Source organism: Genypterus blacodes, unplaced genomic scaffold (genome assembly GCF_046128005.1).
Source record: "Genypterus blacodes isolate CSIRO-AG114 ecotype Tasmania unplaced genomic scaffold, CSIRO-AGI_Gbla_v1 ptg000008l_1, whole genome shotgun sequence".
Taxonomy (NCBI): Eukaryota; Metazoa; Chordata; class Actinopteri; order Ophidiiformes; family Ophidiidae; genus Genypterus; species Genypterus blacodes.
In genome coordinates, this window is record NW_027466822.1 from 4,563,435 (window position 1) to 4,635,523 (window position 72,089).

The following is a 72,089-nucleotide window of genomic DNA, read 5'->3' on the forward strand; positions in this document are numbered from 1 at the left end:
TTCAAGTTTTCTCTAGTTTCAAGAATCGATAACCCGCGGGTCAACTTTTTTAGAAAATTTTCAATATTCCCCAATTTGCCCCAAATTTACACACATTGATGGCATTTCTGTCTGGATGCTGCGTCTGAAATTGTAGCTCTCTATCTCCTTCCTTGTCACAGATATGGGCTTTTCAAGTTTTCTCCAGTTTCAAAAATTGATGACCCGGGGGTCAACTTTTTTCCAAAATTTTCAATATTCCCCAATTTGCCCCAAATTTACACACATTGATGGCATTTCTGCCTGGATGCTGCGTCTGAAATTGTAGCTCTCTATCTCCTTCCTTGTCACAGAGATGGACTTTTCAAGTTTTCTCCAGTTTCAAAAATCGATGACCCGGGGGTCAACTTTTTTCCAAAATTTTCAATATTCCCCAATTTGCCCCAAAATTACACACATTGATGGCATTTCTGCCTGGATGCTGCGTCTGAAATTGTAGCTCTCTATCTCCTTCCTTGTCACAGATATGGGCTTTTAAAGTTTTCTCCAGTTTCAAAAATCGATGACCCGGGGGTCAACTTTTTTCCAAAATTTTCAACATTCCCCAATTTGCCCCAAATTTACACACATTGATGGCATTTCTGCCTGGATGCTGCGTCTGAAATTGTAGCTCTCTATCTCCTTCCTTGTCACAGATATGGGCTTTTCAAGTTTTCTCCAGTTTCAAAAATCGATGACCCGGGTCAACATTTTTAGAAAATTTTCAATATTCCCCAATTTGCCCCAAATTTACACACATTGATGGCATTTCTGCCTGGATGCTGCGTCTGAAATTGTAGCTCTCTATCTCCTTCCTTGTCACAGATATGGGGTTTTCAAGTTTTCTCCAGTTTCAAAAATCGATGACCCGGGGGTCAACTTTTTTCCAAAATTTTCAATATTCCCCAATTTGCCCCAAATTTACACACATTGATGGCATTTCTGCCTGGATGCTGCGTCTGAAATCGTAGCTCTCTATCTCCTTCCTTGTCACAGATATGGGCTTTTCAAGTTTTCTCCAGTTTCAAAAATCGATGACCCGGGTCAACATTTTTAGAAAATTTTCAATATTCCCCAATTTGCCCCAAATTTACACACATTGATGGCATTTCTGCCTGGATGCTGCGTCTGAAATTTGAGCTCTCTATCTCCTTCCTTGTCACAGATATGGGCTTTTCAAGTTTTCGCCAGTTTCAAAAATCGATGACCCGGGGGTCAACTTTTTTCCAAAATTTTCAATATTCCCCAATTTGCCCCAAATTTACACACATTGATGGCATTTCTGCCTGGATGCTGCGTCTGAAATTGTAGCTCTCTATCTCCTTCCTTGTCACAGATATGGGCTTTTCAAGTTTTCTCTAATTTCAAGAATCGATGACCCGCGGGTCAACATTTTTAGAAAATTTTCAATATTCCCCAATTTGCCCCAAATTTATACACATTGATGGCATTTATGCCTGGATGCTGCGTCTGAAATTGTAGCTCTCTATCTCCTTCCTTGTCACAGATATGGGATTTTCAAGTTTTCTCCTGTTTCAAAAATCGATGACCCGGGTCAACATTTTTAGAAAATTTTCAATATTCCCCAATTTGCCCCAAATTTACACACATTGATGGCATTTCTGCCTGGATGCTGCGTCTGAAATCGTAGCTCTTTATCTCCTTCCTTGTCACAGATATGGGCTTTTCAAGTTTTCGCCAGTTTCAAAAATCGATGACCCGGGGGTCAACTTTTTTCCAAAATTTTCAATATTCCCCAATTTGCCCCAAATTTACACACATTGATGGCATTTCTGCCTGGATGCTGCGTCTGAAATTGTAGCTCTCTATCTCCTTCCTTGTCACAGATTTGGGCTTTGAAAGTTTTCTCCAGTTTCAAAAATCGATGACCCGGGGGTCAACTTTTTTCCAAAATGTTCAATATTCCCCAATTTGCCCCAAATTTACACACATTGATGGCATTTCTGCCTGGATGCTGCGTCTGAAATTGTAGCTATCTATCTCCTTCCTTGTCACAGATATGGGCTTTTAAAGTTTTCTCCAGTTTCAAAAATCGATGACCCGGGGGTCAACTTTTTTCCAAAATTTTCAACATTCCCCAATTTGCCCCAAATTTACACACATTGATGGCATTTCTGCCTGGATGCTGCGTCTGAAATTGTAGCTCTCTATCTCCTTCCTTGTCACAGAGATGGGCTTTTCAAGTTTTCTCCAGTTTCAAAAATCGATGACCCGGGTCAACATTTTTAGAAAATTTTCAATATTCCCCAATTTGCCCCAAATTTACACACATTGATGGCATTTCTGCCTGGATGCTGCGTCTGAAATTGTAGCTCTCTATCTCCTTCCTTGTCACAGATATGGGCTTTTCAAGTTTTCTCCAGTTTCAAAAATCGATGACCTGGGGGTCAACTTTTTTCCAAAATTTTCAATATTCCTCATTTTGCCCCAAATTTACACACATTGATGGCATTTCTCCCTGGATGCTGCGTCTGAAATTGTAGCTCTCTATCTCCTTCCTTGTCACAGAGATGGGCTTTTCAAGTTTTCTCCAGTTTCAAAAATTGATGTCCTGGGTCACCATTTTTCCAAAACATTCAATATTACCCAATTTGCCCCAAATATACACACATTGATGGGATTTCTGCCTGGATGCTGCGTCTGAAATTGTAGCTCTCTATCTCCTTCCTTGTCACAGATATGGGCTTTTAAAGTTTTCTCCAGTTTCAAAAATCGATGACCCGGGGATCAACTTTTTTCCAAAACTTTCAATATTACCCAATTTGCCCCAAATATACACACATTGATGGCATTTCTCCCTGGATGCTGCGTCTGAAATTGTAGCTCTCTATCTCCTTCCTTGTCACAGAGATGGGCTTTTAAAGTTTTCTCCAGTTTCAAAAATCGATGACCCGGGTCAACATTTTTAGAAAATTTTCAATATTCCCCAATTTGCCCCAAATTTACACACATTGATGGCATTTCTGCCTGGATGCTGCGTCTGAAATTGTAGCTCTCTATCTCCTTCCTTGTCACAGATATGGGCTTTTAAAGTTTTCTCCAGTTTCAAAAGTCGATGACCGGGGGGTCAACTTTTTTCCAAAATTTTCAACATTCCCCAATTTGCCCCAAATTTACACACATTGATGGCATTTCTCCCTGGATGCTGCGTCTGAAATTGTAGCTCTCTATCTCCTTCCTTGTCACAGATATGGGCTTTTAAAGTTTTCTCCAGTTTCAAAAATTGATGTCCTGGGTCACCATTTTTAGAAAATTTTCAATATTCCCCAATTTGCCCCAAATTTACACACACTGATGGCATTTCTGCCTGGATGCTGCGTCTGAAATTGTAGCTCTCTATCTCCTTCCTTGTCACAGATATGGGCTTTTCAAGTTTTCTCCAGTTTCAAAAATCGATGACCCGCGGTTCAACATTTTGCCCAAATTTTCAATATTCCTCAATTTGCCCCAAATGTACACACATTGATTGCATTTCTCCCTGGATGCTGCGTCTGAAATTGTAGCTCTCTATCTCCTTCCTTGTCACAGATATGGGCTTTTCAAGTTTTCTCCAGTTTCAAAAATCGATGACCCGGGGGTCAACTTTGTTCCAAAATTTTCAATATTCCTCAATTTGCCCCAAATTTACACACATTGATGGCATTTCTCCCTGGATGCTGCGTCTGAAATTGTAGCTCTCTATCTCCTTCCTTGTCACAGAGATGGGCTTTTCAAGTTTTCTCCAGTTTCAAAAATCGATGACCCGGGTCAACATTTTTAGAAAATTTTCAATATTCCCCAATTTGCCCCAAATTTACACACATTGATGGCATTTCTGCCTGGATGCTGCGTCTGAAATTGTAGCTCTCTATCTCCTTCCTTGTCACAGATATGGGCTTTTCAAGTTTTCTCCAGTTTCAAAAATCGATGACCTGGGGGTCAACTTTTTTCCAAAATTTTCAATATTCCTCATTTTGCCCCAAATTTACACACATTGATGGCATTTCTCCCTGGATGCTGCGTCTGAAATTGTAGCTCTCTATCTCCTTCCTTGTCACAGAGATGGGCTTTTCAAGTTTTCTCCAGTTTCAAAAATTGATGTCCTGGGTCACCATTTTTAGAAAATTTTCAATATTCCCCAATTTGCCCCAAATTTACACACATTGATGGCATTTCTGCCTGGATGCTGCGTCTGAAATTGTAGCTCTCTATCTCCTTCCTTGTCACAGATATGGGCTTTTCAAGTTTTCTCCAGTTTCAAAAATCTATGACCCGCGGTTCAACATTTTGCCCAAATTTTCAATATTCCTCAATTTGCCCCAAATGTACACACATTGATGGCATTTCTGCCTGGATGCTGCGTCTGAAATTGTAGCTCTCTATCTCCTTCCTTGTCACAGATATGGGCTTTTCAAGTTTTCTCTAGTTTCAAAAATCGATGACCCGGGGGTCAACTTTGTTCCAAAATTTTCAATATTCCTCAATTTGCCCCAAATTTACACACATTGATGGCATTTCTCCCTGGATGCTGCGTCTGAAATTGTAGCTCTCTATCTCCTTCCTTGTCACAGAGATGGGCTTTTCAAGTTTTCTCCAGTTTCAAAAATCGATGACCCGGGTCAACATTTTTAGAAAATTTTCAATATTCCCCAATTTGCCCCAAATTTACACACATTGATGGCATTTCTGCCTGGATGCTGCGTCTGAAAAAGTAGCTCTCTATCTCCTTCCTTGTCACAGATATGGGCTTTTCAAGTTTTCTCCAGTTTCAAAAATCGATGACCCGCGGTTCAACATTTTGCCCAAATTTTCAATATTCCCCAATTTGCCCCAAATTTACACACATTGATGGCATTTCTGCCTGGATGCTGCGTCTGAAATTGTAGCTCTCTATCTCCTTCCTTGTCACAGATATGGGCTTTTCAAGTTTTCTCCAGTTTCACAAATCGATGACCCGGGGGTCAACTTTTTGCCCAAATTTTCAATATTCCCCAATTTGCCCCAAATGTACACACATTGATGGCATTTCTCCCTGGATGCTGCGTCTGAAATTGTAGCTCTCTATCTCCTTCCTTGTCACAGATATGGGCTTTTCAAGTTTTCTCCAGTTTCAAAAATCGATGACCTGGGGGTCAACTTTTTTCCAAAATTTTCAATATTCCCCAATTTGCCCCAAATTTACACACATTGATGGCATTTCTGCCTGGATGCTGCGTCTGAAATTGTAGCTCTCTATCTCCTTCCTTGTCACAGATATGGGCTTTTAAAGTTTTCTCCAGTTTCAAAAATCGATGACCCGGGGGTCAACTTTGTTCCAAAATTTTCAATATTCCTCAATTTGCCCCAAATTTACACACATTGATGGCATTTCTCCCTGGATGCTGCGTCTGAAATTGTAGCTCTCTATCTCCTTCCTTGTCACAGAGATGGGCTTTTCAAGTTTTCTCCAGTTTCAAAAATCGATGACCCGGGTCAACATTTTTAGAAAATTTTCAATATTCCCCAATTTGCCCCAAATTTACACACATTGATGGCATTTCTGCCTGGATGCTGCGTCTGAAATTGTAGCTCTCTATCTCCTTCCTTGTCACAGATATGGGCTTTTCAAGTTTTCTCCAGTTTCAAAAATCGATGACCCGGGGGTCAACTTTTTTCCAAAATTTTCAATATTCCCCAATTTGCCCCAAATTTACACACATTGATGGCATTTCTGCCTGGATGCTGCGTCTGAAATTGTAGCTCTCTATCTCCTTCCTTGTCACAGATATGGGCTTTTAAAGTTTTCTCCAGTTTCAAAAGTCGATGACCGGGGGTTCAACTTTTTTCCAAAATTTTCAATATTCCTCAATTTGCCCCAAATTTACACACATTGATGGCATTTCTCCCTGGATGCTGCGTCTGAAATTGTAGCTCTCTATCTCATTCCTTGTCACAGATATGGGCTTTTCAAGTTTTCTCCAGTTTCAAAAATTGATGTCCTGGGTCAACATTTTTAGAAAATTTTCAATATTCCCCAATTTGCCCCAAATTTACACACATTGATGGCATTTCTGCCTGGATGCTGCGTCTGAAATTGTAGCTCTCTATCTCCTTCCTTGTCACAGATATGGGCTTTTCAAGTTTTCTCCAGTTTCAAAAATCGATGACCCGCGGTTCAACATTTTGCCCAAATTTTCAATATTCCTCAATTTGCCCCAAATTTACACACATTGATGGCATTTCTGCCTGGATGCTGCGTCTGAAATTGTAGCTCTCTATCTCCTTCCTTGTCACAGAGATGGGCTTTTCAAGTTTTCTCCAGTTTCAAAAATCGATGACCCGGGTCAACATTTTTAGAAAATTTTCAATATTCCCCAATTTGCCCCAAATTTACACACATTGATGGCATTTCTCCCTGGATGCTGCGTCTGAAATTGTAGCTCTCTATCTCCTTCCTTGTCACAGAGATGGGCTTTTCAAGTTTTCTCCAGTTTCAAAAATCGATGACCCGGGTCAACATTTTTAGAAAATTTTCAATATTCCCCAATTTGCCCCAAATTTACACACATTGATGGCATTTCTACCTGGATGCTGCGTCTGAAATTGTAGCTCTCTATCTCCTTCCTTGTCACAGATATGGGCTTTTCAAGTTTTCTCCAGTTTCAAAAATCGATGACCCGGGGGTCAACTTTTTTCCAAAATTTTCAATATTCCCCAATTTGCCCCAAATTTACACACATTGATGGCATTTCTGCCTGGATGCTGCGTCTGAAATTGTAGCTCTCTATCTCCTTCCTTGTCACAGATATGGGCTTTTCAAGTTTTCTCCAGTTTCAAAAATCGATGACCCGCGGTTCAACATTTTGCCCAAATTTTCAATATTCCTCAATTTGCCCCAAATTTACACACATTGATGGCATTTCTGCCTGGATGCTGCGTCTGAAATTGTAGCTCTCTATCTCCTTCCTTGTCACAGATATGGGCTTTTCAAGTTTTCTCCAGTTTCAAAAATCGATGACCCGCGGTTCAACATTTTGCCCAAATTTTCAATATTCCTCAATTTGCCCCAAATTTACACACATTGATGGCATTTCTGCCTGGATGCTGCGTCTGAAATTGTAGCTCTCTATCTCCTTCCTTGTCACAGATATGGGCTTTTCAAGTTTTCTCTAGTTTCAAGAATCGATAACCCGCGGGTCAACATTTTTTGAAAATTTTCAATATTCCCCAATTTGCCCCAAATTTACACACATTGATGGCATTTCTGTCTGGATGCTGCGTCTGAAATTGTAGCTCTCTATCTCCTTCCTTGTCACAGATATGGGCTTTTCAAGTTTTCTCCAGTTTCAAAAATTGATGACCCGGGGGTCAACTTTTTTCCAAAATTTTCAATATTCCCCAATTTGCCCCAAATTTACACACATTGATGGCATTTCTGCCTGGATGCTGCGTCTGAAATTGTAGCTCTCTATCTCCTTCCTTGTCACAGATATGGGCTTTTCAAGTTTTCTCCAGTTTCAAAAATCGATGACCCGCGGTTCAACATTTTGCCCAAATTTTCAATATTCCTCAATTTGCCCCAAATTTACACACATTGATGGCATTTCTGCCTGGATGCTGCGTCTGAAATTGTAGCTCTCTATCTCCTTCCTTGTCACAGATATGGGCTTTTCAAGTTTTCTCCAGTTTCAAAAATCGATGACCCGGGTCAACATTTTTAGAAAATTTTGAATATTCTCCAATTTGCCCCAAATTTACACACATTGATGGCATTTCTGCCTGGATGCTGCGTCTGAAATTGTAGCTCTCTATCTCCTTCCTTGTCACAGATATGGGCTTTTCAAGTTTTCTCCAGTTTCAAAAATCGATGACCCGCGGTTCAACATTTTGCCCAAATTTTCAATATTCCTCAATTTGCCCCAAATTTACACACATTGATGGCATTTCTGCCTGGATGCTGCGTCTGAAATTGTAGCTCTCTATCTCCTTCCTTGTCACAGATATGGGCTTTTCAAGTTTTCTCTAGTTTCAAGAATCGATAACCCGCGGGTCAACATTTTTAGAAAATTTTCAATATTCCCCAATTTGCCCCAAATTTACACACATTGATGGCATTTCTGTCTGGATGCTGCGTCTGAAATTGTAGCTCTCTATCTCCTTCCTTGTCACAGATATGGGCTTTTCAAGTTTTCTCCAGTTTCAAAAATTGATGACCCGGGGGTCAACTTTTTTCCAAAATTTTCAATATTCCCCAATTTGCCCCAAATTTACACACATTGATGGCATTTCTGCCTGGATGCTGCGTCTGAAATTGTAGCTCTCTATCTCCTTCCTTGTCACAGAGATGGGCTTTTCAAGTTTTCTCCAGTTTCAAAAATCGATGACCCGGGGGTCAACTTTTTTCCAAAATTTTCAATATTCCCCAATTTGCCCCAAAATTACACACATTGATGGCATTTCTGCCTGGATGCTGCGTCTGAAATTGTAGCTCTCTATCTCCTTCCTTGTCACAGATATGGGCTTTTCAAGTTTTCTCCAGTTTCAAAAATCGATGACCCGGGGGTCAACTTTTTTCCAAAATTTTCAACATTCCCCAATTTGCCCCAAATTTACACACATTGATGGCATTTCTGCCTGGATGCTGCGTCTGAAATTGTAGCTCTCTATCTCCTTCCTTGTCACAGATATGGGCTTTTCAAGCTTTCTCCAGCTTCAAAAATCGATGACCCGGGTCAACATTTTTAGAAAATTTTCAATATTCCCCAATTTGCCCCAAATTTACACACATTGATGGCATTTCTGCCTGGATGCTGCGTCTGAAATTGTAGCTCTCTATCTCCTTCCTTGTCACAGATATGGGCTTTTCAAGTTTTCTCCAGTTTCAAAAATCGATGACCCGGGGGTCAACTTTTTTCCAAAATTTTCAATATTCCCCAATTTGCCCCAAATTTACACACATTGATGGCATTTCTGCCTGGATGCTGCGTCTGAAATTGTAGCTCTCTATCTCCTTCCTTGTCACAGATATGGGCTTTTCAAGTTTTCTCCAGTTTCAAAAATCGATGACCCGCGGTTCAACATTTTGCCCAAATTTTCAATATTCCTCAATTTGCCCCAAATTTACACACATTGATGGCATTTCTGCCTGGATGCTGCGTCTGAAATTGTAGCTCTCTATCTCCTTCCTTGTCACAGATATGGGCTTTTCAAGTTTTCTCCAGTTTCAAAAATCGATGACCCAGGTCAACATTTTTAGAAAATTTTGAATATTCTCCAATTTGCCCCAAATTTACACACATTGATGGCATTTCTGCCTGGATGCTGCGTCTGAAATTTGAGCTCTCTATCTCCTTCCTTGTCACAGATATGGGCTTTTAAAGTTTTCTCCAGTTTCAAAAATCGATGACCCGGGGTTCAACTTTTTTCCCAAATTTTCAATATTCCCCAATTTGCCCCAAATTTACACACATTGATGGCATTTCTGCCTGGATGCTGCGTCTGAAATTGTAGCTCTCTATCTCCTTCCTTGTCACAGATATGGGCTTTTCAAGTTTTCTCCAGTTTCAAAAATCGATGACCCGCGGTTCAACATTTTGCCCAAATTTTCAATATTCCTCAATTTGCCCCAAATTTACACACATTGATGGCATTTCTGCCTGGATGCTGCGTCTGAAATTGTAGCTCTCTATCTCCTTCCTTGTCACAGAGATGGGCTTTTCAAGTTTTCTCCAGTTTCAAAAATCGATGACCCGGGTCAACATTTTTAGAAAATTTTCAATATTCCCCAATTTGCCCCAAATTTACACACATTGATGGCATTTCTCCCTGGATGCTGCGTCTGAAATTGTAGCTCTCTATCTCCTTCCTTGTCACAGAGATGGGCTTTTCAAGTTTTCTCCAGTTTCAAAAATCGATGACCCGGGTCAACATTTTTAGAAAATTTTCAATATTCCCCAATTTGCCCCAAATTTACACACATTGATGGCATTTCTGCCTGGATGCTGCGTCTGAAATTGTAGCTCTCTATCTCCTTCCTTGTCACAGATATGGGCTTTTCAAGTTTTCTCCAGTTTCAAAAATCGATGACCCGGGGGTCAACTTTTTTCCAAAATTTTCAATATTCCCCAATTTGCCCCAAATTTACACACATTGATGGCATTTCTGCCTGGATGCTGCGTCTAAAATTGTAGCTCTCTATCTCCTTCCTTGTCACAGATATGGGCTTTTCAAGTTTTCTCCAGTTTCAAAAATCGATGACCCGCGAATTCAACATTTTGCCCAAATTTTCAATATTCCTCAATTTGCCCCAAATTTACACACATTGATGGCATTTCTGCCTGGATGCTGCGTCTGAAATTGTAGCTCTCTATCTCCTTCCTTGTCACAGATATGGGCTTTTCAAGTTTTCTCCAGTTTCAAAAATCGATGACCCGCGGTTCAACATTTTGCCTAAATTTTCAATATTCCTCAATTTGCCCCAAATTTACACACATTGATGGCATTTCTGCCTGGATGCTGCGTCTGAAATTGTAGCTCTCTATCTCCTTCCTTGTCACAGATATGGGCTTTTCAAGTTTTCTCCAGTTTCAAAAATCGATGACCCGCGGTTCAACTTTTTTCCAAAATTTTCAACATTCCCCAATTTGCCCCAAATTTACACACATTGATGGCATTTCTGCCTGGATGCTGCGTCTGAAATTGTAGCTCTCTATCTCCTTCCTTGTCACAGATATGGGCTTCTCAAGTTTTCTCCAGTTTCAAAAATCGATGACCCGGGTCAACATTTTTAGAAAATTTTCAATATTCCCCAATTTGCCCCAAATTTACACACATTGATGGCATTTCTGCCTGGATGCTGCGTCTGAAATTTGAGCTCTCTATCTCCTTCCTTGTCACAGATATGGGCTTTTAAAGTTTTCTCCAGTTTCAAAAATCGATGACCCGGGGGTCAACTTTTTTCCAAAATTTTCAACATTCCCCAATTTGCCCCAAATTTACACACATTGATGGCATTTCTGCCTGGATGCTGCGTCTGAAATTGTAGCTCTCTATCTCCTTCCTTGTCACAGATATGGGCTTTTCAAGTTTTCTCCAGTTTCAAAAATCGATGACCCGGGTCAACATTTTTAGAAAATTTTCAATATTCCCCAATTTGCCCCAAATTTACACACATTGATGGCATTTCTGCCTGGATGCTGCGTCTGAAATTGTAGCTCTCTATCTCCTTCCTTGTCACAGATATGGGGTTTTCAAGTTTTCTCCAGTTTCAAAAATCGATGACCCGGGGGTCAACTTTTTTCCAAAATTTTCAATATTCCCCAATTTGCCCCAAATTTACACACATTGATGGCATTTCTGCCTGGATGCTGCGTCTGAAATCGTAGCTCTCTATCTCCTTCCTTGTCACAGATATGGGCTTTTCAAGTTTTCTCCAGTTTCAAAAATCGATGACCCGGGTCAACATTTTTAGAAAATTTTCAATATTCCCCAATTTGCCCCAAATTTACACACATTGATGGCATTTCTGCCTGGATGCTGCGTCTGAAATTTGAGCTCTCTATCTCCTTCCTTGTCACAGATATGGGCTTTTCAAGTTTTCGCCAGTTTCAAAAATCGATGACCCGGGGGTCAACTTTTTTCCCAAATTTTCAATATTCCCCAATTTGCCCCAAATTTACACACATTGATGGCATTTCTGCCTGGATGCTGCGTCTGAAATTGTAGCTCTCTATCTCCTTCCTTGTCACAGATATGGGCTTTTCAAGTTTTCTCTAATTTCAAGAATCGATGACCCGCGGGTCAACATTTTTAGAAAATTTTCAATATTCCCCAATTTGCCCCAAATTTATACACATTGATGGCATTTATGCCTGGATGCTGCGTCTGAAATTGTAGCTCTCTATCTCCTTCCTTGTCACAGATATGGGCTTTTAAAGTTTTCTCCAGTTTCAAAAATCGATGACCCGGGGGTCAACTTTTTTCCCAAATTTTCAATATTCCCCAATTTGCCCCAAATTTACACACATTGATGGCATTTCTGCCTGGATGCTGCGTCTGAAATTTGAGCTCTCTATCTCCTTCCTTGTCACAGATATGGGCTGTTCAAGTTTTCTCTAGTTTCAAGAATCGATAACCCGCGGGTCAACATTTTTAGAAAAATTTTCAATATTCCCCAATTTGCCCCAAAATTACACACATTGATGGCATTTCTGCCTGGATGCTGCGTCTGAAATTGTAGCTCTCTATCTCCTTCCTTGTCACAGATATGGGCTTTTCAAGTTTTCTCCAGCTTCAAAAATCGATGACCCGGGTCAACATTTTTAGAAAATTTTCAATATTCCCCAATTTGCCCCAAATTTACACACATTGATGGCATTTCTGCCTGGATGCTGCGTCTGAAATTGTAGCTCTCTATCTCCTTCCTTGTCACAGATATGGGCTTTGCAAGTTTTCTCCAGTTTCAAAAATCGATGACCCGCGGTTCAACATTTTGCCCAAATTTTCAATATTCCTCAATTTGCCCCAAATTTACACACATTGATGGCATTTCTGCCTGGATGCTGCGTCTGAAATTTGAGCTCTCTATCTCCTTCCTTGTCACAGATATGGGCTTTTAAAGTTTTCTCCAGTTTCAAAAATCGATGACCCGGGGGTCAACTTTTTTCCAAAATTTTCAATATTCCCCAATTTGCCCCAAATTTACACACATTGATGGCATTTCTGCCTGGATGCTGCGTCTGAAATTGTAGCTCTCTATCTCCTTCCTTGTCACAGATATGGGCTTTTCAAGTTTTCTCCAGTTTCAAAAATCGATGACCCGGGGGTCAACTTTTTTCCAAAATTTTCAACATTCCCCAATTTGCCCCAAATTTACACACATTGATGGCATTTCTGCCTGGATGCTGCGTCTGAAATTGTAGCTCTCTATCTCCTTCCTTGTCACAGATATGGGCTTTTCAAGTTTTCTCCAGTTTCAAAAATCGATGACCCGGGTCAACATTTTTAGAAAATTTTCAATATTCCCCAATTTGCCCCAAATTTACACACATTGATGGCATTTCTGCCTGGATGCTGCGTCTGAAATTGTAGCTCTCTATCTCCTTCCTTGTCACAGATATGGGGTTTTCAAGTTTTCTCCAGTTTCAAAAATCGATGACCCGGGGGTCAACTTTTTTCCAAAATTTTCAATATTCCCCAATTTGCCCCAAATTTACACACATTGATGGCATTTCTGCCTGGATGCTGCGTCTGAAATCGTAGCTCTCTATCTCCTTCCTTGTCACAGATATGGGCTTTTCAAGTTTTCTCCAGTTTCAAAAATCGATGACCCGGGTCAACATTTTTAGAAAATTTTCAATATTCCCCAATTTGCCCCAAATTTACACACATTGATGGCATTTCTGCCTGGATGCTGCGTCTGAAATTGTAGCTCTCTATCTCCTTCCTTGTCACAGATATGGGCTTTTCAAGTTTTCTCCAGTTTCAAAAATCGATGACCCGGGGGTCAACTTTTTTCCAAAATTTTCAATATTCCCCAATTTGCCCCAAATTTACACACATTGATGGCATTTCTGCCTGGATGCTGCGTCTGAAATTGTAGCTCTCTATCTCCTTCCTTGTCACAGATATGGGCTTTTAAAGTTTTCTCCAGTTTCAAAAGTCGATGACCGGGGGTTCAACTTTTTTCCAAAATTTTCAATATTCCTCAATTTGCCCCAAATTTACACACATTGATGGCATTTCTGCCTGGATGCTGCGTCTGAAATTGTAGCTCTCTATCTCCTTCCTTGTCACAGATATGGGGTTTTCAAGTTTTCTCCAGTTTCAAAAATCGATGACCCGGGGGTCAACTTTTTTCCAAAATTTTCAATATTCCCCAATTTGCCCCAAATTTACACACATTGATGGCATTTCTGCCTGGATGCTGCGTCTGAAATCGTAGCTCTCTATCTCCTTCCTTGTCACAGAGATGGGCTTTTCAAGTTTTCTCCAGTTTCAAAAATCGATGACCCGGGTCAACATTTTTAGAAAATTTTCAATATTCCCCAATTTGCCCCAAATTTACACACATTGATGGCATTTCTGCCTGGATGCTGCGTCTGAAATTGTAGCTCTCTATCTCCTTCCTTGTCACAGATATGGGCTTTTCAAGTTTTCTCCAGTTTCAAAAATCGATGACCCGGGGGTCAACTTTTTTCCAAAATTTTCAATATTCCCCAATTTGCCCCAAATTTACACACATTGATGGCATTTCTGCCTGGATGCTGCGTCTGAAATTGTAGCTCTCTATCTCCTTCCTTGTCACAGATATGGGCTTTTAAAGTTTTCTCCAGTTTCAAAAGTCGATGACCGGGGGTTCAACTTTTTTCCAAAATTTTCAATATTCCTCAATTTGCCCCAAATTTACACACATTGATGGCATTTCTCCCTGGATGCTGCGTCTGAAATTGTAGCTCTCTATCTCATTCCTTGTCACAGATATGGGCTTTTCAAGTTTTCTCCAGTTTCAAAAATTGATGTCCTGGGTCAACATTTTTAGAAAATTTTCAATATTCCCCAATTTGCCCCAAATTTACACACATTGATGGCATTTCTGCCTGGATGCTGCGTCTGAAATTGTAGCTCTCTATCTCCTTCCTTGTCACAGATATGGGCTTTTCAAGTTTTCTCCAGTTTCAAAAATCGATGACCCGCGGTTCAACATTTTGCCCAAATTTTCAATATTCCTCAATTTGCCCCAAATTTACACACATTGATGGCATTTCTGCCTGGATGCTGCGTCTGAAATTGTAGCTCTCTATCTCCTTCCTTGTCACAGAGATGGGCTTTTCAAGTTTTCTCCAGTTTCAAAAATCGATGACCCGGGTCAACATTTTTAGAAAATTTTCAATATTCCCCAATTTGCCCCAAATTTACACACATTGATGGCATTTCTCCCTGGATGCTGCGTCTGAAATTGTAGCTCTCTATCTCCTTCCTTGTCACAGAGATGGGCTTTTCAAGTTTTCTCCAGTTTCAAAAATCGATGACCCGGGTCAACATTTTTAGAAAATTTTCAATATTCCCCAATTTGCCCCAAATTTACACACATTGATGGCATTTCTGCCTGGATGCTGCGTCTGAAATTGTAGCTCTCTATCTCCTTCCTTGTCACAGATATGGGCTTTTCAAGTTTTCTCCAGTTTCAAAAATCGATGACCCGGGGGTCAACTTTTTTCCAAAATTTTCAATATTCCCCAATTTGCCCCAAATTTACACACATTGATGGCATTTCTGCCTGGATGCTGCGTCTGAAATTGTAGCTCTCTATCTCCTTCCTTGTCACAGATATGGGCTTTTCAAGTTTTCTCCAGTTTCAAAAATCGATGACCCGCGAATTCAACATTTTGCCCAAATTTTCAATATTCCTCAATTTGCCCCAAATTTACACACATTGATGGCATTTCTGCCTGGATGCTGCGTCTGAAATTGTAGCTCTCTATCTCCTTCCTTGTCACAGATATGGGCTTTTCAAGTTTTCTCCAGTTTCAAAAATCGATGACCCGCGGTTCAACATTTTGCCCAAATTTTCAATATTCCTCAATTTGCCCCAAATTTACACACATTGATGGCATTTCTGCCTGGATGCTGCGTCTGAAATTGTAGCTCTCTATCTCCTTCCTTGTCACAGATATGGGCTTTTCAAGTTTTCTCTAGTTTCAAGAATCGATAACCCGCGGGTCAACATTTTTTGAAAATTTTCAATATTCCCCAATTTGCCCCAAATTTACACACATTGATGGCATTTCTGTCTGGATGCTGCGTCTGAAATTGTAGCTCTCTATCTCCTTCCTTGTCACAGATATGGGCTTTTCAAGTTTTCTCCAGTTTCAAAAATTGATGACCCGGGGGTCAACTTTTTTCCAAAATTTTCAATATTCCCCAATTTGCCCCAAATTTACACACATTGATGGCATTTCTGCCTGGATGCTGCGTCTGAAATTGTAGCTCTCTATCTCCTTCCTTGTCACAGATATGGGCTTTTCAAGTTTTCTCCAGTTTCAAAAATCGATGACCCGCGGTTCAACATTTTGCCCAAATTTTCAATATTCCTCAATTTGCCCCAAATTTACACACATTGATGGCATTTCTGCCTGGATGCTGCGTCTGAAATTGTAGCTCTCTATCTCCTTCCTTGTCACAGATATGGGCTTTTCAAGTTTTCTCCAGTTTAAAAAATCGATGACCCGGGTCAACATTTTTAGAAAATTTTGAATATTCTCCAATTTGCCCCAAATTTACACACATTGATGGCATTTCTGCCTGGATGCTGCGTCTGAAATTGTAGCTCTCTATCTCCTTCCTTGTCACAGATATGGGCTTTTCAAGTTTTCTCCAGTTTCAAAAATCGATGACCCGCGGTTCAACATTTTGCCCAAATTTTCAATATTCCTCAATTTGCCCCAAATTTACACACATTGATGGCATTTCTGCCTGGATGCTGCGTCTGAAATTGTAGCTCTCTATCTCCTTCCTTGTCACAGATATGGGCTTTTCAAGTTTTCTCTAGTTTCAAGAATCGATAACCCGCGGGTCAACATTTTTAGAAAATTTTCAATATTCCCCAATTTGCCCCAAATTTACACACATTGATGGCATTTCTGTCTGGATGCTGCGTCTGAAATTGTAGCTCTCTATCTCCTTCCTTGTCACAGATATGGGCTTTTCAAGTTTTCTCCAGTTTCAAAAATTGATGACCCGGGGGTCAACTTTTTTCCAAAATTTTCAATATTCCCCAATTTGCCCCAAATTTACACACATTGATGGCATTTCTGCCTGGATGCTGCGTCTGAAATTGTAGCTCTCTATCTCCTTCCTTGTCACAGAGATGGGCTTTTCAAGTTTTCTCCAGTTTCAAAAATCGATGACCCGGGGGTCAACTTTTTTCCAAAATTTTCAATATTCCCCAATTTGCCCCAAAATTACACACATTGATGGCATTTCTGCCTGGATGCTGCGTCTGAAATTGTAGCTCTCTATCTCCTTCCTTGTCACAGATATGGGCTTTTCAAGTTTTCTCCAGTTTCAAAAATCGATGACCCGGGGGTCAACTTTTTTCCAAAATTTTCAACATTCCCCAATTTGCCCCAAATTTACACACATTGATGGCATTTCTGCCTGGATGCTGCGTCTGAAATTGTAGCTCTCTATCTCCTTCCTTGTCACAGATATGGGCTTTTCAAGCTTTCTCCAGCTTCAAAAATCGATGACCCGGGTCAACATTTTTAGAAAATTTTCAATATTCCCCAATTTGCCCCAAATTTACACACATTGATGGCATTTCTGCCTGGATGCTGCGTCTGAAATTGTAGCTCTCTATCTCCTTCCTTGTCACAGATATGGGCTTTTCAAGTTTTCTCCAGTTTCAAAAATCGATGACCCGGGGGTCAACTTTTTTCCAAAATTTTCAATATTCCCCAATTTGCCCCAAATTTACACACATTGATGGCATTTCTGCCTGGATGCTGCGTCTGAAATTGTAGCTCTCTATCTCCTTCCTTGTCACAGATATGGGCTTTTCAAGTTTTCTCCAGTTTCAAAAATCGATGACCCGCGGTTCAACATTTTGCCCAAATTTTCAATATTCCTCAATTTGCCCCAAATTTACACACATTGATGGCATTTCTGCCTGGATGCTGCGTCTGAAATTGTAGCTCTCTATCTCCTTCCTTGTCACAGATATGGGCTTTTCAAGTTTTCTCCAGTTTCAAAAATAGATGACCCAGGTCAACATTTTTAGAAAATTTTGAATATTCTCCAATTTGCCCCAAATTTACACACATTGATGGCATTTCTGCCTGGATGCTGCGTCTGAAATTTGAGCTCTCTATCTCCTTCCTTGTCACAGATATGGGCTTTTAAAGTTTTCTCCAGTTTCAAAAATCGATGACCCGGGGGTCAACTTTTTTCCCAAATTTTCAATATTCCCCAATTTGCCCCAAATTTACACACATTGATGGCATTTCTGCCTGGATGCTGCGTCTGAAATTGTAGCTCTCTATCTCCTTCCTTGTCACAGATATGGGCTTTTCAAGTTTTCTCCAGTTTCAAAAATCGATGACCCGCGGTTCAACATTTTGCCCAAATTTTCAATATTCCTCAATTTGCCCCAAATTTACACACATTGATGGCATTTCTGCCTGGATGCTGCGTCTGAAATTGTAGCTCTCTATCTCCTTCCTTGTCACAGATATGGGCTTTTCAAGTTTTCTCCAGTTTCAAAAATCGATGACCCGGGTCAACATTTTTAGAAAATTTTCAATATTCCCCAATTTGCCCCAAATTTACACACATTGATGGCATTTCTGCCTGGATGCTGCGTCTGAAATTGTAGCTCTCTATCTCCTTCCTTGTCACAGATATGGGCTTTTCAAGTTTTCTCCAGTTTCAAAAATCAATGACCCGGGGGTCAACTTTTTTCCAAAATTTTCAATATTCCCCAATGCCCCAAATTTACACACATTGATGGCATTTCTGCCTGGATGCTGCGTCTAAAATTGTAGCTCTCTATCTCCTTCCTTGTCACAGATATGGGCTTTTCAAGTTTTCTCCAGTTTCAAAAATCGATGACCCGCGAATTCAACATTTTGCCCAAATTTTCAATATTCCTCAATTTGCCCCAAATTTACACACATTGATGGCATTTCTGCCTGGATGCTGCGTCTGAAATTGTAGCTCTCTATCTCCTTCCTTGTCACAGATATGGGCTTTTCAAGTTTTCTCCAGTTTCAAAAATCGATGACCCGCGGTTCAACTTTTTTCCAAAATTTTCAACATTCCCCAATTTGCCCCAAATTTACACACATTGATGGCATTTCTGCCTGGATGCTGCGTCTGAAATTGTAGCTCTCTATCTCCTTCCTTGTCACAGATATGGGCTTCTCAAGTTTTCTCCAGTTTCAAAAATCGATGACCCGGGTCAACATTTTTAGAAAATTTTCAATATTCCCCAATTTGCCCCAAATTTACACACATTGATGGCATTTCTGCCTGGATGCTGCGTCTGAAATTTGAGCTCTCTATCTCCTTCCTTGTCACAGATATGGGCTTTTAAAGTTTTCTCCAGTTTCAAAAATCGATGACCCGGGGGTCAACTTTTTTCCAAAATTTTCAACATTCCCCAATTTGCCCCAAATTTACACACATTGATGGCATTTCTGCCTGGATGCTGCGTCTGAAATTGTAGCTCTCTATCTCCTTCCTTGTCACAGATATGGGCTTTTCAAGTTTTCTCCAGTTTCAAAAATCGATGACCCGGGTCAACATTTTTAGAAAATTTTCAATATTCCCCAATTTGCCCCAAATTTACACACATTGATGGCATTTCTGCCTGGATGCTGCGTCTGAAATTGTAGCTCTCTATCTCCTTCCTTGTCACAGATATGGGGTTTTCAAGTTTTCTCCAGTTTCAAAAATCGATGACCCGGGGGTCAACTTTTTTCCAAAATTTTCAATATTCCCCAATTTGCCCCAAATTTACACACATTGATGGCATTTCTGCCTGGATGCTGCGTCTGAAATCGTAGCTCTCTATCTCCTTCCTTGTCACAGATATGGGCTTTTCAAGTTTTCTCCAGTTTCAAAAATCGATGACCCGGGTCAACATTTTTAGAAAATTTTCAATATTCCCCAATTTGCCCCAAATTTACACACATTGATGGCATTTCTGCCTGGATGCTGCGTCTGAAATTTGAGCTCTCTATCTCCTTCCTTGTCACAGATATGGGCTTTTCAAGTTTTCGCCAGTTTCAAAAATCGATGACCCGGGGGTCAACTTTTTTCCCAAATTTTCAATATTCCCCAATTTGCCCCAAATTTACACACATTGATGGCATTTCTGCCTGGATGCTGCGTCTGAAATTGTAGCTCTCTATCTCCTTCCTTGTCACAGATATGGGCTTTTCAAGTTTTCTCTAATTTCAAGAATCGATGACCCGCGGGTCAACATTTTTAGAAAATTTTCAATATTCCCCAATTTGCCCCAAATTTATACACATTGATGGCATTTATGCCTGGATGCTGCGTCTGAAATTGTAGCTCTCTATCTCCTTCCTTGTCACAGATATGGGCTTTTAAAGTTTTCTCCAGTTTCAAAAATCGATGACCCGGGGGTCAACTTTTTTCCCAAATTTTCAATATTCCCCAATTTGCCCCAAATTTACACACATTGATGGCATTTCTGCCTGGATGCTGCGTCTGAAATTTGAGCTCTCTATCTCCTTCCTTGTCACAGATATGGGCTGTTCAAGTTTTCTCTAGTTTCAAGAATCGATAACCCGCGGGTCAACATTTTTAGAAAAATTTTCAATATTCCCCAATTTGCCCCAAAATTACACACATTGATGGCATTTCTGCCTGGATGCTGCGTCTGAAATTGTAGCTCTCTATCTCCTTCCTTGTCACAGATATGGGCTTTTCAAGTTTTCTCCAGCTTCAAAAATCGATGACCCGGGTCAACATTTTTAGAAAATTTTCAATATTCCCCAATTTGCCCCAAATTTACACACATTGATGGCATTTCTGCCTGGATGCTGCGTCTGAAATTGTAGCTCTCTATCTCCTTCCTTGTCACAGATATGGGCTTTTCAAGTTTTCTCCAGTTTCAAAAATCGATGACCCGGGGGTCAACTTTTTTCCAAAATTTTCAATATTCCCCAATTTGCCCCAAATTTACACACATTGATGGCATTTCTGCCTGGATGCTGCGTCTGAAATTGTAGCTCTCTATCTCCTTCCTTGTCACAGATATGGGCTTTTCAAGTTTTCTCCAGTTTCAAAAATCGATGACCCGCGGTTCAACATTTTGCCCAAATTTTCAATATTCCTCAATTTGCCCCAAATTTACACACATTGATGGCATTTCTGCCTGGATGCTGCGTCTGAAATTTGAGCTCTCTATCTCCTTCCTTGTCACAGATATGGGCTTTTAAAGTTTTCTCCAGTTTCAAAAATCGATGACCCGGGGGTCAACTTTTTTCCAAAATTTTCAACATTCCCCAATTTGCCCCAAATTTACACACATTGATGGCATTTCTGCCTGGATGCTGCGTCTGAAATTGTAGCTCTCTATCTCCTTCCTTGTCACAGATATGGGCTTTTCAAGTTTTCTCCAGTTTCAAAAATCGATGACCCGGGTCAACATTTTTAGAAAATTTTCAATATTCCCCAATTTGCCCCAAATTTACACACATTGATGGCATTTCTGCCTGGATGCTGCGTCTGAAATTGTAGCTCTCTATCTCCTTCCTTGTCACAGATATGGGGTTTTCAAGTTTTCTCCAGTTTCAAAAATCGATGACCCGGGGGTCAACTTTTTTCCAAAATTTTCAATATTCCCCAATTTGCCCCAAATTTACACACATTGATGGCATTTCTGCCTGGATGCTGCGTCTGAAATCGTAGCTCTCTATCTCCTTCCTTGTCACAGATATGGGCTTTTCAAGTTTTCTCCAGTTTCAAAAATCGATGACCCGGGTCAACATTTTTAGAAAATTTTCAATATTCCCCAATTTGCCCCAAATTTACACACATTGATGGAATTTCTGCCTGGATGCTGCGTCTGAAATTTGAGCTCTCTATCTCCTTCCTTGTCACAGATATGGGCTTTTCAAGTTTTCGCCAGTTTCAAAAATCGATGACCCGGGGGTCAACTTTTTTCCCAAATTTTCAATATTCCCCAATTTGCCCCAAATTTACACACATTGATGGCATTTCTGCCTGGATGCTGCGTCTGAAATTGTAGCTCTCTATCTCCTTCCTTGTCACAGATATGGGCTTTTAAAGTTTTCTCCAGTTTCAAAAATCGATGACCCGGGGGTCAACTTTTTTCCCAAATTTTCAATATTCCCCAATTTGCCCCAAATTTACACACATTGATGGCATTTCTGCCTGGATGCTGCGTCTGAAATTTGAGCTCTCTATCTCCTTCCTTGTCACAGATATGGGCTTTTCAAGTTTTCTCTAATTTCAAGAATCGATGACCCGCGGGTCAACATTTTTAGAAAATGTTCAATATTCCCCAATTTGCCCCAAATTTATACACATTGATGGCATTTATGCCTGGATGCTGCGTCTGAAATTGTAGCTCTCTATCTCCTTCCTTGTCACAGATATGGGCTTTTCAAGTTTTCTCCAGTTTCAAAAATCGATGACCCGGGGGTCAACTTTTTTCCAAAATTTTCAATATTCCCCAATTTGCCCCAAATTTACACACATTGATGGCATTTCTGCCTGGATGCTGCGTCTGAAATTTGAGCTCTCTATCTCCTTCCTTGTCACAGATATGGGCTGTTCAAGTTTTCTCTAGTTTCAAGAATCGATGACCCGGGGGTCAACTTTTTTCCAAAATTTTCAATATTCCCCAATTTGCCCCAAATTTACACACATTGATGGCATTTCTGCCTGGATGCTGCGTCTGAAATCGTAGCTCTCTATCTCCTTCCCTGTCACAGATATGGGCTTTTCAAGTTTTCTCCAGTTTCAAAAATCGATGACCCGGGTCAACATTTTTAGAAAATTTTCAATATTCCCCAATTTGCCCCAAATTTACACACATTGATGGCATTTCTGCCTGGATGCTGCGTCTGAAATTGTAGCTCTCTATCTCCTTCCTTGTCACAGATATGGGCTTTTCAAGTTTTCGCCAGTTTCAAAAATCGATGACCCGGGGGTCAACTTTTTTCCAAAATTTTCAATATTCCCCCATTTGCCCCAAATTTATACACATTGATGGCATTTATGCCTGGATGCTGCGTCTGAAATTGTAGCTCTCTATCTCCTTCCTTGTCACAGATATGGGCTGTTCAAGTTTTCTCTAGTTTCAAGAATCGATAACCCGCGGGTCAACTTTTTTAGAAAATTTTCAATATTCCCCAATTTGCCCCAAATTTACACACATTGATGGCATTTCTGTCTGGATGCTGCGTCTGAAATTGTAGCTCTCTATCTCCTTCCTTGTCACAGATATGGGCTTTTCAAGTTTTCTCCAGTTTCAAAAATCGATGACCCGGGTCAACATTTTTAGAAAATTTTCAATATTCCCCAATTTGCCCCAAATTTACACACATTGATGGCATTTCTGCCTGGATGCTGCGTCTGAAATTGTAGCTCTCTATCTCCTTCCTTGTCACAGATATGGGGTTTTCAAGTTTTCTCCAGTTTCAAAAATCGATGACCCGGGGGTCAACTTTTTTCCAAAATTTTCAATATTCCCCAATTTGCCCCAAATTTACACACATTGATGGCATTTCTGCCTGGATGCTGCGTCTGAAATCGTAGCTCTCTATCTCCTTCCTTGTCACAGATATGGGCTTTTCAAGTTTTCTCCAGTTTCAAAAATCGATGACCCGGGTCAACATTTTTAGAAAATTTTCAATATTCCCCAATTTGCCCCAAATTTACACACATTGATGGCATTTCTGCCTGGATGCTGCGTCTGAAATTTGAGCTCTCTATCTCCTTCCTTGTCACAGATATGGGCTTTTCAAGTTTTCGCCAGTTTCAAAAATCGATGACCCGGGGGTCAACTTTTTTCCCAAATTTTCAATATTCCCCAATTTGCCCCAAATTTACACACATTGATGGCATTTCTGCCTGGATGCTGCGTCTGAAATTGTAGCTCTCTATCTCCTTCCTTGTCACAGATATGGGCTTTTCAAGTTTTCTCTAATTTCAAGAATCGATGACCCGCGGGTCAACATTTTTAGAAAATTTTCAATATTCCCCAATTTGCCCCAAATTTATACACATTGATGGCATTTCTGCCTGGATGCTGCGTCTGAAATTGTAGCTCTCTATCTCCTTCCTTGTCACAGATATGGGCTTTTCAAGTTTTCTCCAGTTTCAAAAATCGATGACCCGGGGGTCAACTTTTTTCCAAAATTTTCAATATTCCCCAATTTGCCCCAAATTTACACACATTGATGGCATTTCTGCCTGGATGCTGCTTCTGAAATCGTAGCTCTCTATCTCCTTCCCTGTCACAGATATGGGCTTTTCAAGTTTTCTCCAGTTTCAAAAATCGATGACCCGGGTCAACATTTTTAGAAAATTTTCAATATTCCCCAATTTGCCCCAAATTTACACACATTGATGGCATTTCTGCCTGGATGCTGCGTCTGAAATTTGAGCTCTCTATCTCCTTCCTTGTCACAGATATGGGCTTTTCAAGTTTTCGCCAGTTTCAAAAATCGATGACCCGGGGGTCAACTTTTTTCCAAAATTTTCAATATTCCCCAATTTGCCCCAAATTTACACACATTGATGGCATTTCTGCCTGGATGCTGCGTCTGAAATTGTAGCTTTCTATCTCCTTCCTTGTCACAGATATGGGCTTTTCAAGTTTTCTCTAATTTCAAGAATCGATGACCCGCGGGTCAACATTTTTAGAAAATTTTCAATATTCCCCAATTTGCCCCAAATTTATACACATTGATGGCATTCATGCCTGGATGCTGCGTCTGAAATTGTAGCTCTCTATCTCCTTCCTTGTCACAGAGATGGGCTTTTCAAGTTTTCTCTAGTTTCAAGAATCGATAACCCGCGGGTCAACTTTTTTAGAAAATTTTCAATATTCCCCAATTTGCCCCAAATTTACACACATTGATGGCATTTCTGTCTGGATGCTGCGTCTGAAATTGTAGCTCTCTATCTCCTTCCTTGTCACAGATATGGGCTTTTCAAGTTTTCGCCAGTTTCAAAAATCGATGACCCGGGGGTCAACTTTTTTCCAAAATTTTCAATATTCCCCCATTTGCCCCAAATTTATACACATTGATGGCATTTATGCCTGGATGCTGCGTCTGAAATTGTAGCTCTCTATCTCCTTCCTTGTCACAGATATGGGCTGTTCAAGTTTTCTCTAGTTTCAAGAATCGATAACCCGCGGGTCAACTTTTTTAGAAAATTTTCAATATTCCCCAATTTGCCCCAAATTTACACACATTGATGGCATTTCTGTCTGGATGCTGCGTCTGAAATTGTAGCTCTCTATCTCCTTCCTTGTCACAGATATGGGCTTTTCAAGTTTTCTCCAGTTTCAAAAATTGATGACCCGGGGGTCAACTTTTTTCCAAAATTTTCAATATTCCCCAATTTGCCCCAAATTTACACACATTGATGGCATTTCTGCCTGGATGCTGCGTCTGAAATTGTAGCTCTCTATCTCCTTCCTTGTCACAGAGATGGACTTTTCAAGTTTTCTCCAGTTTCAAAAATCGATGACCCGGGGGTCAACTTTTTTCCAAAATTTTCAATATTCCCCAATTTGCCCCAAAATTACACACATTGATGGCATTTCTGCCTGGATGCTGCGTCTGAAATTGTAGCTCTCTATCTCCTTCCTTGTCACAGATATGGGCTTTTAAAGTTTTCTCCAGTTTCAAAAATCGATGACCCGGGGGTCAACTTTTTTCCAAAATTTTCAACATTCCCCAATTTGCCCCAAATTTACACACATTGATGGCATTTCTGCCTGGATGCTGCGTCTGAAATTGTAGCTCTCTATCTCCTTCCTTGTCACAGATATGGGCTTTTCAAGTTTTCTCCAGTTTCAAAAATCGATGACCCGGGTCAACATTTTTAGAAAATTTTCAATATTCCCCAATTTGCCCCAAATTTACACACATTGATGGCATTTCTGCCTGGATGCTGCGTCTGAAATTGTAGCTCTCTATCTCCTTCCTTGTCACAGATATGGGGTTTTCAAGTTTTCTCCAGTTTCAAAAATCGATGACCCGGGGGTCAACTTTTTTCCAAAATTTTCAATATTCCCCAATTTGCCCCAAATTTACACACATTGATGGCATTTCTGCCTGGATGCTGCGTCTGAAATCGTAGCTCTCTATCTCCTTCCTTGTCACAGATATGGGCTTTTCAAGTTTTCTCCAGTTTCAAAAATCGATGACCCGGGTCAACATTTTTAGAAAATTTTCAATATTCCCCAATTTGCCCCAAATTTACACACATTGATGGCATTTCTGCCTGGATGCTGCGTCTGAAATTTGAGCTCTCTATCTCCTTCCTTGTCACAGATATGGGCTTTTCAAGTTTTCGCCAGTTTCAAAAATCGATGACCCGGGGGTCAACTTTTTTCCAAAATTTTCAATATTCCCCAATTTGCCCCAAATTTACACACATTGATGGCATTTCTGCCTGGATGCTGCGTCTGAAATTGTAGCTCTCTATCTCCTTCCTTGTCACAGATATGGGCTTTTCAAGTTTTCTCTAATTTCAAGAATCGATGACCCGCGGGTCAACATTTTTAGAAAATTTTCAATATTCCCCAATTTGCCCCAAATTTATACACATTGATGGCATTTATGCCTGGATGCTGCGTCTGAAATTGTAGCTCTCTATCTCCTTCCTTGTCACAGATATGGGATTTTCAAGTTTTCTCCTGTTTCAAAAATCGATGACCCGGGTCAACATTTTTAGAAAATTTTCAATATTCCCCAATTTGCCCCAAATTTACACACATTGATGGCATTTCTGCCTGGATGCTGCGTCTGAAATCGTAGCTCTTTATCTCCTTCCTTGTCACAGATATGGGCTTTTCAAGTTTTCGCCAGTTTCAAAAATCGATGACCCGGGGGTCAACTTTTTTCCAAAATTTTCAATATTCCCCAATTTGCCCCAAATTTACACACATTGATGGCATTTCTGCCTGGATGCTGCGTCTGAAATTGTAGCTCTCTATCTCCTTCCTTGTCACAGATTTGGGCTTTGAAAGTTTTCTCCAGTTTCAAAAATCGATGACCCGGGGGTCAACTTTTTTCCAAAATGTTCAATATTCCCCAATTTGCCCCAAATTTACACACATTGATGGCATTTCTGCCTGGATGCTGCGTCTGAAATTGTAGCTATCTATCTCCTTCCTTGTCACAGATATGGGCTTTTAAAGTTTTCTCCAGTTTCAAAAATCGATGACCCGGGGGTCAACTTTTTTCCAAAATTTTCAACATTCCCCAATTTGCCCCAAATTTACACACATTGATGGCATTTCTGCCTGGATGCTGCGTCTGAAATTGTAGCTCTCTATCTCCTTCCTTGTCACAGATATGGGCTTTTAAAGTTTTCTCCAGTTTCAAAAATCGATGACCCGGGGGTCAACTTTTTTCCAAAATTTTCAACATTCCCCAATTTGCCCCAAATTTACACACATTGATGGCATTTCTGCCTGGATGCTGCGTCTGAAATTGTAGATCTCTATCTCCTTCCTTGTCACAGATATGGGCTTTTAAACTTTTCTCCAGTTTCAAAAATCGATGACCCGGGGGTCAACTTTTTTCCAAAATTTTCAATATTCCCCCATTTGGCCCAAATTTATACACATTGATGGCATTTATGCCTGGATGCTGCGTCTGAAATTGTAGCTCTCTATCTCCTTCCTTGTCACAGATATGGGCTTTTAAAGTTTTCTCTAGTTTCAAAAATCGATGACCCGGGGGTCAACTTTTTTCCAAAATTTTCAATATTCCCCAATTTGCCCCAAATTTACACACATTGATGGCATTTCTGCCTGGATGCTGCGTCTGAAATTGTAGCTCTCTATCTCCTTCCTTGTCACAGATATGGGCTTTTCAAGTTTTCTCTAATTTCAAGAATCGATGACCCGCGGGTCAACATTTTTAGAAAATTTTCAATATTCCCCAATTTGCCCCAAATTTATACACATTGATGGCATTTATGCCTGGATGCTGCGTCTGAAATTGTAGCTCTCTATCTCCTTCCTTGTCACAGATATGGGATTTTCAAGTTTTCTCCTGTTTCAAAAATCGATGACCCGGGTCAACATTTTTAGAAAATTTTCAATATTCCCCAATTTGCCCCAAATTTACACACATTGATGGCATTTCTGCCTGGATGCTGCGTCTGAAATCGTAGCTCTTTATCTCCTTCCTTGTCACAGATATGGGCTTTTCAAGTTTTCTCCAGTTTCAAAAATCGATGACCCGGGGGTCAACTTTTTTCCAAAATTTTCAATATTCCCCAATTTGCCCCAAATTTACACACATTGATGGCATTTCTGCCTGGATGCTGCGTCTGAAATTGTAGCTCTCTATCTCCTTCCTTGTCACAGATTTGGGCTTTGAAAGTTTTCTCCAGTTTCAAAAATCGATGACCCGGGGGTCAACTTTTTTCCAAAATTTTCAATATTCCCCAATTTGCCCCAAATTTACACACATTGATGGCATTTCTGCCTGGATGCTGCGTCTGAAATTGTAGCTCTCTATCTCCTTCCTTGTCACAGATATGGGCTTTTAAAGTTTTCTCCAGTTTCAAAAATCGATGACCCGGGGGTCAACTTTTTTCCAAAATTTTCAACATTCCCCAATTTGCCCCAAATTTACACACATTGATGGCATTTCTGCCTGGATGCTGCGTCTGAAATTGTAGCTCTCTATCTCCTTCCTTGTCACAGATATGGGCTTTTAAAGTTTTCTCCAGTTTCAAAAATCGATGACCCGGGGGTCAACTTTTTTCCAAAATTTTCAACATTCCCCAATTTGCCCCAAATTTACACACATTGATGGCATTTCTGCCTGGATGCTGCGTCTGAAATTGTAGATCTCTATCTCCTTCCTTGTCACAGATATGGGCTTTTAAACTTTTCTCCAGTTTCAAAAATCGATGACCCGGGGGTCAACTTTTTTCCAAAATTTTCAATATTCCCCCATTTGGCCCAAATTTATACACATTGATGGCATTTATGCCTGGATGCTGCGTCTGAAATTGTAGCTCTCTATCTCCTTCCTTGTCACAGATATGGGCTTTTAAAGTTTTCTCTAGTTTCAAAAATTGATGACCCGGGGGTCAACTTTTTTCCAAAATTTTCAATATTCCTCAATTTGCCCCAAATTTACACACATTGATGGCATTTCTCCCTGGATGCTGCGTCTGAAATTGTAGCTCTCTATCTCCTTCCTTGTCACAGATATCGGCTTTTCAAGTTTTCTCCAGTTTCAAAAATTGATGACCCGGGTCAACATTTTTAGAAAATTTTCAATATTCCCCAATTTGCCCCAAATTTACACACATTGATGGCATTTCTGCCTGGATGCTGCGTCTGAAATTGTAGCTCTCTATCTCCTTCCTTGTCACAGATATGGGCTTTTCAAGTTTTCTCCAGTTTCAAAAATCGATGACCCGGGGGTCAACTTTTTTCCAAAATTTTCAATATTCCCCAATTTGCCCCAAATTTACACACATTGATGGCATTTCTCCCTGGATGCTGCGTCTGAAATTGTAGCTCTCTATCTCCTTCCTTGTCACAGATATGGGCTTTTCAAGTTTTCTCCAGTTTCAAAAATCGATGACCCGGGTCAACATTTTTAGAAAATTTTCAATATTCCCCAATTTGCCCCAAATTTACACACATTGATGGCATTTCTGCCTGGATGCTGCGTCTGAAATTTGAGCTCTCTATCTCCTTCCTTGTCACAGATATGGGCTTTTCAAGTTTTCGCCAGTTTCAAAAATCGATGACCCGGGGGTAACTTTTTTCCAAAATTTTCAATATTCCCCAATTTGCCCCAAATTTACACACATTGATGGCATTTCTGCCTGGATGCTGCGTCTGAAATTGTAGCTCTCTATCTCCTTCCTTGTCACAGATATGGGCTTTTCAAGTTTTCGCCAGTTTCAAAAATCGATGACCCGGGGGTCAACTTTTTTCCAAAATTTTCAATATTCCCCCATTTGCCCCAAATTTATACACATTGATGGCATTTATGCCTGGATGCTGCGTCTGAAATTGTAGCTCTCTATCTCCTTCCTTGTCACAGATATGGGCTGTTCAAGTTTTCTCTAGTTTCAAGAATCGATAACCCGCTGGTCAACTTTTTTAGAAAATTTTCAATATTCCCCAATTTGCCCCAAATTTACACACATTGATGGCATTTCTGTCTGGATGCTGCGTCTGAAATTGTAGCTCTCTATCTCCTTCCTTGTCACAGATATGGGCTTTTCAAGTTTTCTCCAGTTTCAAAAATTGATGACCCGGGGGTCAACTTTTTTCCAAAATTTTCAATATTCCCCAATTTGCCCCAAATTTACACACATTGATGGCATTTCTGCCTGGATGCTGCGTCTGAAATTTGAGCTCTCTATCTCCTTCCTTGTCACAGATATGGGCTTTTCAAGTTTTCGCCAGTTTCAAAAATCGATGACCCGGGGGTAACTTTTTTCCAAAATTTTCAATATTCCCCAATTTGCCCCAAATTTACACACATTGATGGCATTTCTGCCTGGATGCTGCGTCTGAAATTGTAGCTCTCTATCTCCTTCCTTGTCACAGATATGGGCTTTTCAAGTTTTCGCCAGTTTCAAAAATCGATGACCCGGGGGTCAACTTTTTTCCAAAATTTTCAATATTCCCCCATTTGCCCCAAATTTATACACATTGATGGCATTTATGCCTGGATGCTGCGTCTGAAATTGTAGCTCTCTATCTCCTTCCTTGTCACAGATATGGGCTGTTCAAGTTTTCTCTAGTTTCAAGAATCGATAACCCGCGGGTCAACTTTTTTAGAAAATTTTCAATATTCCCCAATTTGCCCCAAATTTACACACATTGATGGCATTTCTGTCTGGATGCTGCGTCTGAAATTGTAGCTCTCTATCTCCTTCCTTGTCACAGATATGGGCTTTTCAAGTTTTCTCCAGTTTCAAAAATTGATGACCCGGGGGTCAACTTTTTTCCAAAATTTTCAATATTCCCCAATTTGCCCCAAATTTACACACATTGATGGCATTTCTGCCTGGATGCTGCGTCTGAAATTGTAGCTCTCTATCTCCTTCCTTGTCACAGATATGGGGTTTTCAAGTTTTCTCCAGTTTCAAAAATCGATGACCCGGGGGTCAACTTTTTTCCAAAATTTTCAATATTCCCCAATTTGCCCCAAATTTACACACATTGATGGCATTTCTGCCTGGATGCTGCGTCTGAAATCGTAGCTCTCTATCTCCTTCCTTGTCACAGATATGGGCTTTTAAAGTTTTCTCCAGTTTCAAAAATCGATGACCCGGGGGTCAACTTTTTTCCAAAATTTTCAACATTCCCCAATTTGCCCCAAATTTACACACATTGATGGCATTTCTGCCTGGATGCTGCGTCTGAAATTGTAGCTCTCTATCTCCTTCCTTGTCACAGATATGGGCTTTTCAAGTTTTCTCCAGTTTCAAAAATCGATGACCCGGGTCAACATTTTTAGAAAATTTTCAATATTCCCCAATTTGCCCCAAATTTACACACATTGATGGCATTTCTGCCTGGATGCTGCGTCTGAAATTGTAGCTCTCTATCTCCTTCCTTGTCACAGATATGGGGTTTTCAAGTTTTCTCCAGTTTCAAAAATCGATGACCCGGGGGTCAACTTTTTTCCAAAATTTTCAATATTCCCCAATTTGCCCCAAATTTACACACATTGATGGCATTTCTGCCTGGATGCTGCGTCTGAAATCGTAGCTCTCTATCTCCTTCCTTGTCACAGATATGGGCTTTTCAAGTTTTCTCCAGTTTCAAAAATCGATGACCCGGGTCAACATTTTTAGAAAATTTTCAATATTCCCCAATTTGCCCCAAATTTACACACATTGATGGCATTTCTGCCTGGATGCTGCGTCTGAAATTTGAGCTCTCTATCTCCTTCCTTGTCACAGATATGGGCTTTTCAAGTTTTCGCCAGTTTCAAAAATCGATGACCCGGGGGTCAACTTTTTTCCAAAATTTTCAATATTCCCCAATTTGCCCCAAATTTACACACATTGATGGCATTTCTGCCTGGATGCTGCGTCTGAAATTGTAGCTCTCTATCTCCTTCCTTGTCACAGATATGGGATTTTCAAGTTTTCTCCTGTTTCAAAAATCGATGACCCGGGTCAACATTTTTAGAAAATTTTCAATATTCCCCAATTTGCCCCAAATTTACACACATTGATGGCATTTCTGCCTGGATGCTGCGTCTGAAATCGTAGCTCTCTATCTCCTTCCTTGTCACAGATATGGGCTTTTCAAGTTTTCTCCAGTTTCAAAAATCGATGACCCGGGTCAACATTTTTAGAAAATTTTCAATATTCCCCAATTTGCCCCAAATTTACACACATTGATGGCATTTCTGCCTGGATGCTGCGTCTGAAATTTGAGCTCTCTATCTCCTTCCTTGTCACAGATATGGGCTTTTCAAGTTTTCGCCAGTTTCAAAAATCGATGACCCGGGGGTCAACTTTTTTCCCAAATTTTCAATATTCCCCAATTTGCCCCAAATTTACACACATTGATGGCATTTCTGCCTGGATGCTGCGTCTGAAATTGTAGCTCTCTATCTCCTTCCTTGTCACAGATATGGGATTTTCAAGTTTTCTCCTGTTTCAAAAATCGATGACCCGGGTCAACATTTTTAGAAAATTTTCAATATTCCGCAATTTGCCCCAAATTTACACACATTGATGGCATTTCTGCCTGGATGCTGCGTCTGAAATCGTAGCTCTCTATCTCCTTCCTTGTCACAGATATGGGCTTTTCAAGTTTTCGCCAGTTTCAAAAATCGATGACCCGGGGGTCAACTTTTTTCCAAAATGTTCAATATTCCCCAATTTGCCCCAAATTTACACACATTGATGGCATTTCTGCCTGGATGCTGCGTCTGAAATTGTAGCTCTCTATCTCCTTCCTTGTCACAGATATGGGCTTTTCAAGTTTTCTCCAGTTTCAAAAATCGATGACCCGGGTCAACATTTTTAGAAAATTTTCATGTTCCCCAATTTGCCCCAAATTTACACACATTGATGGCATTTCTGCCTGGATGCTGCGTCTGAAATTGTAGCTCTCTATCTCCTTCCTTGTCACAGATATGGGCTTTTAAAGTTTTCTCCAGTTTCAAAAATTGATGACCCGGGGGTCAACTTTTTTCCAAAATTTTCAACATTCCCCAATTTGCCCCAAATTTACACACATTGATGGCATTTCTGCCTGGATGCTGCGTCTGAAATTGTAGCTCTCTATCTCCTTCCTTGTCACAGATATGGGCTTTTAAAGTTTTCTCCAGTTTCAAAAATCGATGACCCGGGGGTCAACTTTTTTCCAAAATTTTCAATATTCCCCAATTTGCCCCAAATTTACACACATTGATGGCATTTCTGCCTGGATGCTGCGTCTGAAATTGTAGCTCTCTATCTCCTTCCTTGTCACAGATATGGGCTTTTCAAGTTTTCTCCAGTTTCAAAAATCGATAACCCGGTGGTCAACTTTTTTCCCAAATTTTCAATATTCCCCAATTTGCCCCAAATTTACACACATTGATGGCATTTCTGCCTGGATGCTGCGTCTGAAATTTGAGCTCTCTATCTCCTTCCTTGTCACAGATATGGGCTTTTCAAGTTTTCGCCAGTTTCAAAAATCGATGACCCGGGGGTCAACTTTTTTCCCAAATTTTCAATATTCCTCAATTTGCCCCAAATTTAGACACATTGATGGCATTTCTCCCTGGATGCTGCGTCTGAAATTGTAGCTCTCTATCTCCTTCCTTGTCACAGATATGGGCTTTTCAAGTTTTCTCCAGTTTCAAAAATCGATGACCCGGGGGTCAACTTTTTTCGAAAATGTTCAATATTCCCCAATTTGCCCCAAATTTACACACATTGATGGCATTTCTGCCTGGATGCTGCGTCTGAAATTGTAGCTCTCTATCTCCTTCCTTGTCACAGATATGGGCTTTTCAAGTTTTCTCCAGTTTCAAAAATCCATGACCCAGGGGTCAACTTTTTTCCAAAATTTTCAATATTCCCCAATTTGCCCCAAATTTACACACATTGATGGCATTTCTGCCTGGATGCTGCGTCTGAAATTGTAGCTCTCTATCTCCTTCCTTGTCACAGATATGGGCTTTTAAACTTTTCTCCAGTTTCAAAAATCGATGACCCGGGGGTCAACTTTTTTCCAAAATTTTCAATATTCCCCCATTTGGCCCAAATTTATACACATTGATGGCATTTATGCCTGGATGCTGCGTCTGAAATTGTAGCTCTCTATCTCCTTCCTTGTCACAGATATGGGCTTTTAAAGTTTTCTCTAGTTTCAAAAATTGATGACCCGGGGGTCAACATTTTTCCAAAATTTTCAATATTCCTCAATTTGCCCCAAATTTACACACATTGATGGCATTTCTCCCTGGATGCTGCGTCTGAAATTGTAGCTCTCTATCTCCTTCCTTGTCACAGATATCGGCTTTTCAAGTTTTCTCCAGTTTCAAAAATCGATGACCCGGGTCAACATTTTTAGAAAATTTTCAATATTCCCCAATTTGCCCCAAATTTACACACATTGATGGCATTTCTGCCTGGATGCTGCGTCTGAAATTGTAGCTCTCTATCTCCTTCCTTGTCACAGATATGGGCTTTTCAAGTTTTCTCCAGTTTCAAAAATCGATGACCCGGGGGTCAACTTTTTTCCAAAATTTTCAATATTCCCCAATTTGCCCCAAATTTACACACATTGATGGCATTTCTCCCTGGATGCTGCGTCTGAAATTGTAGCTCTCTATCTCCTTCCTTGTCACAGATATGGGCTTTTAAAGTTTTCCCCAGTTTCAAAAATTGATGTCCTGGGTCAACATTTTTAGAAAATTTTCAATATTCCCCAACTTGCCCCAAATTTACACACATTGATGGCATTTCTCCCTGGATGCTGCGTCTGAAATTGTAGCTCTCTATCTCCTTTTTTTGCCACAGATATGGGCTTTTAAAGTTTTCTCCAGTTTCAAAAATTGATGTCCCTGTTCAACATTTTTAGAAAATTTTCAATATTCCCCAATTTGCCCCAAATTTACACACATTGATGGCATTTCTGCCTGGATGCTGCGTCTGAAATTGTAGCTATCTATCTCCTTCCTTGTCACAGATATGGGCTTTTAAAGGTTTCTCCAGTTTCAAAAATCGATGACCCGGGGGTCAACTTTTTTCCAAAATTTTCAACATTCCCCAATTTGCCCCAAATTTACACACATTGATGGCATTTATGCCTGGATGCTGCGTCTGAAATTGTAGCTCTCTATCTCCTTCCTTGTCACAGATATGGGCTTTTCAAGTTTTCTCCAGTTTCAAAAAGCGTTGACCCACATTTCAATATTTTTAGAAAATGTTCAATATTCCCCAAATTGCCCTAAATTTACACACATTGATGGCATTTCTGCCTGGATGCTGCGTCTGAAATTTGAGCTCTCTATCTCCTTCCTTGTCACAGATATGGGCTTTTCAAGTTTTCTCCAGTTTCAAGAATCGATGACCCGGGGGTCAATATTTTTAGAAAATGTTCAATATTCCCCAATTTGCCCCAAATTTACACACATTGATGGCATTTCTGCCTGGATGCTGCGTCTGAAATTGTAGCTCTCTATCTCCTTCCTTGTCACAGATATGGGCTTTTCAAGTTTTCTCTAGTTACAAGAATCGATGAGCCGCGGGTCAACATTTTTAGAAAATTTTCAATATTCCCCAACTTGCCCCAAATTTACACACATTGATGGCATTTCTGCCTGAATGCTACATCTGAAATTGTAGCTCTCTATCTCCTTCCTTGTCACAGATATGGGCTTTTCAAGTTTTCTCCAGTTTCAAAAATTGATGACCCGGGTGTCAACTTTTTTCCCAAATTTTCAATATTCCCCAATTTGCCCCAAATTTACACACATTGATGGCATTTCTGCCTGGATGCTGCGTCTGAAATTGTAGCTATCTATCTCCTTCCTTGTCACAGATATGGGCTTTTAAAGGTTTCTCCAGTTTCAAAAATCGATGACCCGGGGGTCAACTTTTTTCCAAAATTTTCAACATTCCCCAATTTGCCCCAAATTTACACACATTGATGGCATTTATGCCTGGATGCTGCGTCTGAAATTGTAGCTCTCTATCTCCTTCCTTGTCACAGATATGGGCTTTTCAAGTTTTCTCCAGTTTCAAGAATCGATGACCCGGGGGTCAATATTTTTAGAAAATGTTCAATATTCCCCAATTTGCCCCAAATTTACACACATTGATGGCATTTCTGCCTGGATGCTGCGTCTGAAATTGTAGCTCTCTATCTCCTTCCTTGTCACAGATATGGGCTTTTCAAGTTTTCTCTAGTTACAAGAATCGATGAGCCGCGGGTCAACATTTTTAGAAAATTTTCAATATTCCCCAATTTGCCCCAAATTTACACACATTGATGGCATTTCTGCCTGGATGCTACATCTGAAATTGTAGCTCTCTATCTCCTTCCTTGTCACAGATATGGGCTTTTCAAGTTTTCTCCAGATTCAAAAATTGATGACCCGGGGGTCAACTTTTTTCCAAAATTTTCAATATTCCCCAATTTGCCCCAAATTTACACACATTGATGGCATTTCTGCCTGGATGCTGCGTCTGAAATTGTAGCTCTCTATCTCCTTCCTTGTCACAGATATGGGCTTTTAAAGGTTTCTCCAGTTTCAAAAATCGATGACCCGGGGGTCAACTTTTTTCCAAAATTTTCAACATTCCCCAATTTGCCCCAAATTTACACACATTGATGGCATTTATGCCTGGATGCTGCGTCTGAAATTGTAGCTCTCTATCTCCTTCCTTGTCACAGATATGGGCTTTTCAAGTTTTCTCCAGTTTCAAAAAGCGTTGACCCACATTTCAATATTTTTAGAAAATGTTCAATATTCCCCAAATTGCCCTAAATTTACACACATTGATGGCATTTCTGCCTGGATGCTGCGTCTGAAATTGTAGCTCTCTATCTCCTTCCTTGTCACAGATATGGGCTTTTAAAGTTTTCTCCAGTTTCAAAAATCGATGACCCGGGGGTCAACTTTTTTCCAAAATTTTCAACATTCCCCAATTTGCCCCAAATTTACACACATTGATGGCATTTCTGCCTGGATGCTGCGTCTGAAATTGTAGCTCTCTATCTCCTTCCTTGTCACAGATATGGGCTTTTCAAGTTTTCTCCAGTTTCAAAAATCGATGACCCGGGGGTCAACTTTTTTCCAAAATTTTCAATATTCCCCAATTTGCCCCAAATTTACACACATTGATGGCATTTCTGCCTGGATGCTGCGTCTGAAATTGTAGCTCTCTATCTCCTTCCTTGTCACAGATATGGGCTTTTCAAGTTTTCTCCAGTTTCAAAAATCCATGACCCAGGGGTCAACTTTTTTCCAAAATTTTCAATATTCCCCAATTTGCCCCAAATTTAGACACATTGATGGCATTTCTGCCTGGATGCTGCGTCTGAAATTGTAGATCTCTATCTCCTTCCTTGTCACAGATATGGGCTTTTAAACTTTTCTCCAGTTTCAAAAATCGATGACCCGGGGGTCAACTTTTTTCCAAAATTTTCAATATTCCCCCATTTGGCCCAAATTTATACACATTGATGGCATTTATGCCTGGATGCTGCGTCTGAAATTGTAGCTCTCTATCTCCTTCCTTGTCACAGATATGGGCTTTTAAAGTTTTCTCCAGTTTCAAAAATTGATGACCCGGGGGTCAACTTTTTTCCAAAATTTTCAATATTCCTCAATTTGCCCCAAATTTACACACATTGATGGCATTTCTCCCTGGATGCTGCGTCTGAAATTGTAGCTCTCTATCTCCTTCCTTGTCACAGATATGGGCTTTTCAAGTTTTCTCCAGTTTCAAAAATCGATGACCCGGGTCAACATTTTTAGAAAATTTTCAATATTCCCCAATTTGCCCCAAATTTACACACATTGATGGCATTTCTGCCTGGATGCTGCGTCTGAAATTGTAGCTCTCTATCTCCTTCCTTGTCACAGATATGGGCTTTTCAAGTTTTCTCCAGTTTCAAAAATCGATGACCCGGGGGTCAACTTTTTTCCAAAATTTTCAATATTCCCCAATTTGCCCCAAATTTACACACATTGATGGCATTTCTCCCTGGATGCTGCGTCTGAAATTGTAGCTCTCTATCTCCTTCCTTGTCACAGATATGGGCTTTTAAAGTTTTCCCCAGTTTCAAAAATTGATGTCCTGGGTCAACATTTTTTCCAAAATTTTCAATATTCCCCAAATTGCCCCAAATTTACACACATTGATGGCATTTCTGCCTGGATGCTGCGTCTGAAATTGTAGCTATCTATCTCCTTCCTTGTCACAGATATGGGCTTTTAAAGGTTTCTCCAGTTTCAAAAATCGATGACCCGGGGGTCAACTTTTTTCCAAAATTTTCAACATTCCCCAATTTGCCCCAAATTTACACATATTGATGGCATTTATGCCTGGATGCTGCGTCTGAAATTGTAGCTCTCTATCTCCTTCCTTGTCACAGATATGGGCTTTTCAAGTTTTCTCCAGCTTCAAAAAGCGTTGACCCACATTTCAATATTTTTAGAAAATGTTCAATATTCCCCAAATTGCCCTAAATTTACACACATTGATGGCATTTCTGCCTGAATGCTGCGTCTGAAATTTGAGCTCTCTATCTCCTTCCTTGTCACAGATATGGGCTTTTCAAGTTTTCTCTAGTTACAAGAATCGATGAGCCGCGGGTCAACATTTTTAGAAAATTTTCAATATTCCCCAACTTGCCCCAAATTTACACACATTGATGGCATTTCTGCCTGGATGCTACATCTGAAATTGTAGCTCTCTATCTCCTTCCTTGTCACAGATATGGGCTGTTCAAGTTTTCTCTAGTTTCAAGAATCGATGACCCGCGGTTCAACATTTTTAGAAAATTTTCAATATTCCCTAATTTGCCCCGAATTTACACACATTGATGGCATTTCTGCCTGGATGCTGCGTCTAAAATTGTAGCTCTCTATCTCCTTCCTTGTCACAGATATGGGCTTTTCAAGTTTTCGCCAGTTTCAAAAATCGATGACCCGGGGGTCAACTTTTTTCCAAAATTTTCAACATTCCCCAATTTGCCCAAATTTACACACATTGATGGCATTTCTGCCTGGATGCTGCGTCTGAAATTGTAGCTCTCTATCTCCTTCCTTGTCACAGATATGGGCTTTCAAAGTTTTCTCCAGTTTCAAAATTCGATGACCCGGATCAACTTTTTTCCAAAACATTCAATATTACCCAATTTGCCCCAAATATACACACATTGATGGGATTTCTGCCTGGATGCTGCGTCTGAAATTGTAGCTCTCTATCTCCTTCCTTGTCACAGATATGGGCTTTTAAAGTTTTCTCCAGTTTCAAAAATCGATGACCCGGGGATCAACTTTTTTCCAAAACTTTCAATATTACCCAATTTGCCCCAAATTTACACACATTGATGGCATTTCTGCCTGGATGCTGCGTCTGAAATTGTAGCTCTCTATCTCCTTCCTTGTCACAGATATGGGCTTTTCAAGTTTTCGCCAGTTTCAAAAATCGATGACCCGCGGGTCAACATTTTTAAGAAAATTTTCAACATTCCCCAATTTGCCCCAAATTTACACACATTGATGGCATTTCTGCCTGGATGCTGCGTCTGAAATTGTAGCTCTCTATCTCCTTCCTTGTCACAGATATGGGCTTTTCAAGTTTTCTCCAGTTTCAAAAATTGATGACCCGGGTCAACATTTGTAGAAAATTATCAATATTCCCCAATTTGCCCCAAATTTACACACATTGATGGCATTTCTGCCTGGATGCTGCTTCTGAAATTTTAGCTCTCTATCTCCTTCCTTGTCACAGATATGGGCTTTTAAAGTTTTCTCCAGTTTCAAAAATCGATGACCCGGGGATCAACTTTTTTCCAAAACTTTCAATATTACCCAATTTGCCCCAAATTTACACACATTGATGGCATTTCTGCCTGGATGCTGCGTCTGAAATTGTAGCTCTCTATCTCCTTCCTTGTCACAGACATGGGCTTTTAAAGTTTTCTCCAGTTTCAAAAATCGATGACCCGGGTCAACATTTTTAGAAAATTTTCAATATTCCCCAATTTGCCCCAAATTTACACACATTGATGGCATTTCTGCCTGGATGCTGCGTCTGAAATTGTAGCTCTCTATCTCCTTCCTTGTCACAGATATGGGCTTTCAAAGTTTTCTCCAGTTTCAAAAATCGATGACCCGGATCAACTTTTTTCCAAAACTTTCAATATTCCCCAATTTGCCCCAAATATACACACATTGATGGGATTTCTGCCTGGATGCTGCGTCTGAAATTGTAGCTCTCTATCTCCTTCCTTGTCACAGATATGGGCTTTTCAAGTTTTCGCCAGTTTCAAAAATCGATGACCCGGGGGTCAACTTTTTTCCAAAATTTTCAACATTCCCCAATTTGTCCCAAATTTACACACATTGATGGCATTTCTGCCTGGATGCTGCGTCTGAAATTGTAGCTCTCTATCTCCTTCCTTGTCACAGATATGGGCTTTTCAAGTTTTCTCTAGTTTCAAGAATCGATGACCCGGGGGTCAACATTTTTAGAAAATTTTCAATATTTCCCAATTTGCCCCAAATTTACACACATTGATGGCATTTCTGCCTGGATGCTGCGTCTGAAATTTTAGCTCTCTATCTCCTTCCTTGTCACAGACATGGGCTTTTCAAGTTTTCTCTAGTTACAAGAATCGATGACCCGCGGGTCAACATTTTTAAGAAAATTTTCAATATTCCCCAATTTGCCCCAAATTTACACACATTGATGGCATTTCTGTCTGGATGCTGCGTCTGAAATTGTAGCTCTCTATCTCCTTCCTTGTCACAGATATGGGCTTTTCAAGTTTTGTCCAGTTTCAAAAATTGATGACCCGGGTCAACATTTGTAGAAAATTTTCAATATCCCCCAATTTGTCCCAAATTTACACAAATTGATGGCATTTCTGCCTGGATGCTGCGTCTGAAATTGTAGCTCTCTATCTCCTTCCTTGTCACAGATATGGGCTTTTCAAGTTTTCTCCAGTTTCAAAAATTGATGACCCGGGTCAACTTTTTTCAAAAATTTTCAATATTCCCCAATTTGCCCCAAATTTACACACATTGATGGCATTTCTGCCTGGATGCTGCGTCTGAAATTGTAGCTCTCTATCTCCTTCCTTGTCACAGATATGGGCTTTTCAAGTTTTCTCTAGTTTCAAGAATCGATGACCGGCGGGTCAACATTTTTAGAAAATTTTCAATATTCCCCAATTTGTCCCAAATTTACACAAATTGATGGCATTTATGTCTGGATGCTGCGTCTGAAATTTTAGCTCTCTATCTCCTTCCTTGTCACAGACATGGGCTTTTCAAGTTTTCTCTAGTTACAAGAATCGATGACCCGCGGGTCAACATTTTTAAGAAAATTTTCAATATTACCCAATTTGCCCCAAATTTACACACATTGATGGCATTTCTGTCTGGATGGTGCGTCTGAAATTGTAGCTCTCTATCTCCTTCCTTGTCACAGATATGGGCTTTTCAAGTTTTCTCCAGTTTCAAAAATTGATGACCCGGGTCAACATTTGTAGAAAATTTTCAATATTCCCCAATTTGCCCCAAATTTACACACATTGATGGCATTTCTGCCTGGATGCTGCTTCTGAAATTTTAGCTCTCTATCTCCTTCCTTGTCACAGATATGGGCTTTTAAAGTTTTCTCCAGTTTCAAAAATCGATGACCCGGGGATCAACTTTTTTCCAAAACTTTCAATATTACCCAATTTGCCCCAAATTTACACACATTGATGGCATTTCTGCCTGGATGCTGCGTCTGAAATTTTAGCTCTCTATCTCCTTCCTTGTCACAGATATGGGCTTTTAAAGTTTTCTCCAGTTTCAAAAATCGATGACCCGGTGATCAACTTTTTTCCAAAATTTTCAATATTCCCCAATTTGCCCCAAATTTACACACATTGATGGCATTTCTGTCTGGATGCTGCGTCTGAAATTGTAGCTCTCTATCTCCTTCCTTGTCACAGATATGGGCTTTTCAAGTTTTCTCCAGTTTCAAAAATTGATGACCCGGGTCAACATTTGTAGAAAATTTTCAATATTCCCCAATTTGCCCCAAATTTACACACATTGATGGCATTTCTGCCTGGATGCTGCTTCTGAAATTTTAGCTCTCTATCTCCTTCCTTGTCACAGATATGGGCTTTTAAAGGTTTTCTCCAGTTTCAAAAATCGATGACCCGGGGATCAACTTTTTTCCAAAACTTTCAATATTACCCAATTTGCCCCAAATTTACACACATTGATGGCATTTCTGCCTGGATGCTGCGCCTGAAATTTTAGCTCTCTATCTCCTTCCTTGTCACAGATATGGGCTTTTCAAGTTTTCTCCAGTTTCAAAAATTGATGACCCGCGGGTCAACATTTTTAGAAAATTTTCAATATTCCCCAATTTGCCCCAAATTTACACACATTGATGGCATTTCTGCCTGGATGCTGCGTCTGAAATTTTAGCTCTCTATCTCCTTCCTTGTCACAGATATAGGCTTTTAAAGTTTTCTCCAGTTTAAAAAATTGATGACCCGGGTCAACATTTTTAGAAAATTTTCAATATTCCCCAATTTGCCCCAAATTTACACACATTGATGGCATTTCTGCCTGGATGCTGCGTCTGAAATCGTAGCTCTCTATCTCCTTCCTTGTCACAGACATGGGCTTTTCAAGTTTTCTGTAGTTACAAGAATCGATGACCTGCGGGTCAACATTTTTAGAAAATTTTCAATATCCCCCAATTTGTCCCAAATTTACACACATTGATGGCATTTCTGCCTGGATGCTGCTTCTGAAATTTTAGCTCTCTATCTCCTTCCTTGTCACAGATATGGGCTTTTAAAGGTTTTCTCCAGTTTCAAAAATCGATGACCCGGGGATCAACTTTTTTCCAAAACTTTCAATATTACCCAATTTGCCCCAAATTTACACACATTGATGGCATTTCTGCTTGGATGCTGCGCCTGAAATTTTAGCTCTCTATCTCCTTCCTTGTCACAGATATGGGCTTTTCAAGTTTTCTCCAGTTTCAAAAATTGATGACCCGCGGGTCAACATTTTTAGAAAATTTTCAATATTCCCCAATTTGCCCCAAATTTACACACATTGATGGCATTTCTACCTGGATGCTGCGTCTGAAATTTTAGCTCTCTATCTCCTTCCTTGTCACAGATATGGGCTTTTAAAGTTTTCTCCAGTTTAAAAAATTGATGACCCGGGTCAACATTTTTAGAAAATTTTCAATATTCCCCAATTTGCCCCAAATTTACACACATTGATGGCATTTCTGCCTGGATGCTGCGCCTGAAATTTTAGCTCTCTATCTCCTTCCTTGTCACAGATATGGGCTTTTCAAGTTTTCTCCAGTTTCAAAAATTGATGACCCGGGTCAACATTTGTAGAAAATTTTCAATATTCCCCAATTTGCCCCAAATTTCCACACATTGATGGCATTTCTGCCTGGATGCTGCGTCTGAAATTTTAGCTCTCTATCTCCTTCCTTGTCACAGATATGGGCTTTTAAAGTTTTCTCCAGTTTAAAAAATTGATGACCCGGGTCAACATTTTTAGAAAATTTTCAATATTCCCCAATTTGCCCCAAATTTACACACATTGATGGCATTTCTGCCTGGATGCTGCGTCTGAAATTTTAGCTCTCTATCTCCTTCCTTGTCACAGATATGGGCTTTTCAAGTTTTCTCTAGTTTCAAGAATCGATGACCCGCGGGTCAACATTTTTAGAAAATTTTCAATATTCCCCAATTTGTCCCAAATTTACACAAATTGATGGCATTTCTGCCTGGATGCTGCGTCTGAAATTGTAGCTCTCTATCTCCTTCCTTGTCACAGATATGGGCTTTTCAAGTTTTCTCCAGTTTCAAAAATCGATGACCCGGGGGTCAACTTTTTTCCAAAATTTTCAATATTCCCCAATTTGCCCCAAATTTACACACATTGATGGCATTTCTGCCTGGATGCTGCGCCTGAAATTTTAGCTCTCTATCTCCTTCCTTGTCACAGACATGGGCTTTTCAAGTTTTCTCTACTTACAAGAATCGATGACCCGGGTCAACTTTTTTCCAAAATTTTCAATATTTCCCAATTTGCCCCAAATTTACACACATTGATGGCATTTCTGCCTGGATGCTGCGTCTGAAATTTTAGCTCTCTATCTCCTTCCTTGTCACAGATATGGGCTTTTCAAGTTTTCTCCAGTTTCAAAAATTGATGACCCGCGGGTCAACATTTTTAGAAAATTTTCAATATTCCCCAATTTGCCCCAAATTTACACACATTGATGGCATTTCTGCCTGGATGCTGCGTCTGAAATTTTAGCTCTCTATCTCCTTCCTTGTCACAGATATGGGCTTTTAAAGTTTTCTCCAGTTTCAAAAATCGATGACCCGGTGATCAACTTTTTTCCAAAACTTTCAATATTACCCAATTTGCCCCAAATTTACACACATTGATGGCATTTCTGCCTGGATGCTGCGCCTGAAATTTTAGCTCTCTATCTCCTTCCTTGTCACAGATATGGGCTTTTCAAGTTTTCTACAGTTTCAAAAATTGATGTCCCGGGTCAACATTTTAAGAAAATTTTCAATATTCCCCAATTTGCCCCAAATTTACACACATTGATGGCATTTCTGCCTGGATGCTGCGTCTGAAATTTTAGCTCTCTATCTCCTTCCTTGTCACAGATATAGGCTTTTAAAGTTTTCTCCAGTTTAAAAAATTGATGACCCGGGTCAACATTTTTAGAAAATTTTCAATATTCCCCAATTTGCCCCAAATTTACACACATTGATGGCATTTCTGCCTGGATGCTGCGTCTGAAATCGTAGCTCTCTATCTCCTTCCTTGTCACAGACATGGGCTTTTCAAGTTTTCTGTAGTTACAAGAATCGATGACCTGCGGGTCAACATTTTTAGAAAATTTTCAATATCCCCCAATTTGTCCCAAATTTACACACATTGATGGCATTTCTGCCTGGATGCTGCTTCTGAAATTTTAGCTCTCTATCTCCTTCCTTGTCACAGATATGGGCTTTTAAAGGTTTTCTCCAGTTTCAAAAATCGATGACCCGGGGATCAACTTTTTTCCAAAACTTTCAATATTACCCAATTTGCCCCAAATTTACACACATTGATGGCATTTCTGCTTGGATGCTGCGCCTGAAATTTTAGCTCTCTATCTCCTTCCTTGTCACAGATATGGGCTTTTCAAGTTTTCTCCAGTTTCAAAAATTGATGACCCGCGGGTCAACATTTTTAGAAAATTTTCAATATTCCCCAATTTGCCCCAAATTTACACACATTGATGGCATTTCTGCCTGGATGCTGCGTCTGAAATTTTAGCTCTCTATCTCCTTCCTTGTCACAGATATGGGCTTTTCAAGTTTTCTCCAGTTTAAAAAATTGATGACCCGGGTCAACATTTTTAGAAAATTTTCAATATTCCCCAATTTGCCCCAAATTTACACACATTGATGGCATTTCTGCCTGGATGCTGCGCCTGAAATTTTAGCTCTCTATCTCCTTCCTTGTCACAGATATGGGCTTTTCAAGTTTTCTCCAGTTTCAAAAATTGATGACCCGGGTCAACATTTGTAGAAAATTTTCAATATTCCCCAATTTGCCCCAAATTTCCACACATTGATGGCATTTCTGCCTGGATGCTGCGTCTGAAATTTTAGCTCTCTATCTCCTTCCTTGTCACAGATATGGGCTTTTAAAGTTTTCTCCAGTTTAAAAAATTGATGACCCGGGTCAACATTTTTAGAAAATTTTCAATATTCCCCAATTTGCCCCAAATTTACACACATTGATGGCATTTCTGCCTGGATGCTGCGTCTGAAATTTTAGCTCTCTATCTCCTTCCTTGTCACAGATATGGGCTTTTCAAGTTTTCTCTAGTTTCAAGAATCGATGACCCGCGGGTCAACATTTTTAGAAAATTTTCAATATTCCCCAATTTGTCCCAAATTTACACAAATTGATGGCATTTCTGCCTGGATGCTGCGTCTGAAATTGTAGCTCTCTATCTCCTTCCTTGTCACAGATATGGGCTTTTCAAGTTTTCTCCAGTTTCAAAAATCGATGACCCGGGGGTCAACTTTTTTCCAAAATTTTTAATATTCCCCAATTTGCCCCAAATTTACACACATTGATGGCATTTCTGCCTGGATGCTGCGCCTGAAATTTTAGCTCTCTATCTCCTTCCTTGTCACAGACATGGGCTTTTCAAGTTTTCTCTACTTACAAGAATCGATGACCCGGGTCAACTTTTTTCCAAAATTTTCAATATTTCCCAATTTGCCCCAAATTTACACACATTGATGGCATTTCTGCCTGGATGCTGCGTCTGAAATTTTAGCTCTCTATCTCCTTCCTTGTCACAGATATGGGCTTTTCAAGTTTTCTCCAGTTTCAAAAATTGATGACCCGCGGGTCAACATTTTTAGAAAATTTTCAATATTCCCCAATTTGCCCCAAATTTACACACATTGATGGCATTTCTGCCTGGATGCTGCGTCTGAAATTTTAGCTCTCTATCTCCTTCCTTGTCACAGATATGGGCTTTTAAAGTTTTCTCCAGTTTCAAAAATTGATGACCCGGGTCAACATTTTTAGAAAATTTTCAATATTCCCCAATTTGCCCCAAATTTACACAAATTGATGGCATTTCTGCCTGGATGCTGCGCCTGAAATTTTAGCTCTCTATCTCCTTCCTTGTCACAGACATGGGCTTTTCAAGTTTTCTGTAGTTACAAGAATCGATGACCCGGGGGTCAACATTTTTAGAAAATTTTCAATATTCCCCAATTTGTCCCAAATTTACACAAATTGATGGCATTTCTGCCTGGATGCTGCGTCTGAAATTGTAGCTCTCTATCTCCTTCCTTGTCACAGATATGGGCTTTTCAAGTTTTCTCCAGTTTCAAAAATCGATGACCCGGGGGTCAACTTTTTTCCAAAATTTTCAATATTCCCCAATTTGCCCCAAATTTACACACATTGATGGCATTTCTGCCTGGATGCTGCGCCTGAAATTTTAGCTCTCTATCTCCTTCCTTGTCACAGACATGGGCTTTTCAAGTTTTCTCCAGTTTCAAAAATTGATGACCCGGGTCAACATTTGTGGAAAATTTTCGATATTCCCCAATTTGCCCCAAATTTACACACATTGATGGCATTTCTGCCTGGATGCTGCGCCTGAAATTGTAGCTCTCTATCTCCTTCCTTGTCACAGACATGGGCTTTTCAAGTTTTCTCTACTTACAAGAATCGATGACCCGGGTCAACTTTTTTCCAAATTTTTCAATATTCCCCAATTTGCCCCAAATTTACACACATTGATGGCATTTCTGCCTGGATGCTGCGCCTGAAATTTTAGCTCTCTATCTCCTTCCTTGTCACAGATATGGGCTTTTCAAGTTTTCTCCAGTTTCAAAAATTGATGACCCGGGTCAACATTTGTAGAAAATTTTCAATATTCCCCAATTTGCCCCAAATTTACACACATTGATGGCATTTCTGCCTGGATGCTGCGTCTGAAATTGTAGCTCTCTATCTCCTTCCTTGTCACAGATATGGGCTTTTCAAGTTTTCTCTAATTTCAAGAATCGATGACCCGCGGGTCAACATTTTTAGAAAATTTTCAATATTCCCCAATTTGCCCCAAATTTACACACATTGATGGCATTTCTGCCTGGATGCTGCGTCTGAAATTGTAGCTCTCTATCTCCTTCCTTGTCACAGATATGGGCTTTTCAAGTTTTCTCCAGTTACAAAAATTGATGACCCGGGTCAACATTTTAAGAAAATTTTCAATATTCCCCAATTTGCCCCAAATTTACACACATTGATGGCATTTCTGCCTGGATGCTGCGCCTGAAATTGTAGCTCTCTATCTCCTTCCTTGTCACAGACATGGGCTTTTCAAGTTTTCTCTACTTACAAGAATCGATGACCCAGGGGTCAACATTTTTAGAAAATTTTCAATATTCCCCAATTTGTCCCAAATTTACACACATTGATGGCATTTCTGCCTGGATGCTGCGTCTGAAATTGTAGATCTCTATCTCCTTCTTTGTCACAGACATGGGTTTTTCAAGTTTTCTCTACTTACAAGAATCGATGACCCGGGTCAACATTTTTAGGAAATTTTCAATATTCCCCAATTTGCCCCAAATTTACACACATTGATGGCATTTCTGCCTGGATGCTGCGCCTGAAATTTTAGCTCTCTATCTCCTTCCTTGTCACAGGTATGGGCTTTTCAAGTTTTCTCCAGTTTCAAAAATTGATGACCCGGGTCAACATTTTTAGAAAATTTTCAATATTCCCCAATTTGCCCCAAATTTACACACATTGATGGCATTTCTGCCTGGATGCTGCGTCTGAAATTTTAGCTCTCTATCTCCTTCCTTGTCACAGATATGGGCTTTTAAAGTTTTCTCCAGTTTCAAAAATCGATGACCAGGGGATCAACTTTTTTCCAAAACTTTCAATATTACCCAATTTGCCCCAAATTTACACACATTGATGGCATTTCTGTCTGGATGCCGAGTCTGAAATTTTAGCTCTCTATCTCCTTCCTTGTCACAGATATGGGCTTTTAAAGTTTTCTCCAGTTTCAAAAATCGATGACCCGGGGGTCAACTTTTTTCCAAAATTTTCAATATTCCCCAATTTGCCCCAAATTTACACACATTGATTGCATTTCTGCCTGGATGCTGCGTCTGAAATTGCAGCTCTCTATCTCCTTCCTTGTCACAGACATGGGCTTTTCAAGTTTTCTCTAGTTACAAGAATCGTTGACCCGGGTCAACATTTTTAGAAAATTTTCAATATTCCCCAATTTGCCCCAAATTTACACACATTGATGGCATTTCTGCCTGGATGCTGCGTCTGAAATTGGAGCTCTCTATCTCCTTCCTTGTCACAGATAGGGGCTTTTCAAGTTTTCTCTAATTTCAAGAATCGATGACCCGCGGGTCAACATTTTTAGAAAATTTTCAATATTCCCCAATTTGCCCCAAATTTACACACATTGATGGCATTTCTGCCTGGATGCTGCGTCTGAAATTTTAGCTCTCTATCTCCTTCCTTGTCACAGATATGGGCTTTTCAAGTTTTCTCTAGTTACAAGAATCGATGACCCGCGGGTCAACATTTTTAGAAAATTTTCAATATTCCCCAATTTGCCCCAAATTTACACACATTGATGGCATTTCTGTCTGGATGCTGAGTCTGAAATTTTAGCTCTCTATCTCCTTCCTTGTCACAGATATGGGCTTTTCAAGTTTTCTCCAGTTTCAAAAATCGATGACCCGGGGGTCAACTTTTTTCCAAAATTTTCAATATTCCCCAATTTGCCCCAAATTTACACACGTTGTTGGCATTTCTGCCTGGATGCTGCGTCTGAAATTTTAGCTCTCTATCTCCTTCCTTGTCACAGATATGGGCTTTTCAAGTTTTCTCTAGTTACAAGAATCGATGACCCGCGGGTCAACATTTTTAAGAAAATTTTCAATATTCCCCAATTTGCCCCAAATTTACACACATAGATGGCATTTCTGTCTGGATGCTGAGTCTGAAATTTTAGCTCTCTATCTCCTTCCTTGTCACAGATATGGGCTTTTAAAGTTTTCGCCAGTTTCAAAAATCGATGACCCGGGGGTCAACTTTTTTCCAAAATTTTCAATATTCCCCAATTTGCCCCAAATTTACACACGTTGATGGCATTTCTGCCTGGATGCTGCGTCTGAAATTTTAGCTCTCTATCTCCTTTCTTGTCACAGAAATGGGCTTTTCAAGTTTTCTCCAGTTTCAAAAATTGATGACCCGGGTCAACATTTTAAGAAAATTTTCAATATTCCCCAATTTGCCCCAAATTTACACACATTGATGGCATTTCTGCCTGGATGCTGCGTCTGAAATTTTAGCTCTCTATCTCCTTCCTTGTCACAGATATGGGCTTTTAAAGTTTTCTCCAGTTTCAAAAATTGATGACCCGGGTCAACATTTTTAGAAAATTTTCAATATTCCCCAATTTGCCCCAAATTTACACACATTGATGGCATTTCTGCCTGGATGCTGCGTCTGAAATTTTAGCTCTCTATCTCCTTCCTTGTCACAGACATGGGCTTTTCAAGTTTTCTGTAGTTACAAGAATTGATGACCCGGGTCAACATTTTTAGAAAATTTTCAATATCCCCCAATTTGTCCCAAATTTACACAAATTGATGGCATTTCTGCCTGGATGCTGCGTCTGAAATTGTAGCTCTCTATCTCCTTCCTTGTCACAGATATGGGCTTTTCAAGTTTTCTCCAGTTTCAAAAATCGATAACCCGGGGGTCAACTTTTTACAAAATTTTCAATATTCCCCAATTTGCCCCAAATTTACACACATTGATGGCATTTCTGCCTGGATGCTGCGCCTGAAATTTTAGCTCTCTATCTCCTTCCTTGTCACAGACATGGGCTTTTCAAGTTTTCTCTAGTTACAAGAATCGATGACCCGCGGGTCAACATTTTTAAGAAAATTTTCAATATTCCCCAATTTGCCCCAAATTTACACACATTGATGGCATTTCTGTCTGGATGCTGAGTCTGAAATTTTAGCTCTCTATCTCCTTCCTTGTCACAGATATGGGCTTTTAAAGTTTTCTCCAGTTTCAAAAATCGATGACCCGGTGGTCAACTATTTTCCAAAATTTTCAATATTCCACAATTTGCCCCAAATTTACACACGTTGATGGCATTTCTGCCTGGATGCTGCGTCTGAAATTTTAGCTCTCTATCTCCTTTCTTGTCACAGATATGGGCTTTTCAAGTTTTCTCCAGTTTCAAAAATTGATGACCAGGGTCAACATTTTAAGAAAATTTTCAATATTCCCCAATTTGCCCCAGATTTACACACATTGATGGCATTTCTGCCTGGATGCTGCGTCTGAAATTTTAGCTCTCTATCTCCTTCCTTGTCACAGATATGGGCTTTTAAAGTTTTCTCCAGTTTCAAAAATTGATGACCCGGGTCAACATTTTTAGAAAATTTTCAATATTCCCCAATTTGCGCCAAATTTACACACATTGATGGCATTTCTGCCTGGATGCTGCGTCTGAAATTTTAGCTCTCTATCTCCTTCCTTGTCACAGACATGGGCTTTTCAAGTTTTCTGTAGTTACAAGAATTGATGACCCGGGTCAACATTTTTAGAAAATTTTCAATATCCCCCAATTTGCCCCAAATTTACACAAATTGATGGCATTTCTGCCTGGATGCTGCGTCTGAAATTGTAGCTCTCTATCTCCTTCCTTGTCACAGATATGGGCTTTTCAAGTTTTCTCCAGTTTCAAAAATCGATAACCCGGGGGTCAACTTTTTTCCAAAATGTTCAATATTCCCCAATTTGCCCCAAATTTACACACATTGATGGCATTTCTGCCTGGATGCTGCGCCTGAAATTTTAGCTCTCTATCTCCTTCCTTGTCACAGACATGGGCTTTTCAAGTTTTCTCTAGTTACAAGAATCGATGACCCGGGTCAACATTTTTAGAAAATTTTCAATATTCCCCAATTTGCCCCAAATTTACACACATTGATGGCATTTCTGCCTGGATGCTGCGTCTGAAATTTTAGCTCTATATCTCCTTCCTTGTCACAGATATGGGCTTTTAAAGTTTTCTCCAGTTCCAAGAATCAATGACCCGGGTCAACTTTTTTCCAAAATTTTCAATATTCCCCAATTTGCCCCAAATTTACACACATTGATGGCATTTCTGCCTGGATGCTGCGCCTGAAATTTTAGCTCTCTATCTCCTTCCTTGTCACAGATATGGGCTTTTAAAGTTTTCTCCAGTTTCAAAAATTGATGACCCGGGTCAACGTTTGTAGAAAATTTTCAATATTCCCCAATTTGCCCCAAATTTACACACATTGATGGCATTTCTGCCTGGATGCTGCGTCTGAAATTTTAGCTCTCTATCTCCTTCCTTGTCACAGATATGGGCTTTTAAAGTTTTCTCCAGTTTCAAAAATCGATGACCCGGGGATCAACTTTTTTCCAAAACTTTCAATATTACCCAATTTGCCCCAAATTTACACACATTGATGGCATTTCTGCCTGGATGCTGCGTCTGAAATTGTAGCTCTCTATCTCCTTCCTTGTCACAGACATGGGCTTTTCAAGTTTTCTCCAGTTTGAAAAATTGATGACCCACGGGTCAACATTTTAAGAAAATTTTCAATATTCCCCAATTTGCCCCAAATTTACACACATTGATGGCATTTCTGCCTGGATGCTGCGTCTGAAATTTTAGCTCTCTATCTCCTTCCTTGTCACAGATATGGGCTTTTCAAGTTTTCTCCAGTTTCAAAAATTGATGACCCGGGTCAACATTTTAAGAAAATTTTCAATATTCCCCAATTTGCCCCAAATTTACACACATTGATGGCATTTCTGTCTGGATGCTGAGTCTGAAATTTTAGCTCTCTATCTCCTTCCTTGTCACAGATATGGGCTTTTAAAGTTTTCTCCAGTTTCAAAAATTGATGACCCGGGTCAACATTTTTAGAAAATTTTCAATATTCCCCAATTTGCCCCAAATTTACACACATTGATGGCATTTCTGCCTGGATGCTGCGTCTGAAATTTTAGCTCTCTATCTCCTTCCTTGTCACAGACATGGGCTTTTCAAGTTTTCTGTAGTTACAAGAATTGATGACCCGGGTCAACATTTTTAGAAAATTTTCAATATCCCCCAATTTGTCCCAAATTTACACAAATTGATGGCATTTCTGCCTGGATGCTGCGTCTGAAATTGTAGCTCTCTATCTCCTTCCTTGTCACAGATATGGGCTTTGAAAGTTTTCTCCAGTTTCAAAAATCGATGACCCGGGGGTCAACTTTTTTCCAAAATTTTCAATATTCCCCAATTTGCCCCAAATTTACACACGTTGTTGGCATTTCTGCCTGGATGCTGCGTCTGAAATTTTAGCTCTCTATCTCCTTCCTTGTCACAGATATGGGCTTTTCAAGTTTTCTCTAGTTACAAGAATCGATGACCCGCGGGTCAACATTTTTAAGAAAATTTTCAATATTCCCCAATTTGCCCCAAATTTACACACATAGATGGCATTTCTGTCTGGATGCTGAGTCTGAAATTTTAGCTCTCTATCTCCTTCCTTGTCACAGATATGGGCTTTTAAAGTTTTCGCCAGTTTCAAAAATCGATGACCCGGGGGTCAACTTTTTTCCAAAATTTTCAATATTCCCCAATTTGCCCCAAATTTACACACGTTGATGGCATTTCTGCCTGGATGCTGCGTCTGAAATTTTAGCTCTCTATCTCCTTTCTTGTCACAGAAATGGGCTTTTCAAGTTTTCTCCAGTTTCAAAAATTGATGACCCGGGTCAACATTTTAAGAAAATTTTCAATATTCCCCAATTTGCCCCAAATTTACACACATTGATGGCATTTCTGCCTGGATGCTGCGTCTGAAATTTTAGCTCTCTATCTCCTTCCTTGTCACAGATATGGGCTTTTAAAGTTTTCTCCAGTTTCAAAAATTGATGACCCGGGTCAACATTTTTAGAAAATTTTCAATATTCCCCAATTTGCCCCAAATTTACACACATTGATGGCATTTCTGCCTGGATGCTGCGTCTGAAATTTTAGCTCTCTATCTCCTTCCTTGTCACAGACATGGGCTTTTCAAGTTTTCTGTAGTTACAAGAATTGATGACCCGGGTCAACATTTTTAGAAAATTTTCAATATCCCCCAATTTGTCCCAAATTTACACAAATTGATGGCATTTCTGCCTGGATGCTGCGTCTGAAATTGTAGCTCTCTATCTCCTTCCTTGTCACAGATATGGGCTTTTCAAGTTTTCTCCAGTTTCAAAAATCGATAACCCGGGGGTCAACTTTTTACAAAATTTTCAATATTCCCCAATTTGCCCCAAATTTACACACATTGATGGCATTTCTGCCTGGATGCTGCGCCTGAAATTTTAGCTCTCTATCTCCTTCCTTGTCACAGACATGGGCTTTTCAAGTTTTCTCTAGTTACAAGAATCGATGACCCGCGGGTCAACATTTTTAAGAAAATTTTCAATATTCCCCAATTTGCCCCAAATTTACACACATTGATGGCATTTCTGTCTGGATGCTGAGTCTGAAATTTTAGCTCTCTATCTCCTTCCTTGTCACAGATATGGGCTTTTAAAGTTTTCTCCAGTTTCAAAAATCGATGACCCGGTGGTCAACTATTTTCCAAAATTTTCAATATTCCACAATTTGCCCCAAATTTACACACGTTGATGGCATTTCTGCCTGGATGCTGCGTCTGAAATTTTAGCTCTCTATCTCCTTTCTTGTCACAGATATGGGCTTTTCAAGTTTTCTCCAGTTTCAAAAATTGATGACCAGGGTCAACATTTTAAGAAAATTTTCAATATTCCCCAATTTGCCCCAGATTTACACACATTGATGGCATTTCTGCCTGGATGCTGCGTCTGAAATTTTAGCTCTCTATCTCCTTCCTTGTCACAGATATGGGCTTTTAAAGTTTTCTCCAGTTTCAAAAATTGATGACCCGGGTCAACATTTTTAGAAAATTTTCAATATTCCCCAATTTGCGCCAAATTTACACACATTGATGGCATTTCTGCCTGGATGCTGCGTCTGAAATTTTAGCTCTCTATCTCCTTCCTTGTCACAGACATGGGCTTTTCAAGTTTTCTGTAGTTACAAGAATTGATGACCCGGGTCAACATTTTTAGAAAATTTTCAATATCCCCCAATTTGCCCCAAATTTACACAAATTGATGGCATTTCTGCCTGGATGCTGCGTCTGAAATTGTAGCTCTCTATCTCCTTCCTTGTCACAGATATGGGCTTTTCAAGTTTTCTCCAGTTTCAAAAATCGATAACCCGGGGGTCAACTTTTTTCCAAAATGTTCAATATTCCCCAATTTGCCCCAAATTTACACACATTGATGGCATTTCTGCCTGGATGCTGCGCCTGAAATTTTAGCTCTCTATCTCCTTCCTTGTCACAGACATGGGCTTTTCAAGTTTTCTCTAGTTACAAGAATCGATGACCCGGGTCAACATTTTTAGAAAATTTTCAATATTCCCCAATTTGCCCCAAATTTACACACATTGATGGCATTTCTGCCTGGATGCTGCGTCTGAAATTTTAGCTCTATATCTCCTTCCTTGTCACAGATATGGGCTTTTAAAGTTTTCTCCAGTTCCAAGAATCAATGACCCGGGTCAACTTTTTTCCAAAATTTTCAATATTCCCCAATTTGCCCCAAATTTACACACATTGATGGCATTTCTGCCTGGATGCTGCGCCTGAAATTTTAGCTCTCTATCTCCTTCCTTGTCACAGATATGGGCTTTTAAAGTTTTCTCCAGTTTCAAAAATTGATGACCCGGGTCAACGTTTGTAGAAAATTTTCAATATTCCCCAATTTGCCCCAAATTTACACACATTGATGGCATTTCTGCCTGGATGCTGCGTCTGAAATTTTAGCTCTCTATCTCCTTCCTTGTCACAGATATGGGCTTTTAAAGTTTTCTCCAGTTTCAAAAATCGATGACCCGGGGATCAACTTTTTTCCAAAACTTTCAATATTACCCAATTTGCCCCAAATTTACACACATTGATGGCATTTCTGCCTGGATGCTGCGTCTGAAATTGTAGCTCTCTATCTCCTTCCTTGTCACAGACATGGGCTTTTCAAGTTTTCTCCAGTTTGAAAAATTGATGACCCACGGGTCAACATTTTAAGAAAATTTTCAATATTCCCCAATTTGCCCCAAATTTACACACATTGATGGCATTTCTGCCTGGATGCTGCGTCTGAAATTTTAGCTCTCTATCTCCTTCCTTGTCACAGATATGGGCTTTTCAAGTTTTCTCCAGTTTCAAAAATTGATGACCCGGGTCAACATTTTAAGAAAATTTTCAATATTCCCCAATTTGCCCCAAATTTACACACATTGATGGCATTTCTGCCTGGATGCTGCGTCTGAAATTTTAGCTCTCTTTCTCCTTCCTTGTCACAGATATGGGCTTTTCAAGTTTTCTCTAGTTACAAGAATCGATGACCCGCGGGTCAACATTTTTAAGAAAATTTTCAATATTCCCCAATTTGCCCCAAATTTACACACATTGATGGCATTTCTGTCTGGATGCTGAGTCTGAAATTTTAGCTCTCTATCTCCTTCCTTGTCACAGATATGGGCTTTTAAAGTTTTCTCCAGTTTCAAAAATTGATGACCCGGGTCAACATTTTTAGAAAATTTTCAATATTCCCCAATTTGCCCCAAATTTACACACATTGATGGCATTTCTGCCTGGATGCTGCGTCTGAAATTTTAGCTCTCTATCTCCTTCCTTGTCACAGACATGGGCTTTTCAAGTTTTCTGTAGTTACAAGAATTGATGACCCGGGTCAACATTTTTAGAAAATTTTCAATATCCCCCAATTTGTCCCAAATTTACACAAATTGATGGCATTTCTGCCTGGATGCTGCGTCTGAAATTGTAGCTCTCTATCTCCTTCCTTGTCACAGATATGGGCTTTGAAAGTTTTCTCCAGTTTCAAAAATCGATGACCCGGGGGTCAACTTTTTTCCAAAATTTTCAATATTCCCCAATTTGCCCCAAATTTACACACGTTGTTGGCATTTCTGCCTGGATGCTGCGTCTGAAATTTTAGCTCTCTATCTCCTTCCTTGTCACAGATATGGGCTTTTCAAGTTTTCTCTAGTTACAAGAATCGATGACCCGCGGGTCAACATTTTTAAGAAAATTTTCAATATTCCCCAATTTGCCCCAAATTTACACACATAGATGGCATTTCTGTCTGGATGCTGAGTCTGAAATTTTAGCTCTCTATCTCCTTCCTTGTCACAGATATGGGCTTTTAAAGTTTTCGCCAGTTTCAAAAATCGATGACCCGGGGGTCAACTTTTTTCCAAAATTTTCAATATTCCCCAATTTGCCCCAAATTTACACACGTTGATGGCATTTCTGCCTCGATGCTGCGTCTGAAATTTTAGCTCTCTATCTCCTTTCTTGTCACAGAAATGGGCTTTTCAAGTTTTCTCCAGTTTCAAAAATTGATGACCCGGGTCAACATTTTAAGAAAATTTTCAATATTCCCCAATTTGCCCCAAATTTACACACATTGATGGCATTTCTGCCTGGATGCTGCGTCTGAAATTTTAGCTCTCTATCTCCTTCCTTGTCACAGATATGGGCTTTTAAAGTTTTCTCCAGTTTCAAAAATTGATGACCCGGGTCAACATTTTTAGAAAATTTTCAATATTCCCCAATTTGCCCCAAATTTACACACATTGATGGCATTTCTGCCTGGATGCTGCGTCTGAAATTTTAGCTCTCTATCTCCTTCCTTGTCACAGACATGGGCTTTTCAAGTTTTCTGTAGTTACAAGAATTGATGACCCGGGTCAACATTTTTAGAAAATTTTCAATATCCCCCAATTTGTCCCAAATTTACACAAATTGATGGCATTTCTGCCTGGATGCTGCGTCTGAAATTGTAGCTCTCTATCTCCTTCCTTGTCACAGATATGGGCTTTTCAAGTTTTCTCCAGTTTCAAAAATCGATAACCCGGGGGTCAACTTTTTACAAAATTTTCAATATTCCCCAATTTGCCCCAAATTTACACACATTGATGGCATTTCTGCCTGGATGCTGCGCCTGAAATTTTAGCTCTCTATCTCCTTCCTTGTCACAGACATGGGCTTTTCAAGTTTTCTCTAGTTACAAGAATCGATGACCCGGGTCAACATTTTTAGAAAATTTTCAATATTCCCCAATTTGCCCCAAATTTACACACATTGATGGCATTTCTGCCTGGATGCTGCGTCTGAAATTTTAGCTCTCTATCTCCTTCCTTGTCACAGATATGGGCTTGTCAAGTTTTCTCTAGTTACAAGAATCGATGACCCGCGGGTCAACATTTTTAAGAAAATTTTCAATATTCCCCAATTTGCCCCAAATTTACACACATTGATGGCATTTCTGTCTGGATGCTGAGTCTGAAATTTTAGCTCTCTATCTCCTTCCTTGTCACAGATATGGGCTTTTAAAGTTTTCTCCAGTTTCAAAAATCGATGACCCGGTGGTCAACTATTTTCCAAAATTTTCAATATTCCACAATTTGCCCCAAATTTACACACGTTGATGGCATTTCTGCCTGGATGCTGCGTCTGAAATTTTAGCTCTCTATCTCCTTTCTTGTCACAGATATGGGCTTTTCAAGTTTTCTCCAGTTTCAAAAATTGATGACCAGGGTCAACATTTTAAGAAAATTTTCAATATTCCCCAATTTGCCCCAAATTTACACACATTGATGGCATTTCTGCCTGGATGCTGCGTCTGAAATTTTAGCTCTCTATCTCCTTCCTTGTCACAGATATGGGCTTTTAAAGTTTTCTCCAGTTTCAAAAATTGATGACCCGGGTCAACATTTTTAGAAAATTTTCAATATTCCCCAATTTGCGCCAAATTTACACACATTGATGGCATTTCTGCCTGGATGCTGCGTCTGAAATTTTAGCTCTCTATCTCCTTCCTTGTCACAGACATGGGCTTTTCAAGTTTTCTGTAGTTACAAGAATTGATGACCCGGGTCAACATTTTTAGAAAATTTTCAATATCCCCCAATTTGTCCCAAATTTACACAAATTGATGGCATTTCTGCCTGGATGCTGCGTCTGAAATTGTAGCTCTCTATCTCCTTCCTTGTCACAGATATGGGCTTTTCAAGTTTTCTCCAGTTTCAAAAATCGATAACCCGGGGGTCAACTTTTTTCCAAAATTTTCAATATTCCCCAATTTGCCCCAAATTTACACACATTGATGGCATTTCTGCCTGGATGCTGCGCCTGAAATTTTAGCTCTCTATCTCCTTCCTTGTCACAGACATGGGCTTTTCAAGCTTTCTCTAGTTACAAGAATCGATGACCCGGGTCAACATTTTTAGAAAATTTTCAATATTCCCCAATTTGCCCCAAATTTACACACATTGATGGCATTTCTGCCTGGATGCTGCGTCTGAAATTTTAGCTCTATATCTCCTTCCTTGTCACAGATATGGGCTTTTAAAGTTTTCTCCAGTTCCAAGAATCAATGACCCGGGTCAACTTTTTTCCAAAATTTTCAATATTCCCCAATTTGCCCCAAATTTACACACATTGATGGCATTTCTGCCTGGATGCTGCGCCTGAAATTTTAGCTCTCTATCTCCTTCCTTGTCACAGATATGGGCTTTTAAAGTTTTCTCCAGTTTCAAAAATTGATGACCCGGGTCAACGTTTGTAGAAAATTTTCAATATTCCCCAATTTGCCCCAAATTTACACACATTGATGGCATTTCTGCCTGGATGCTGCGTCTGAAATTTTAGCTCTCTATCTCCTTCCTTGTCACAGATATGGGCTTTTAAAGTTTTCTCCAGTTTCAAAAATCGATGACCCGGGGATCAACTTTTTTCCAAAACTTTCAATATTACCCAATTTGCCCCAAATTTACACACATTGATGGCATTTCTGCCTGGATGCTGCGTCTGAAATTGTAGCTCTCTATCTCCTTCCTTGTCACAGACATGGGCTTTTCAAGTTTTCTCCAGTTTGAAAAATTGATGACCCACGGGTCAACATTTTAAGAAAATTTTCAATATTCCCCAATTTGCCCCAAATTTACACACATTGATGGCATTTCTGCCTGGATGCTGCGTCTGAAATTTTAGCTCTCTATCTCCTTCCTTGTCACAGATATGGGCTTTTCAAGTTTTCTCCAGTTTCAAAACTTGATGACCCGGGTCAACATTTTAAGAAAATTTTCAATATTCCCCAATTTGCCCCAAATTTACACACATTGATGGCATTTCTGCCTGGATGCTGCGTCTGAAATTTTAGCTCTCTTTCTCCTTCCTTGTCACAGATATGGGCTTTTCAAGTTTTCTCTAGTTACAAGAATCGATGACCCGCGGGTCAACATTTTTAAGAAAATTTTCAATATTCCCCAATTTGCCCCAAATTTACACACATTGATGGCATTTCTGTCTGGATGCTGAGTCTGAAATTTTAGCTCTCTATCTACTTCCTTGTCACAGATATGGGCTTTTAAAGTTTTCTCCAGTTTCAAAAATTGATGACCCGGGTCAACATTTTTAGAAAATTTTCAATATTCCCCAATTTGCCCCAAATTTACACACATTGATGGCATTTCTGCCTGGATGCTGCGTCTGAAATTTTAGCTCTCTATCTCCTTCCTTGTCACAGACATGGGCTTTTCAAGTTTTCTGTAGTTACAAGAATTGATGACCCGGGTCAACATTTTTAGAAAATTTTCAATATCCCCCAATTTGTCCCAAATTTACACAAATTGATGGCATTTCTGCCTGGATGCTGCGTCTGAAATTGTAGCTCTCTATCTCCTTCCTTGTCACAGATATGGGCTTTTCAAGTTTTCTCCAGTTTCAAAAATCGATAACCCGGGGGTCAACTTTTTACAAAATTTTCAATATTCCCCAATTTGCCCCAAATTTACACACATTGATGGCATTTCTGCCTGGATGCTGCGCCTGAAATTTTAGCTCTCTATCTCCTTCCTTGTCACAGACATGGGCTTTTCAAGTTTTCTCTAGTTACAAGAATCGATGACCCGGGTCAACATTTTTAGAAAATTTTCAATATTCCCCAATTTGCCCCAAATTTACACACATTGATGGCATTTCTGCCTGGATGCTGCGTCTGAAATTTTAGCTCTATATCTCCTTCCTTGTCACAGATATGGGCTTTTAAAGTTTTCTCCAGTTCCAAGAATCAATGACCCGGGTCAACTTTTTTCCAAAATTTTCAATATTCCCCAATTTGCCCCAAATTTACACACATTGATGGCATTTCTGCCTGGATGCTGCGCCTGAAATTTTAGCTCTCTATCTCCTTCCTTGTCACAGATATGGGCTTTTAAAGTTTTCTCCAGTTTCAAAAATTGATGACCCGGGTCAACGTTTGTAGAAAATTTTCAATATTCCCCAATTTGCCCCAAATTTACACACATTGATGGCATTTCTGCCTGGATGCTGCGTCTGAAATTTTAGCTCTCTATCTCCTTCCTTGTCACAGATATGGGCTTTTAAAGTTTTCTCCAGTTTCAAAAATCGATGACCCGGGGATCAACTTTTTTCCAAAACTTTCAATATTACCCAATTTGCCCCAAATTTACACACATTGATGGCATTTCTGCCTGGATGCTGCGTCTGAAATTGTAGCTCTCTATCTCCTTCCTTGTCACAGACATGGGCTTTTCAAGTTTTCTCCAGTTTGAAAAATTGATGACCCACGGGTCAACATTTTAAGAAAATTTTCAATATTCCCCAATTTGCCCCAAATTTACACACATTGATGGCATTTCTGCCTGGATGCTGCGTCTGAAATTTTAGCTCTCTATCTCCTTCCTTGTCACAGATATGGGCTTTTCAAGTTTTCTCCAGTTTCAAAACTTGATGACCCGGGTCAACATTTTAAGAAAATTTTCAATATTCCCCAATTTGCCCCAAATTTACACACATTGATGGCATTTCTGCCTGGATGCTGCGTCTGAAATTTTAGCTCTCTTTCTCCTTCCTTGTCACAGATATGGGCTTTTCAAGTTTTCTCTAGTTACAAGAATCGATGACCCGCGGGTCAACATTTTTAAGAAAATTTTCAATATTCCCCAATTTGCCCCAAATTTACACACATTGATGGCATTTCTGTCTGGATGCTGAGTCTGAAATTTTAGCTCTCTATCTACTTCCTTGTCACAGATATGGGCTTTTAAAGTTTTCTCCAGTTTCAAAAATTGATGACCCGGGTCAACATTTTTAGAAAATTTTCAATATTCCCCAATTTGCCCCAAATTTACACACATTGATGGCATTTCTGCCTGGATGCTGCGTCTGAAATTTTAGCTCTCTATCTCCTTCCTTGTCACAGACATGGGCTTTTCAAGTTTTCTGTAGTTACAAGAATTGATGACCCGGGTCAACATTTTTAGAAAATTTTCAATATCCCCCAATTTGTCCCAAATTTACACAAATTGATGGCATTTCTGCCTGGATGCTGCGTCTGAAATTGTAGCTCTCTATCTCCTTCCTTGTCACAGATATGGGCTTTTCAAGTTTTCTCCAGTTTCAAAAATCGATAACCCGGGGGTCAACTTTTTACAAAATTTTCAATATTCCCCAATTTGCCCCAAATTTACACACATTGATGGCATTTCTGCCTGGATGCTGCGCCTGAAATTTTAGCTCTCTATCTCCTTCCTTGTCACAGACATGGGCTTTTCAAGTTTTCTCTAGTTACAAGAATCGATGACCCGGGTCAACATTTTTAGAAAATTTTCAATATTCCCCAATTTGCCCCAAATTTACACACATTGATGGCATTTCTGCCTGGATGCTGCGTCTGAAATTTTAGCTCTCTATCTCCTTCCTTGTCACAGATATGGGCTTGTCAAGTTTTCTCTAGTTACAAGAATCGATGACCCGCGGGTCAACATTTTTAAGAAAATTTTCAATATTCCCCAATTTGCCCCAAATTTACACACATTGATGGCATTTCTGTCTGGATGCTGAGTCTGAAATTTTAGCTCTCTATCTCCTTCCTTGTCACAGATATGGGCTTTTAAAGTTTTCTCCAGTTTCAAAAATCGATGACCCGGGGGTCAACTTTTTTCCAAAATTTTCAATATTCCACAATTTGCCCCAAATTTACACACGTTGATGGCATTTCTGCCTGGATGCTGCGTCTGAAATTTTAGCTCTCTATCTCCTTTCTTGTCACAGATATGGGCTTTTCAAGTTTTCTCCAGTTTCAAAAATTGATGACCCGGGTCAACATTTTAAGAAAATTTTCAATATTCCCCAATTTGCCCCAAATTTACACACATTGATGGCATTTCTGCCTGGATGCTGCGTCTGAAATTTTAGCTCTCTATCTCCTTCCTTGTCACAGATATGGGCTTTTAAAGTTTTCTCCAGTTTCAAAAATTGATGACCCGGGTCAACATTTTTAGAAAATTTTCAATATTCCCCAATTTGCCCCAAATTTACACACATTGATGGCATTTCTGCCTGGATACTGCGTCTGAAATTTTAGCTCTCTATCTCCTTCCTTGTCACAGACATGGGCTTTTCAAGTTTTCTGTAGTTACAAGAATTGATGACCCGGGTCAACATTTTTAGAAAATTTTCAATATCCCCCAATTTGTCCCAAATTTACACAAATTGATGGCATTTCTGCCTGGATGCTGCGTCTGAAATTGTAGCTCTCTATCTCCTTCCTTGTCACAGATATGGGCTTTTCAAGTTTTCTCCAGTTTCAAAAATCGATAACCCGGGGGTCAACTTTTTTCCAAAATTTTCAATATTCCCCAATTTGCCCCAAATTTACACACATTGATGGCATTTCTGCCTGGATGCTGCGCCTGAAATTTTAGCTCTCTATCTCCTTCCTTGTCACAGACATGGGCTTCTCAAGTTTTCTCTAGTTACAAGAATCAATGACCCGGGTCAACTTTTTTCCAAAATTTTCAATATTCCCCAATTTGCCCCAAATTTACACACATTGATGGCATTTCTGCCTGGATGCTGCGCCTGAAATTTTAGCTCTCTATCTCCTTCCTTGTCACAGATATGGGCTTTTAAAGTTTTCTCCAGTTTCAAAAATTGATGACCCGGGTCAACGTTTGTAGAAAATTTTCAATATTCCCCAATTTGCCCCAAATTTACACACATTGATGGCATTTCTGCCTGGATGATGCGTCTGAAATTTTAGCTCTCTATCTCCTTCCTTGTCACAGATATGGGCTTTTAAAGTTTTCTCCAGTTTCAAAAATCGATGACCCGGGGATCAACTTTTTTCCAAAACTTTCAATATTAACCAATTTGCCCCAAATTTACACACATTGATGGCATTTCTGCCTGGATGCTGCGCCTGAAATTTTAGCTCTCTATCTCCTTCCTTGTCACAGACATGGGCTTTTCAAGTTTTCTCTAGTTACAAGAATCGATGACCCGGGTCAACATTTTTAGAAAATTTTCAATATTCCCCAATTTGCCCCAAATTTACACACATTGATGGCATTTCTGCCTGGATGCTGCGTCTGAAATTTTAGCTCTATATCTCCTTCCTTGTCACAGATATGGGCTTTTAAAGTTTTCTCCAGTTCCAAGAATCAATGACCCGGGTCAACTTTTTTCCAAAATTTTCAATATTCCCCAATTTGCCCCAAATTTACACACATTGATGGCATTTCTGCCTGGATGCTGCGCCTGAAATTTTAGCTCTCTATCTCCTTCCTTGTCACAGATATGGGCTTTTAAAGTTTTCTCCAGTTTCAAAAATTGATGACCCGGGTCAACGTTTGTAGAAAATTTTCAATATTCCCCAATTTGCCCCAAATTTACACACATTGATGGCATTTCTGCCTGGATGCTGCGTCTGAAATTTTAGCTCTCTATCTCCTTCCTTGTCACAGATATGGGCTTTTAAAGTTTTCTCCAGTTTCAAAAATCGATGACCCGGGGATCAACTTTTTTCCAAAACTTTCAATATTACCCAATTTGCCCCAAATTTACACACATTGATGGCATTTCTGCCTGGATGCTGCGTCTGAAATTGTAGCTCTCTATCTCCTTCCTTGTCACAGACATGGGCTTTTCAAGTTTTCTCCAGTTTGAAAAATTGATGACCCACGGGTCAACATTTTAAGAAAATTTTCAATATTCCCCAATTTGCCCCAAATTTACACACATTGATGGCATTTCTGCCTGGATGCTGCGTCTGAAATTTTAGCTCTCTATCTCCTTCCTTGTCACAGATATGGGCTTTTCAAGTTTTCTCCAGTTTCAAAACTTGATGACCCGGGTCAACATTTTAAGAAAATTTTCAATATTCCCCAATTTGCCCCAAATTTACACACATTGATGGCATTTCTGCCTGGATGCTGCGTCTGAAATTTTAGCTCTCTTTCTCCTTCCTTGTCACAGATATGGGCTTTTCAAGTTTTCTCTAGTTACAAGAATCGATGACCCGCGGGTCAACATTTTTAAGAAAATTTTCAATATTCCCCAATTTGCCCCAAATTTACACACATTGATGGCATTTCTGTCTGGATGCTGAGTCTGAAATTTTAGCTCTCTATCTACTTCCTTGTCACAGATATGGGCTTTTAAAGTTTTCTCCAGTTTCAAAAATTGATGACCCGGGTCAACATTTTTAGAAAATTTTCAATATTCCCCAATTTGCCCCAAATTTACACACATTGATGGCATTTCTGCCTGGATGCTGCGTCTGAAATTTTAGCTCTCTATCTCCTTCCTTGTCACAGACATGGGCTTTTCAAGTTTTCTGTAGTTACAAGAATTGATGACCCGGGTCAACATTTTTAGAAAATTTTCAATATCCCCCAATTTGTCCCAAATTTACACAAATTGATGGCATTTCTGCCTGGATGCTGCGTCTGAAATTGTAGCTCTCTATCTCCTTCCTTGTCACAGATATGGGCTTTTCAAGTTTTCTCCAGTTTCAAAAATCGATAACCCGGGGGTCAACTTTTTACAAAATTTTCAATATTCCCCAATTTGCCCCAAATTTACACACATTGATGGCATTTCTGCCTGGATGCTGCGCCTGAAATTTTAGCTCTCTATCTCCTTCCTTGTCACAGACATGGGCTTTTCAAGTTTTCTCTAGTTACAAGAATCGATGACCCGGGTCAACATTTTTAGAAAATTTTCAATATTCCCCAATTTGCCCCAAATTTACACACATTGATGGCATTTCTGCCTGGATGCTGCGTCTGAAATTTTAGCTCTCTATCTCCTTCCTTGTCACAGATATGGGCTTGTCAAGTTTTCTCTAGTTACAAGAATCGATGACCCGCGGGTCAACATTTTTAAGAAAATTTTCAATATTCCCCAATTTGCCCCAAATTTACACACATTGATGGCATTTCTGTCTGGATGCTGAGTCTGAAATTTTAGCTCTCTATCTCCTTCCTTGTCACAGATATGGGCTTTTAAAGTTTTCTCCAGTTTCAAAAATCGATGACCCGGGGGTCAACTTTTTTCCAAAATTTTCAATATTCCACAATTTGCCCCAAATTTACACACGTTGATGGCATTTCTGCCTGGATGCTGCGTCTGAAATTTTAGCTCTCTATCTCCTTTCTTGTCACAGATATGGGCTTTTCAAGTTTTCTCCAGTTTCAAAAATTGATGACCCGGGTCAACATTTTAAGAAAATTTTCAATATTCCCCAATTTGCCCCAAATTTACACACATTGATGGCATTTCTGCCTGGATGCTGCGTCTGAAATTTTAGCTCTCTATCTCCTTCCTTGTCACAGATATGGGCTTTTAAAGTTTTCTCCAGTTTCAAAAATTGATGACCCGGGTCAACATTTTTAGAAAATTTTCAATATTCCCCAATTTGCCCCAAATTTACACACATTGATGGCATTTCTGCCTGGATACTGCGTCTGAAATTTTAGCTCTCTATCTCCTTCCTTGTCACAGACATGGGCTTTTCAAGTTTTCTGTAGTTACAAGAATTGATGACCCGGGTCAACATTTTTAGAAAATTTTCAATATCCCCCAATTTGTCCCAAATTTACACAAATTGATGGCATTTCTGCCTGGATGCTGCGTCTGAAATTGTAGCTCTCTATCTCCTTCCTTGTCACAGATATGGGCTTTTCAAGTTTTCTCCAGTTTCAAAAATCGATAACCCGGGGGTCAACTTTTTTCCAAAATTTTCAATATTCCCCAATTTGCCCCAAATTTACACACATTGATGGCATTTCTGCCTGGATGCTGCGCCTGAAATTTTAGCTCTCTATCTCCTTCCTTGTCACAGACATGGGCTTTTCAAGTTTTCTCTAGTTACAAGAATCGATGACCCGGGTCAACATTTTTAGAAAATTTTCAATATTCCCCAATTTGCCCCAAATTTACACACATTGATGGCATTTCTGCCTGGATGCTGCGCCTGGAATTGTAGCTCTCTATCTCCGTCCTTGTCACAGACATGGGCTTCTCAAGTTTTCTCTAGTTACAAGAATCAATGACCCGGGTCAACTTTTTTCCAAAATTTTCAATATTCCCCAATTTGCCCCAAATTTACACACATTGATGGCATTTCTGCCTGGATGCTGCGCCTGAAATTTTAGCTCTCTATCTCCTTCCTTGTCACAGATATGGGCTTTTAAAGTTTTCTCCAGTTTCAAAAATTGATGACCCGGGTCAACGTTTGTAGAAAATTTTCAATATTCCCCAATTTGCCCCAAATTTACACACATTGATGGCATTTCTGCCTGGATGATGCGTCTGAAATTTTAGCTCTCTATCTCCTTCCTTGTCACAGATATGGGCTTTTAAAGTTTTCTCCAGTTTCAAAAATCGATGACCCGGGGATCAACTTTTTTCCAAAACTTTCAATATTAACCAATTTGCCCCAAATTTACACACATTGATGGCATTTCTGCCTGGATGCTGCGTCTGAAATTGTAGCTCTCTATCTCCTTCCTTGTCACAGACATGGGCTTTTCAAGTTTTCTCCAGTTTGAAAAATTGATGACCCACGGGTCAACATTTTAAGAAAATTTTCAATATTCCCCAATTTGCCCCAAATTTACACACATTGATGGCATTTCTGCCTGGATGCTGCGTCTGAAATTTTAGCTCTCTATCTCCTTCCTTGTCACAGATATGGGCTTTTCAAGTTTTCTCCAGTTTCAAAAATTGATGACCCGGGTCAACATTTTAAGAAAATTTTCAATATTCCCCAATTTGCCCCAAATTTACACACATTGATGGCATTTCTGCCTGGATGCTGCGTCTGAAATTTTAGCTCTCTATCTCCTTTCTTGTCACAGATATGGGCTTTTCAAGTTTTCTCCAGTTTCAAAAATCGATGACCCGGGGGTCAACTTTTTTCCAAAATTTTCAATATTCCCCAATTTGCCCCAAATTTACACACGTTGATGGCATTTCTGCCTGGATGCTGCGTCTGAAATTTTAGCTCTCTATCTCCTTTCTTGTCACAGATATGGGCTTTTCAAGTTTTCTCCAGTTTCAAAAATTGATGAACCGGGTCAACATTATTAGAAAATTTTCAATATTCCCCAATTTGCCCCAAATTTACACACATTGATGGCATTTCTGCCTGGATGCTGCGTCTGAAATTGTAGCTCTCTATCTCCTTCCTTGTCACAGATATGGGCTTTTCTAGTTTTCTCTAATTTCAAGAATCGATGACCCGCGCGGGTCAATATTTATAGAAAATTTTCAATATTCCCCAATTTGCCCCAAATTTACACACATTGATGGCATTTCTGCCTGGATGCTGCGTCTGAAATTTTAGCTCTCTATCTCCTTCCTTGTCACAGATATGGGCTTTTCAAGTTTTCTCTAGTTACAAGAATCGATGACCCGCGGGTCAACATTTTTAAGAAAATTTTCAATATTCCCCAATTTGCCCCAAATTTACACACATTGATGGCATTTCTGCCTGGATGCTGCGTCTGAAATTGTAGCTCTTTATCTCCTTCCTTGTCACAGACATGGGCTTTTCAAGTTTTCTCTAGTTACAAGAATCGATGACCCGGGTCAACATTTTTAGAAAATTTTCAATATTCCCCAATTTGCCCCAAATTTACACACATTGATGGCATTTCTGCCTGGATGCTGCGTCTGAAATTTTAGCTCTCTATCTCCTTCCTTGTCACAGATATGGGCTTTTAAAGTTTTCTCCAGTTCCAAAAATCGATGACCCGGGGATCAACTTTTTTCCAAAACTTTCAATATTACCCAATTTGCCCCATATTTACACACATTGATGGCATTTCTGCCTGGATGCTGCGCCTGAAATTTTAGCTCTCTATCTCCTTCCTTGTCACAGATATGGGCTTTAAAAGTTTTCTTCAGTTTCAAAAATTGATGACCCGGGTCAACATTTTTAGAAAATTTTCAATATTCCCCAATTTGCCCCAAATTTACACACATTGATGGCATTTCTGCCTGGATGCTGCGTCTGGAATTGTAGCTCTCTATCTCCGTCCTTGTCACAGACATGGGCTTCTCAAGTTTTCTCTTGTTACAAGAATCGATGACCCGGGTCAACTTTTTTCCCAAATTTTCAATATTCCCCAATTTGCCCCAAATTTACACACATTGATGGCATTTCTGCCTGGATGCTGCGTCTGAAATTTTAGCTCTCTATCTCCTTCCTTGTCACAGATATGGGCTTTTCAAGTTTTCTCCAGTTTCAAAAATCGATGACCTGGGGATCAACTTTTTTCCAAAACTTTCAATATTACCCAATTTGCCCCAAATTTACACACATTGATGGCATTTCTGCCTGGATGCTGCGCCTGAAATTTTAGCTCTCTATCTCCTTCCTTGTCACATATATGGGCTTCTCAAGTTTGCTCCAGTTTCAAAAATCGATGACCTGGGGGTCAACTTTTTTCCAAAATTTTCAATATTCCCCAATTTGCCCCAAATTTACACACATTGATGGCATTTCTGCCTGGATGCTGCGTCTGAAATTGTAGCTCTCTATCTCCTTCCTTGTCACAGACATGGGCTTTTCAAGTTTTCTCTAGTTACAAGAATCGATGACCCGGGTCAACATTTTTAGAAAATTTTCAATATTCCCCAATTTGCCCCAAATTTACACACATTGATGGCATTTCTGCCTGGATGCTGCGTCTGAAATTTTAGCTCTCTATCTCCTTCCTTGTCACAGATATGGGCTTTTCAAGTTTTCTCTAGTTTCAAGAATCGATGACCCGCGGGTCAACATTTTTAGAAAATTTTCAATATTCCCCAATTTGACCTAAATTTACACACATTGATGGCATTTCTGCCTGGATGCTGCGCCTGAAATTTTAGCTCTCTATCTCCTTCCTTGTCACAGATATGGGCTTTTCAAGTTTTCTCCAGTTTCAAAAATTGATGACCCGGGTCAACATTTTAAGAAAATTTTCAATATTCCCCAATTTGCCCCAAATTTACACACATTGATGGCATTTCTGCCTGGATGCTGCGCCTGAAATTTTAGCTCTCTATCTCCTTCCTTGTCACAGATATGGGCTTTTCAAGTTTTCCGAAGTTTCAAAAATTGATGACCCGGGTCAACATTTTTAGAAAATTTTCAATATTCCCCAATTTGCCCCAAATTTCCACACATTGATGGCATTTCTGCCTGGATGCTGCGTCTGAAATTTTAGCTCTCTATCTCCTTCCTTGTCACAGATATGGGCTTTTCAGGTTTTCTCTAGTTACAAGAATCGATGACCCGCGGGTCAGCATTTTTAAGAAAATTTTCAATATTCCCCAATTTGCCCCAAATTTACACACATTGATGGCATTTCTGTCTGGATGCTGAGTCTGAAATTGTAGCTCTCTATCTCCTTCCTTGTCACAGATATGGGCTTTTAAAGTTTTCTCCAGTTTCAAAAATCGATGACCCGGGGGTCAACTTTTTTCCAAAATTTTCAATATTCCCCAATTTGCCCCAAATTTACACACGTTGATGGCATCTCTGCCTGGATGCTGCGTCTGAAATTTTAGCTCTCTATCTCCTTTCTTGTCACAGATATGGGCTTTTCAAGTTTTCTCCAGTTTCAAAAATTGATGACCCGGGTCGACATTATTAGAAAATTTTCAATATTCCCCAATTTGCCCCAAATATACACACATTGATGGGATTTCTGCCTGGATGCTGCGTCTGAAATTGTAGCTCTCTATCTCCTTCCTTGTCACAGATATGGGCTTTTAAAGTTTTCTCCAGTTTCAAAAATCGATGACCCGGGGGTCAACTTTTTTCCAAAATTTTCAATATTCCCCAATTTGCCCCAAATTTACACACGTTGATGGCATTTCTGCCTGGATGCTGCGCCTGAAATTTTAGCTCTCTATCTCCTTCCTTGTCACAGATATGGGCTTTAAAAGTTTTCTTCAGTTTCAAAAATTGATGACCCGGGTCAACATTTTTAGAAAATTTTCAATATTCCCCAATTTGCCCCAAATTTACACACATTGATGGCATTTCTGCCTGGATGCTGCGTCTGGAATTGTAGCTCTCTATCTCCGTCCTTGTCACAGACATGGGCTTCTCAAGTTTTCTCTTGTTACAAGAATCGATGACCCGGGTCAACTTTTTTCCCAAATTTTCAATATTCCCCAATTTGCCCCAAATTTACACACATTGATGGCATTTCTGCCTGGATGCTGCGTCTGAAATTTTAGCTCTCTATCTCCTTCCTTGTCACAGATATGGGCTTTTCAAGTTTTCTCCAGTTTCAAAAATCGATGACCTGGGGATCAACTTTTTTCCAAAACTTTCAATATTACCCAATTTGCCCCAAATTTACACACATTGATGGCATTTCTGCCTGGATGCTGCGCCTGAAATTTTAGCTCTCTATCTCCTTCCTTGTCACATATATGGGCTTCTCAAGTTTGCTCCAGTTTCAAAAATCGATGACCTGGGGGTCAACTTTTTTCCAAAATTTTCAATATTCCCCAATTTGCCCCAAATTTACACACATTGATGGCATTTCTGCCTGGATGCTGCGTCTGAAATTGTAGCTCTCTATCTCCTTCCTTGTCACAGACATGGGCTTTTCAAGTTTTCTCTAGTTACAAGAATCGATGACCCGGGTCAACATTTTTAGAAAATTTTCAATATTCCCCAATTTGCCCCAAATTTACACACATTGATGGCATTTCTGCCTGGATGCTGCGTCTGAAATTTTAGCTCTCTATCTCCTTCCTTGTCACAGATATGGGCTTTTCAAGTTTTCTCTAGTTTCAAGAATCGATGACCCGCGGGTCAACATTTTTAGAAAATTTTCAATATTCCCCAATTTGACCTAAATTTACACACATTGATGGCATTTCTGCCTGGATGCTGCGCCTGAAATTTTAGCTCTCTATCTCCTTCCTTGTCACAGATATGGGCTTTTCAAGTTTTCTCCAGTTTCAAAAATTGATGACCCGGGTCAACATTTTAAGAAAATTTTCA